Source organism: Lampris incognitus, chromosome 17 (genome assembly GCF_029633865.1).
Source record: "Lampris incognitus isolate fLamInc1 chromosome 17, fLamInc1.hap2, whole genome shotgun sequence".
In the NCBI taxonomy this organism is placed as follows: Eukaryota; Metazoa; Chordata; class Actinopteri; order Lampriformes; family Lampridae; genus Lampris; species Lampris incognitus.
Window position 1 is genome coordinate 11,252,527 of NC_079227.1, and position 72,089 is coordinate 11,324,615.

General features: G+C 46.0%; 2 protein-coding genes and 1 non-coding gene across 4 annotated transcripts in view; 2 read left to right on the plus strand and 1 right to left on the minus strand.

Annotated features, from left to right (window-relative positions):
• stub1 (STIP1 homology and U-Box containing protein 1) overlaps positions 1-5,748 on the minus strand; it is a 16,689-nt gene extending 10,941 nt beyond the window's left edge. The window contains exons 1-4 of one of the 2 annotated variants that reach the window (XM_056296917.1): positions 5,661-5,748; positions 4,331-4,561; positions 3,886-4,084; positions 183-348 (exon numbers count right to left, since the gene is read on the minus strand). In XM_056296917.1, the coding sequence (XP_056152892.1) occupies positions 183-348; positions 3,886-4,084; positions 4,331-4,444 (479 nt within the window). In that variant the 5' untranslated portion in view covers positions 4,445-4,561; positions 5,661-5,748. Of the gene's footprint in view, positions 1-182; positions 349-3,885; positions 4,085-4,330; positions 4,562-5,060; positions 5,189-5,660 lie in introns of those variants that run through there. The other variant, XM_056296918.1, reaches the window with a different exon arrangement.
• Positions 5,749-8,141: 2,393 nt separating this feature from the next.
• Positions 8,142-8,213, plus strand: trnam-cau (transfer RNA methionine (anticodon CAU)). The gene has a single exon. It is a non-coding gene; the product is annotated as a tRNA-Met (tRNA).
• Positions 8,214-39,933: 31,720 nt separating this feature from the next.
• On the plus strand, positions 39,934-47,572 carry metrn (meteorin, glial cell differentiation regulator). The gene is made up of 4 exons (XM_056297483.1): positions 39,934-40,205; positions 41,154-41,590; positions 43,233-43,292; positions 45,414-47,572. The coding sequence occupies exons 1-4, from the start codon at positions 40,108-40,110 to the stop codon at positions 45,725-45,727; spliced, it is 909 nt and encodes a 302-aa protein (XP_056153458.1). The 5' UTR covers positions 39,934-40,107; the 3' UTR covers positions 45,728-47,572.
• The last annotated feature ends 24,517 nt before the right edge of the window (positions 47,573-72,089 follow it).

Below are 72,089 nucleotides of genomic sequence, written 5' to 3' on the forward strand. Positions count from 1 at the left end.
CATAATAATACCACACTATGACGGTCAACGAGACTATCTCCCTCTAAGTTAAGAGATGTTATGTTACCTTAACGGGGTTGAACAACAATTAATTTCCATAATTCCATAGCAAACAACAAAATAATCAAATTCATTATCCAATCTTTTGGGGATCAGAGTTAAGGACGCCGTCCCTGCCTCACCTTTCCTTCTCAGCGAGGATGAGTTTGGTGAGATAGGCGTGCAGCTCGTTCTCCTGGTTGATGCGTTTCTCCTCAATGCTGTTCCAGCGCTTCTTCTTGGCAATACGCAGCGCGCTGGGGATGTCGTCTCCGAAGTTCAGACGCTGCTCTTTAGCCAAATTATAAGCTGCAAAATCAATTAATCAATCAATCAGTGACTTAATCAATAAAAATGAAATCAAGTATAATGGAATCAATTCTTGCAGCTGCACACACTAACGCTACAGAGACCGTAGCTCGCTGTTACATGTCCCTCAGTAGATTAAATGAGTTGTCTGTTGGTTTGCTATGGCCTGTATTGAATGCATGGACATACAGATAGACCAATACATAAAGAGACAATCCACAAACAGTAAGGAGTAAGTAGACAGACAAACTAAAGCTCTTTCTGTCTACTTCTCTGTCTATCTGTCTCCATCCATACATCCATCTAATACAGGACAAATTGATACAGATCTAGACAGAAAGACAGCTATAGATTGATACAGACAGACAGACGTTAAGGACAATTGGGTAGTGAGAAAAACTATAAATAAATAATCAAAGATGGTTGAATCAGTTCATCTGGATACAACGTTTATTGACAGATACGTTTCATCACTCAACCAAGTGTCATCTTCAGTCTTAACTGACTGCAGGTATCCCCACCCTTATAAACAGTAAGGTACAATACAGTAGTTGCATAACAACCAAAATCAGCGACCTGTTTCATATGCAAATATGGGTGTGATCATTAACTAGAGTTTCAATGGCCATGTGTACTATTCACAGAGTATTAGGGAATGTTTCAATCACAGCACTGTAAGATGGTGACAGATGTTTGTCCTGGGTATGACGTTAAACTGCAACCGTCGGGTCGGTGGCAACTAAACCGGCACCCCCGCTTCAACCCTTTGGGTTGTTGTGAGGAGGGTGTGCGGACACCCAGCAGGACTAAAAACAAAACCTGTCAAAGGGCGGATGAGTTCCTCTGTGAACCAACAGCCATTCACACCTGGAGAGGAGATAGGGACCACCAGGTACTCCCCCCGCTGAAACACAATGATGACAAGTCTGAGTACATCAGCTGTGCTCCTACAACCTCCATAGGTTACGGAACTGATGATGATGACAGATGTACTCCTTAGCGCCCCCCCCCCGTCCAGGGATGGTTGTTCCCTCTTCTAATAGATGGCCTCTTTGACTCCCCATTCAAATCAGCATTCCTCCCTATCAAGGATGTGCACATCCTCATCCTTGAAAGAGTGGCCACTGGCCTGTAGATGGGTATAGACTGTGGAGTCCTGGCCTGACGTGTTAGCTCTTCTGTGTTGTGTCATGCTTTCAGCCAGCGTCTGTTTAGTTTCCCCGATGTACAAGTCACGGCAAGCTTCCTGGCACTTAACAGCGTACACTATGTTGCTCTGTTTGTGCCGGGGGACCTGATCCCTGGGGTGGACCAACTTCTGGCGCAGTGTGTTTTGGGGTTGGAAAGCAACTGAGACGCAGTGTTTGGAAAATACGCGTCTCAGCTTTTCCGACACTCCTGCCACATACGGAATCACCACTGGTTTACACTTAGGCAGCTGGTGTCCTTCTCCTCTCTTTGATTGGCTGGTGCACTGTTTGGGCGTCTTCCTGGCTGTCAAAGCCACAGTTAATGTGGGATTTCTCCCCTTCCCTGGCCACTGTGTCGGGGGGGACGCTGTCAGCTCGGTGGTACAGCATCCTGATGACTCCTAGTTTGTGCACCAGTGGATGATGAGAGTCAAACCTTAAGTATTGATCAGTATGTGTTGGTTTACGGTAAACATCAACAATAAAATGTCCCCCATCACCAAAAGCAGTTTCAAAGTCTTAAGAAGGCTAACCGGTCATTTTTCACACCCTCCCTGGTGAACTTGATGTGGTTGTCCACAGAGTTAATGTGGTCGGTGAAATGTGGCACATCCTGAGATTTAATTTGAACCCATGTGTCATCCATAAATCTGAACCAATGGCTAAGTGGTGTTCCTGGATAGGACATCAGCGCCCTCTTTTCCAATTCTTCCATATACAAGTTGGCCACTACAGGTGAGACTGGGGAGCCCATAGCACACCCATGGCTCTGCCTATAGTACTGCCCCCTGTATGTGAAGTACGTGGACTGGAGACACACTTGGTCAGTGTTAAGGGTGGTCCTATTACTAAGGGTGGGGTCGTTTTGTAATTGCATACGGCTTACCTCCACTGCTTTATCAACACAACAGGAATGCACATGAAAAGAGACTTATACGGGACCATTGTTTCATCCCCCTCCATAATGACGTCCCTCAACTTATCCACAAAATCCAGTGTTCTGAATGTGATGTTCATTACTGCCTACCAACAGGTTAAGAATAGATGCAAGAAATTTAGAGATGTTACAGGTCACTGAGCTAATCATACTAACAATAGGCCATAATGGCACATCCTAGTTGTAGCTTCCCCTGGGTATAATCTGGGGTGCAAAATTCGGTCAATAGCATTGTCCTGTTCTAACAGCTACAGACAATCTATGACTTTTTTTCTTGTCACCACTGCCTGGATCTCTTTTCAGGGGCTCATAAGTATTAATAACGTCACAATTTTCTCATGATAGTCTGTCTGGTTTAATACAACAGTGCATCTGCCTTTGTCTGCCGGAAGGATGACGATGTTAAATGTCCTTACTGAGAGTCATGAGAGCACTCCTCTCATCTCTACTGATGTTGGATGATGCCGCCTTCGCATTGCTGAGATAGGCTGAAATTTTCATCTGCAGTTGCTCTGCTTCTGGGTCCGCGATGTTGTTTTTTCGGATCGCTGATTCCGTGGCTGTGATCAGTTCCACTAGCGGGATTTCCCTTGGTGTGACAGCAAAAATCAGCCCCTTAGCAAGGATGTCTTTCTCCGCCTGGGTGAGTTGTGTCAGACAGATTCTTCACCTGATTGTCCAGATCGCCAGCATGTGTCCAGCGTCTTGTCTCGCTGTTTGCCGCCGAGGTCGCCGTCCGTTGTCTGTTGATGTTTCTGGCATGCAGCAAGTAGGTCGAACTTCTTTTGCTGCCTGGTTTTCGACCCGTTGAGCTTGACGAACCTCATCCTCATTGCAAACATTCCCAAACATTCCTCTGTGAATAGTACACATGGCCATCGAAATGCTATTTAATGGTCACACCCATATTTGCACATGAAACTGGTTGTTGGTTTCGGTCATTATGCATCTGTTGCCATCTTACAATGCTGTGATTGCAACAATACCTAATCCTCTGTGAATAGTACACATGGCCATTAAAACTAGTTAATGGTCACACCCATATTTGCATATGAAACTGGTCGTTGATTTCGGTCGTTATGCAACTGTATTGTACTGTATTGTTTATAAGGGGTGGGGATACCTTGAGTCAGTTTAGACTGAAGATATCACTTGGTTGAGTGATGAAACGTATCTGTCAATAAACGTTGTATCCAGATGAACTGACTCAACCTTCTTTGATTTTCTTACCTGGATTATTGAGCATGCATCAAGATATAAATAGATAAATACACAAACTAATACATACCAACACGTGGGCTAAAGTGAATGAATGATCACACTGAATACAACTAGTCTGAATAACTGATCAAATTGCCTCTGCTTCATGAAGTTGTCCAGGTAGGGTGGTCCTTAGGGCTTTGTGCTCACCTCTCTGCAGATTGCCTATGGCTTCATCATAGTTCTCCAACTCCAGGTGACACTGGCCCAAGAAGAAGTGGGCCTTGACTGACTGGCTGTCCAGCTCCAGGGCATGCTTGCAGTCTGCCAGCGCCTTGTCGTGCTGCTGCAGCTTCACATGACAAAGGGCCCGGTTGGTGTAGTACACCGCCACCGACGGGTTACGATTCTGGGAGGCAGACGATGTACATAAACACACATGCATGAAACAACATTATGGTGTTGCCTAGGATGCCTCCATTAAAATAAGCAAACACATATAGGAACATATACAGGTCACCGTGGCCAGGGTGAACTACACCCAATTCTACTCTCTCTACATCACTTTTATTCTGGCTTAATCTACATTACTTGACGCAATGGCAGTGTTCTTGGCTGCAAATCCCTTAAACAACAATAGAAGAAGGGTACTCACGATAGCTTTGCTATAGCAGGTAGCAGCCTCCTGGTACTTGCGGCAGAGGAACAGGCGGTTGCCCTGCTCCTTCAGCTCCTGTGCCGTGGAACTCTTCTCAGGGCTGCCCGCCATCTTCTCCACCGGCTCCGCGGCGCCCGCTCCGCCCTGCTTCCCTATCCTGTTCCCCGTCTCTCCGGCTGGCTAGCTGACAGGCTGAAGAAGGTCCCTGTCACTTCTGCTACTTCTGGACTAGATCAGAGAGAAAGATAAAATAAACAGCATGGGAGCGATGAATTGTCGCGTATTCGCTGCAGTGGAGCTGCAATGCGTGCCCTGGACCAAACGAGTGCGGTCCTCTTGATACAGTTTAAGAGGCGTTCATTTTGCTACGCTGTGCATCACTGCCAGGCTCGCAGAGAGAAGTTGGTGGATGGTGGGCTGATTGATATTACCCCCGCAGAGGAAATCCGTCTACCCCGAGCAAAAATAACATGCGGCTTGGCGGCCAAAGTAAAACACGTTGAATAGACAACAGAGCGGCTGCTATCCTAGCACGCATCCCCCCGCAAAACCTAGCTAGCCCGGCGCGCCTCTGCTGTAAAGTGCTGAATGGGGAGAAACGGTGTGGCCACCCTTTCAGCACACGGCTGCATGCGTCTAGAAGCTCCACCGGAACTGTGTGTGAGCGTTAGACGCCTCGTGAGCGTAACGAGCCCGTCTCCGCTCGTCTACTCCCCCCATCCGGCACCTTTTAACAAGCCCGTCTGTCCTGCGAGAGGAATCTCTCTCCCGAAGCTCTTAAGTTGCCCCCATTCTTTTCTCTGATCAGAGTTTTTATTTGTTGTTGTTGCGGAGTCTTTCCTCGTCCGAATCGGGGGTCACGGTCATGGGATTTGTGACTCGGGGATATAAAAATAAATGTGACGCGACTTTTAACACAAGGGCGTCTGAGAAAATCACAGCGTCGCTGGCTGGGAGCGACACCCGATCGGCGTTCGGGTGGAGCGGTTAGCCGTGTAGCGCAACATACGGGATCCCTCACCCTCACATTGCGGGACTAAAGACCGGCGGCGGGGGGGGCGGGGGGAACCACCACTCCCCCGAAAACACCCCACGTTGCGACAATGGGCCGTTTATCCGCCGGATGACAAAACGTTGGGGAGCAGCTTAATCTGTAACCGGGGCCTTACGGGGCGGGGGGGGGGGGAGCAGGTAGCCGAGCCAGCCGCAGCTCACTACGGTAGCCCGGCTAGCGCTAGCGGGTCGTTCGCCAGGCAGCGTTGCGATTCCCGCCGCGGCCCGACGTGTTTGAGGTGGATCTGACGCACCAACGCCATTACTGCCTCACCTTAGGAGAAGCCGTTCACATGCAGGGGAACAGGGTGCTCGTATAACTCGACTCCGGCTCTCGGTCGATCAGCTCTTCCCATCACGGGCTGTCATGGAGTTTGTTGTTATGCTGACGTCATGCGTCTGCGAGCGGACGGAAGCTCGCGAAGTAAGAATGCAAAACGCGATTTGTTTGAGTGAAAAGCGGATCTCGTAGAGCGACGTCGTGGACGGATGATTACGAACAGCGTAAACATCTAGGGTATCTGAAAGCTTTGTTGAACTCATGTGTGGTTTTGGGATTCATTCATTCATTCATCCGTCCGTTCATTCATTCGTTTTAAGGGTAGGCTACAAAAGACAACCCAAGCCTTAGTCACCGCTCTATCATAACTTACTCGATACAAGCAGTTTACTTGAAATATAAACAAATCGATCATTTATAAAACTTCGGCTGTAGTTTAACAGTATTGATCAGGGTCATTGATACCAGGAGATGACAGTATGAGTTTAACAGTATTCCCGCAACAGAACGATTAGATCACTTTTTCAAAAAGGTTGTAACAAGTCCTTATGGTATTCCATACTGGAATGCATTTGTTACAAGTCCTTATGGTATTCCATACTGGAATGCATTTGTTACAAGTCCTTATGGTATTCCGTACTGGAATGCATTTGTTACAAGTCCTTATGGTATTCCGTACTGGAATGCATTTGTTACAAGTCCTTATGGTATTCCGTACTGGAATGCATTTGTTACAAGTCCTTATGGTATTCCGTACTGGAATGCATTTGTTACAAGTCCTTATGGTATCCCGTACTGGAATGCATTTGTTACAAGTCCTTATGGTATCCCGTATTGGAATGCATTTGTTACAAGTCCTTATGGTATTCCGTACTGGAACGCATTTGTTACAAGTCCTTATGGTATTCCATACTGGAAGGCATTTGTTACAAGTCCTCATGGTATTCCATACTGGAATGCATTTGTTACAAGTCCTTATGGTATTCCGTACTGGAATGCATTTGTTACAAGTCCTCATGGTATTCCGTACTGGAACGCATTTATTACAAGTCCTCATGGTATTCCATACTGGAAGGCATTTGTTACAAGTCCTCATGGTATTCCATACTGGAATGCATTTGTTACAAGTCCTTATGGTATTCCATACTGGAATGCATTTGTTACAAGTCCTCATGGTATTCCATACTGGAATGCATTTGTTACAAGTCCTTATGGTATTCCATACTGGAACGCATTTGTTACAAGTCCTCATGGTATTCCATACTGGAACGCATTTGTTACAAGTCCTCATGGTATTCCATACTGGAATGCATTTGTTACAAGTCCTTATGGTATTCCATACTGGAACGCATTTGTTACAAGTCCTTATGGTATTCCATACTGGAATGCATTTGTTACAAGTCCTCATGGTATTCCATACTGGAATGCATTCGTTCATGATATCAATAGGAAAAAAGTCTGGACCATACCATCAAAATGCCTTATCTTTAATCAAATAAGGGAGGTGACCTACAAACGCATTCATAGATATTACCCAGCTAAAAGTTATCTTAAGAAAATGAAGGATAACATTGAGAAAATCTGCACATTTTGTGATGACGGTAATGAAACTACCTTACATCTATTTTGGACATGCCCATATACTCAGACATTTTGGAAAGATATGTGCAAACTTATCAATAAATATTTAGGTAATGATTTCTTCTTGCTACATAAAGATGTATTACTTGGCTTCTATGATGACCGATCTAAAAGAAATGAGTACTTTCTAATCAACCTCATTCTTTTATTAGGCAAATTTCACATTTGCAAATGTAAATTTAGTATCCAAAAACCCTTTTCATTGTATTTGAACATGAAGTTGGGCAATATGGCAAAACTATTTCAACCTCCAACAACACCAAAGCTGTTAAAACCCTCAACATGTGTGGCCTTTTCAACATCTCTACACCAGAATCAGAATACTTTGTTCTTCCCCAAGGGGAAGTTGGGTCCTATTACAGACACTCACGCACTAGCAAAGAGAAACTAACAAGATACAAGATTACAAGAAAATAGATAAAGAAGATACAATAAGTAATAGAACTAAGAATAAAATATGTAAACATATGTGCACCGTGCTCCACGTGATACCCCTGGCTCCCATTTGCCATGCTGTAGTTTGCTTGTTTTTCTGTTGTACTTGCTGTGTCTGATGTAGAGAATGGAGTGCTGTGTTACAGGCAAACAATTCCGTGTATTGTCAAGTTATGTTAAAATGTAATTTTGCAATTGAATTACTTTAACATTAAAAAAAAAGTGTAACAGTATTGCTCAGTATGATACTTCTGGTATCATTCATACCAGAAGATGGCAGTATGCGTTAACCAGTATTGATCAGTATCATTCATACCAGCAGGTGGCAGTATGCCTTAAGTAGTATTGATCAGGGTGAGCCATAGCTGAAGATGGCAGTATGGCGGTGTAACGACGGGTAGCAGAGTGGCGCAGCGGAAGCGTGCTGGGCCCATAACCCAGAGGTCGATGGATCGAAACCATCCTCTGCTAGCGGGGTTGTATCAGGAGTTCAGCCCTGAAGAACTCATGATCAGCAAAATATTTTCAATTGCTGCAACCGCAGTTATATTTCCGAAGTCCCCCGTCATGCTACCTTAACAACAACCTTTTCTTTTATTATGCATTTTATCAACTACAGCTTCTCCTGTCCGCACTTTATATTTCAATTGAAAATAATGGAAAACCCCAACGGAATCAGGGGCTAACCAGAATAAGAGCTCTGTTTGTCATTACAGCAGAACTCTTTGGTGTGGCTCCAAATATTCGGGTGATTGATGTTCTGGAGGATGCTATGTAAGCCTACATCCTTCCTCACTGTGACAAGTGATGTACACAAAGCTGGCAACGTTCCAGTGTACTGGTTTGTACAATAGCCACATGGAAAAGCAAAGTGAAATTGCAATATAGTGTAAAAATAGCTTTTTCTTCTTTGATCTCTGTTCCTCCTCCCATTCTTAAAATGGGAGGAGGAACACACACACACACACACACACACACACACACACACACACACACACACACACACACACACACACACACACACAACCTTAACACAACTTGATATCTCACAACACCAACCTTCAGCACATTGGTCAAAGGATTTCTTTAATTATCCTGGTTTTATGATAATGATAGTGCTTTTCATTGCCACAGTATTCGTCTAGTGAACATTGTATAGTGTGACAGTCATACAATTGATATAGAAGTCTAGAAACGAGGAGAATAGAGGGAAATACAGGATTAAGCACCACTGCTGTCCCTCACAAATTTAAAGGAATGAGTGTCAAAGTTTAAGGCCGTAAACTCTGATTCGCCACGTCTCCGTGTCTATTGTAATCGAGGTTCCATGTTTTCAAAGGGGTCCCGAAGAAAACGAAGAATCTTTCAAACGGACTGACCCACCCGCCGGGGGATTCACCCGCCGACGCCCCACACATAGATGAATCCATAGATACCACTTCGTCGGGGGCATTTGTCTTATGGAAGAACACCCAAGTTTAGCCACTTGGGGGAATTAGCGAGGCCGTGACTGCCTGCGTAAAAGGTCACTTTCCTGCAGGTCCCGTCGGCCTGGTGTGAAGAGCGTGTTGGATCAGAGCGAGGATTAAGGCGCATCCCTTGAGCAAACACACCGATAAATGTGTAAGTTGGCTGTTGAGCGGCAGACCCACCAAGGACGCTGCCCCAGCTGTGTTTACCAAGTACCCCACCACCAACACCCCCCCCCCTCCCCCAAGTCTGGTCTCCTTATCCTAAACACCCCAGACCACCATACTCAACCTCCACCCCCGGCCCATAAATAAACCCCATCCCCCGGCCTACGACCTGAGCAACAGGATGGAGCTGTGCCTGCACTTTTACCCCTCCTATGTAGCTCCCATGCACAGATAAAGACACATGCATGCAGACATGCTAGGCCGGTGCAATCCCAGCCCTGCAATGCTGTTGAGGCTATCATCACTTACCAACATGAATTCTGCCAAGGACAAATGCCAGACAATGCTGAATATCAGACGTGTGTGTAAACCAATACCACATCTTGATGGTGGCTGGAGGAATTTGAATTCACTGGTTCTCAATCAGGGCGGCACGATGGTGCAGTGGTTAGCGCAGCGCCTCACAGAAAGAAAGTCCTGGGTTCAAGCCGAGGGTAGTCCAACCTCGGGGATTGTCCCTGGTCGTCCTGTGTGTGGTGTTTGTATGTTCTCCCCGTGTCTGCGTGGGTTTCCTCCAGCAGTCCAAAGACATGTAGGTCAGGTGACTCGGCCGTACTAAATTGTCCCTAGGTGTGTGTGGGCCCTGTGATGGCCTAGTGGCCTGTCCAGGATGTCTCCCCGCCTGTCGCCCAATGACTGCTGGGATAGGCTCCAGCATCCCTACGACCCTGAGAGCAGGATAAGCGGTTCGGATAATGGATGGATGGTTCTCAATCAGGTCCTCAGGGAACCACAAGTACTGCTGGTTTTCTATTCTGCCAGGCAGTTGAACACATTCACCCGTTGTTTCAGGTGTAAAACCTGAAAGACCTGATTGGAGGCTGAATAACTGGGACAACAGGTGAATGTAATGACCTATCTGGCTGAACGGAAACACAGCAGTAGGCTACCGATGGTACCTGAGGACCTAATTGAGGACCACTTGATTAGGTAATGGTCTGGAGAGGATTATAAAGAGCACAACCAACTCCCCATTTCGTGCTCGTCCATGGCGGTGATGTTTGAAAAAGCCTATTTAATGGGCATGCTTAAACAGCACCTCTCCCCCCCACTTTACCGGCTTGCTGCCCACTCCTTTCTTTACCACAACGTCCCAACTGACATCCATTCCACCTCTCGTCCAATCCGGCTCTGCCCCCACCCCCTCCCACCAGCTGGCTGAGCTTTAGGGACCAGGATGTTGTCCAGGCTCCGCTGGCACGTCTGAAAAGATGCCCACTTCCTGATTGATTCTGGCCTTTTCTTTCAGCCACTGCGGTCGTTTTCCCTTTTGGCACCGGCACACCTCGTTCAGCGCCAAAGCCTCTGAAAAGGAGCGAGCTGCGTGAGCACGCTCTCCTTATCGGTAAGGGAGACCTCAGGTTCAAATGGTTGAAACAAAAGAGCAATTATTCACAATGGCTCGACCTTGTTTGGTGGGGGGGGGGGTTGCTCATTTTGAGAGGAGGGGGGGGGGCTCATAGACTTAGCAGAGTGTGTTAAAGTAGGCCGCTGAATCAAACAAAATAGGAGACCGGTCCAACTTTCTTAACGGACACACAAAAGAACGGAGAAGTATGAAATCACGCCAACTATTCATCCCTGTTCTTTACCAGCTTACTCCTTCTCACACGTCCAGTCCGTCACCGACAAACAGCCAGACAACGAGTGAGATTCCTCTTCATAGCTGGCTGGATCTTTAGCCTTCGGTACATCTGACAGGCATTCATTCATCTGTCTCCGGGCTGGAGGAGGAAACCCGCCAGTTTGAACCCAACGGTCAGGGCCACGCTCGAACCTGGGATGCTACTGCTGCATCCAGCTACACAACAATCTGAACTGACACAACAACGGGTCACTCACACCGCGCCTATTTCTTTCTTTCTTTTTGGGGGGGGTTTTATTCCCCCCCTTGCTCTCCCCAATCGTACCCGGCCAATTACCCCACTCTTCCGAGCCGTCCCGGTCGCTGCTCCACCCGCTCTCTGCCGATCCAGGGAGCGCCCGACCGGCCAGAGGAGGCGCTAGTGCAGCGAACAGCACAAATCCCCACATCCGAATTCTCACCCGCAGACTCGGCAAATTCTGTCTGCAGGGACGCCCGACCAAGCCGGAGGTAACACGGGGATTCGAACCGGCGATCCCGTTTGGTAGGCAACTGAACAGACCACTACGCTAGCCGGACGCCCCGCTTCTTTTCACCTGACAGTGAGGAGTTTCGCCAGGGGGACGGGGCGCGTGGGAGGATCACGCTATTCCCCCCAGTTCCCCCTCCCCCCCGAACAGGCGCCCCGACCGATCTGAGGAGGCGCTAGTGCAGCACTAGGACACATGCCCACATCCGGCCAGTTGTGTCTGTATAGGGACACCCGACCAAGCCGGAGGCAACACGGGGATTTGAACCAGCGACCCCCATGTTGGTAAGCAACGGAAGAGACCGCTACGCTACCCGGACGCCCAGACCGCGCCTATTTCAACGCTGCAGGACGATTCATAAGAAAAAACTGTGGAGAACAGGACTGTAGTTCTTCAGCCATGTTGTCAGTATGTGTCAAGTCATCTTGACAGTTACACACACACACGCACACACACACACCACCGCCCTCTCTATCTCTGAGTCATCGCCACATGAACATGTACTCTCTGCAACAGCAACAATCACCTACTCCAGGAAAAACCACCTGCTGCAAGTGTCTCGATGCGTGCTCCATCATGCAGGCAGGTACACACAACCTGCTCACACACAACCTGCTCACACACAACCTGCTCACACACAACCTGTCCACACACAACCTATCCACAAACTCTGCGTCCAGATGAACTGGCTCAACTTTCTGGAACCTGCTGAAAAGCCCAGACATGCTTCAGACAACCATGCAAATCTTTAAATTCTCAACAGTGTGTCGACTGTGTCTGCGGGGCCAGAAGACATACCAGCATGCCAGCCGTGATGACTGGTGGGGCAGGGAGGGGTATCTGGTAGCGTGACATCAACATGAAACCAAAACCGTAGCGGGGACAAAGGAGCTGACACAGTATATGCACGCACACGCACACACACGTGCACAGACACACACACACACACAGACTGAATGGCAAAACACAACACAGAAATGCATACAGACCAGTGGGTTTCACACGGTTTGTTGTGTTGTTAATTCGAGCCCCAAGAACACTTGCTGCAAACCTCTTGAATTATAAATCTTCCTCTTCTTCTTCTTCTTCTTCTTCTTCTTCTTCTTCTTCTTCTTCTTCTTCTTCTTCTTCTTCTTCCATAAAAGCCTCGGAACCCCAGAAACCACAAGGGTTACCGCAACCAAAACTTAGCAGATGGGTTCAAAATCTGACCCACTACCGTGGCAACAAAAACTGCATCGATCACCCACATGGCGGCGCTATAATGAGCAATGCAATGTAATGGGCTTCTAAATTCTGAACCGTTTGATGCAGAGAGAACATTCTTGTCTCCGTAGATTGTTTGGAGCGTCCTGAATCTAATCCGCATCACCGCTCTTCCCTCGTCGCTCATCCGGCTCCCACAAGACGGTGTGGGCCATTTTGGGATGGAGAACGGAGGAGACAACCCACTAGCAACATCCCGCCATCAGTCATCTCTTGTCCGGGTGAAGCGTCACAGTTTTCAGATTTTGGACGCCGACATCTCGTGCCCGTGTGAGGCTTTTTGCAGCCAACATGGCGGCTGTGTTGTGTGACTGCACGGGACCTGTCCGGGCCTGGCCTGACCGAGGGCTGCAACACACATCTGCTCCATCTCACACTGCCAATCACAGATAAGGAAAGACACAACACAACACAACACGTCGCCCACATCTCTCCTCACTCATGCCCGCGTTAAAAAGGACCGCAGGACGGTCTCGTCATTTCAGCGACGAGTAAACATAAATAAAAGCGCCTCACAAGCAGAGAACACCAAACCTCTACACCTACTTATCTTATCGTACTCTTACGTTCTGAGAGAGAACGAAGAAATGAAAGAAAGCTGCTTTATTTCATCACTGTACAAATTACAACGAATTCCCCCCCTGCATTTAACCCATCCTATTGTAGAGGAGCAGTGGGCAGCTGCAGCGCCCCGGGGGACCAACTCCAGTTCTTCTTCCCGTGGCCTTGCTCAGGGGCACAGGCAGGAGTATGAACCCTAGCATGCATGTCTTTTTGATGGTGGGAGGAACCGGAGCAAGCGGAGGAAACCCACGCAGACAGGAGGAGAACATGCAAACTCCACACAGAAAGGACCTGGGACGGCTTGGGGTTCGAACCCAGGACCTTCTTGCTGTGAGGCAACAGTGCTAACCACCGGGCCACGGTGCCGCCTTATGATGTCCAAGCAGTGCATCGACTCCGAGTTTGTTGTGGGCATAAAATTTAGTGTCACTTACGTGAACTCTGAATAAACGGTGACGCAAAACCTTCGAAGCCACCGCGACGCCATCTTGGTTTTCCCTGCGCAAGTGTTGCAGTAACGGACACAGATGAGTGGATGGACGTCGCCAGCAACTTGTTTCCTGCTGGGCAAGAATACTGAAAATAACATTACAACCATAAACATATGATAAATTACTATTTCTTCTCCTGTTGCTGTTGGCTGTGTATGGTTTTACCACCGTGTCCTCCCAGATGCAATTAACTTTTTAAGGAACACCAAGATGGCCGCCGAGGAACTTCCGTTGGCTTCCAGCCGTACTGGGCGTTCTATCGTTACATTATCACTCCAGAGTTTATTATAATTAGATCAGTGGTCAGCACATATAAAAGACTCCAATTCTGATACCAATACTGGGAAGCTGATTCACAAAAAGGCCAAGTGTCCCGAAATAAGTGCCCTCCATCAAGACGCTGCTGATGTTTGCCCGAGGAATCGGTGGGCCTTCTTATGGTCGGGCCGTGTTTCAAATGACGCTAGTGACCAGCTGATGTTTGTATGGTAAAAATACAAAACATCACCACCAGTATTAATACAAGAATTCTTCTTCTTCTCTCAGCTTATTCCCTGTTTCTCAGGGGTCGCCACAACGGATTTTATAGTTTCCATTGGTACCCTGTGGGCGGCATGGTGGTGCAGTGGTTAGCGAAGTCGCCTCACAGCAAAAAGGTCCTGGGTTTGAACCCCGGGGTAGTCCAACCTTGGGGGTCGTCCCGGGTCGTCCGCTGTGAGGTTTGTATGTTCTCCCCATGTCTGCGTGGGGTTCCTCCAGGTGCTCCGGTTTCCTCCCACAGTCCAAAGACATGCAGGTCAGGTGTATCGGCTGTACTAATTGTCCCTAGCTGTGTGTGTGATGGACTGGCGGCCTGTCCAGGGTGTCTCCCCGCCTGTCACCCAATGATTGCTGGGATGGGCTCCAGCATCCCGCGACCCCAATTGGGATAAGCGGCTTGGATAATGAATGGATGGATGGTAGCCTGTGAGGGCACAGCACCAACGGCGGTCATTGTTAACCCGGGCCTTGACTGATCCAGTATGGGCTTGTCAATCTGCATAATGATTTGGCTAAATTTTACATGGGATGCCCTTCCTGACACAACCACTAACCCTACGGACGGGGGCACAGGTAAAGCGCTGGATGCCATCCCAGTATTCATGGACTTGCCCCATGCCTGTTGCCTCAGTATTCATACAAGAATCCATTAATGTAATACTCGACGTGAACACGGTCTTTTATAAAATTCCATTGCAAACGGAAAAAAAAACTGAAACATGCCTTGAACTCTCGTTAACGGTATTAGCAAACATGGACAGGTTGTGAGTTAGCCATCTGAGAACCGTCTTACTCCAATCATCCATTCACAATGGAGGATCGTGCTTTTGTCCAAAACTGAGTTGCTAATGACTTTTGATGACTATCGTTCCTGTGTTCACAGGTTTTATTTACAGTAGTGGTCCAAAGTCAGAGTTGTGTTGTTGTTACTTTGCAGCTCCGCTGTTCCCCTTCTTTCGTCCAATTACAAACCGACCTTGAGGCGGTGACGTTGCCCCACGCCCAATGTCACAGGCTGACCGGTCAACAGGGCCGAAACGGAGCCAAGGTTGGCATCCAATAACCTTGTTCTGGCGCGAAAGCTCGGAATGACTGGAGACTAGGTCCAGGAAACGGCTCCAGCAGCAGCCACGTGTCGGTGGGGGAGGGGCATCGTTGTCGTCCTGTACGGGACTGAAACGCTGAGTGCTAGCCATGCGAGAAACTGTGATCAGCAGGCTGTACAAGTGAAACATCCTATCCGGGGTAAAACACGGGGGGTATCCTGACTATAAATCAGCCGTAAGAGGACGTGACAGGTCTCTCAGGGACCAAGAACAGCTCGGGGGTCAGAGGTCAAACACACACCTCCGCAGCTCTGATTAAGCTTCCTGTCAAAGGGCGGGTGTGGAGCACCACCTCCTGCCTCCCAACCCTGAGGGAAGGAAAGATCCATGTCTTTTATTCAGATCACACACACACACACACACACACACACACACACACACACACACACACAGTCAGTCAGTCTTCACTTCAGGACTGAAAGAAAGTGTGAAGTAGCTTAAAATGATAAAAATACCTGTATTTGAAAATAATTAAGATCGCTAGCTAGCTAGCTAGTTAGACAGACAGACAGACAGACAGACAGACAGACAGATAGACAGACAGATAGATCGATCGATCGATAGATAAAATGTCTTATCCATTGCAGAAAAACAGATTATTCCTTTCAGCAGCTTTCATGTTTGACCATGTTGACTAATAATTATATATGCTAGCTCCCTAAAGTGAAACTTTCCCAACTTCATCAAGAAAACTACATTTTCTTCCCCCCAGTTTGAGTCGTCGAATCGTTTTCATTTTCGGCTGTGGCCAGCTGTAAGGTGTTAACCACGTTTCACGTTTCATCATTTGCTTTGTTTTCCGGCGTCGGCGTAAAAGAGCTGCTGTCTCGTCCATCAGCGGCTCTGCATCCACACACAAAACACACACACACACACACACACACACACACACACACACACACACACACACACGCACACTGCCGCTGAAGCCAAGGAGTTTGTTTTTAGGACTGAAGCTGTTAGCCCAAAACTCTTTCACACCCCGGGGGGTTAACACTACTCCACCCGACACCCTGATGGCAACACACCATCCCCCGCCACACGCACGCACGCACACACATGCGCACGCGCGCACGCACACAAACAGTTTTCCGTCTGCTTTGATGGATGTGTGCCGGCTGGGGGTGCAGCGTGCAGAAGACGGGTGGGGGTGTTGCGCTCACAATGGCTCAGCGTTTTGGAGGGAACTCGGGGCTCGCGCGCCAGGGAGCGTTGTCCTGTGATGGGCTGTGATCAAGGCGCTGGGAAGGAAACACGTGTGATGTGAAGCGAGGCGACGCAGCAACTTAGTATCCCTTCACGGACCGGATCCCGCAGACGACGCTCCGCTTCATCTCCGCAGCCACTTCCGCCTTACATATCGCCAGGCTGGACAGTTTCCCTTGAGCAAAAAATGGCGTACTTTAAGTATATTTCTAAGTATAACTTAAGTGTAAAAAGATTAGGAGTTAAATTCCACGTAGTGCAAACCTGCATGGCCAATAAGCTTGATTGTGATTACCATCTCTGAGATGCTAAAAATGGACTTTAACCACATAAAACACAAACATATTCATTAATTTCGTTTAAAGTGGAATTTTAGCCTATATCAGTGTTACCCCCTTTTGCAAAATATTCGACAGGTCTAGAAATACGAGTAAAGTAAAGTTTACTATTTTAAAGTTCACTTTTTGCAAGGACAACCAAAGTCCACGGGCTTTTTGTGGCTCAACAGAGGCATTACTGGGCGTGCTCCGCAGTAAACCACTTTTTTCTAAGGGACAAAAATTAGTCATACACTGCAACTTTTTTTTACATTTTCCAGTAAAGGAGTGAACACGGATTTTACCAGGAACCGAAAAAAACCCCCAAAAAACCGCAGGGGCACTAGCCCCCCCCCCCGGGGTCACGCTCCCTCAGGGTCACAACACCCCACCCCCAACACAATTCAGAGGAGCTAAGCCAGACATAATGAGCAATAGGCTAATTGAGAGTGAGTGTGAGTGTGTGTGTGTGTGTGTGTGTGTGTGCGTCTTGGGGGAATAGGAGAGCCATGAATAGCTTGCTAATGTTGCTGACAAATAAAGAGGCATTCCTGTAGAGGAGATGAAGGAAATTCAAAAGCAACCTGCACACACATGCACGCATGCACAACCATCAACACTATATAAATGTATAGTTTTACAATATTGACATTATAATTTACGCCCTGCAATATCTTTTTTTTGGGCATTATTTTGAATCCTGCAGCACGGTGGCATAGTGGTTAGCAGGGTTGCCTCGCAGCAAGAAGGTCCTGGGTTCGAGCCCCAGAGTAGTCCAACCTTGGGGGTCGTCCTCTGTGTGGAGTTTGCATGTTCTCCCCGTGTCTGTATGGGTTTCCTCCGGGTTCTCCGGTTTCCTCCCACAGTCCAAAGACATGTAGGTCAGGTGAATCGGCCATACTAAATTGTCCCGAGGTGTGAACGAATGTGTGTGTGTGTGTGTGTGTGTGTGTGTGTGTGTGTGTGTGTGTGTGTGTGTGTGTGTGTGAGCCCTGTGATGGTCTGGCGGCCTGTCCAGGGTGTCTCCCTGCCTGCCACCCAATGCCTGCTGGGCTAGCCTCCAGCATCCTGCGACCCTGAGAGCAGGACAAGCAGTTTGGATCATGGTGGATGGATTATGCTGAATCCATCTCATTATGATCCTCTGCAAAAGACACGGGAAAAGTTCCGGTGTGTCCTCAGGAGTGAGTCCGACATGACTGTGTTTTTAGAGATATTAACTGGCTGGACGCTGCTCATCAACAGGGAATTTGAAATCTTGGCCGTGATGGAGTCTAATGATCTGAGAGTAGTTTAGTTTGGATGATTCAGTTCATCTGGATTCAATCATTTGTTCTTGTTCAGTGAATCAGTGTGGCTCCCATGTGACTCTCAAGTTCTGTTCGGATTCTTCCAGAGTTTGACTCTGACTCGGTGTTGGCTGGTTTTCTATACTGTAGAGCTGGAAGACTTGCATCCTCTGAGGGGGGATAGACACACTGGGTCCAGCACTCCAACTTTTGCAGGTTTTATCAGTAAAGGACTATTTAAGAAGCGTTGCATTTAATCAAACCAAATCCCTTTTACAAACAGCAGCCCAGGCTTTAAAACCCCATCACCAGGGCTGGAAGCAAAAGTTTATAAAATCGTGGCGGTCTATTCCATTGCCTACCAACACGGGGATCGCCGGTTCGAATCCTTGTGTTACCTACGGCTTGGTCGGGCGTCCCTACAGATACAATTGGTCATGTCTGCGGGTGGGAAGCAGGATGTGGGTATGTGTCCTAGTTGCTGCACTAGCGCCTCCTCTGGTCAGTCGGGGCGCCTGTTCAGGGGAGAGGGGGAACTGGGGGGTATAGCATGATCCTCCCATGCGCTAAGTCCCCCTGGCGAAACTCCTGTCAGGTGAAAAGAAGCGGCTGGCGATTCCACATGTATCGGAGGAGGCATGTGGTAGTCTGCAGCCCTCCCCGGATCTGAAGCAGCAACCGGGACCACTCGGAAGAGTGGGGTAAGTGACTGGATACAATTGGGGAGAAAAAGGGAGAACCCCCCCCCCCCAAAGAAAGTTCATAAAAGCAATGGTAAATAATAATAATAATAAAAAATTAATAATAGTAATAACAACTGTGACCATCACCCTGCCAGTCTCATATACAGACCTTGAAATCGAGATTGAACGAATGTGGGGAATGAAAACCACAACAACACTAGAAATAAGAGCCCTCGGACTTATAAAAAAAGGGATGGAGAAATACATCCAACGGATCCCAGGTAACATCAGAATACAAGAAGTACAGAAGATCGCACTACAAGTTGGAGCATCTCATATCCTAAGAAAGGCACTATCCATCACATAGACTTCTACCTCGTTCTAACCCTAGGCCCAAGGAATGGGCCTGCCCGGTTATTATGTTACATCACGGCATGAAGTTAAAGGAAATCTGTATAATAATAATAATCGTGCAAACAGGGGGTGCCAGCACCATCACAACCAACAGCGGCCAGGGAACTGTGACTGCCACCCTGCCAGTCTCAGGCAACATGGGTCAATGCAGGTTGAATGGTCATGGTAAGACCCTCCGCAGAGGTTCTTACCCCTGCATCTTATTACCTTTACTTATTAAAAGCATCTAATTTCCTTTTTCTAGCCTCAACACGGGGTTTCAGCTGTGTGGTGAAGGAAAACAATCTAATCTGGGGCACTCTTTATTTTTCTTTCTTACTATGAACATCAGCCAAAAATGGTCACTGAAAACAATGACATCACCATCCTCTGGGACATGCCAATCCACGCTGACAGAGAGGTAAAAGCCAACAAGCCCAACATCGTTATCAAGGACAGGAAGGAAAAGAGGTGCATGCTCATCGACATGGCAACACCATCCGAAAAAACCACCTCAGTGAAAGTCACAGAGAAGCTGACCAAGTACAAAGACCTGGAGATTGAAGTCAACAGGATGTGGGGAATGAAGACTGAAACAACACCAGCGGTCATCGGAGCTCTAGGACCCATGAAGAGGGGAATGGAAAAGTTCACCAGCTGTATCCCAGGCAACATCAACATCTGTGCAGTCCAGAAGATTGCCCTACATGGAACAGCCCACATATTACGACGAGTACTGTCAATCAAGTGACATCTGCCCTATAGTGCCTCAGGTCCAGTTTGTAACCGGCTATACAGGATGTAAAACAGGAAACATGAAAGAAATTGTAACATAATAATAATAATAATAATGATACATTTTATTTGTGAGTGATGCGGGACGTCACATAGACTCAGTGCTGAGAATCTCCACCGGTGTCACTCTTCAATACAGAAAAGACAAAACGCGTAAAGCCCAAATCAACTTCCACAGACAAGATGGTGGAAAGTGACTGGGAAGGCAGCCAATATGAATCAGACTCAAAGTGTGCTTTAAAACCCAGGTTTTCAAAGTGGGGGCCGCCAGGAGTTGCTAGGGGGTCCGGGAGAGGAAAATGAAAAATGCAGTTAAAAAAAACATAATAAAAATAAAATTAAATATATCAAAAAATAATAATAATAAAAAATACTAAAAGAAAGAACTGTTGATGAATATTGTAAAGCACAAATGACAATGAGTGTTTGGTTAATGAAGAAAGAATATTGAATATAATACAACTGAGAAATTATTTGAAATGTGAATTAAATTAATATTGCATTCATAAAAATAGGGAAATATTAAGAAGCTGTATGTTTGATTTTTTTATATTTGCCAGTGTAATTTAATTTTTTTAAGCCATGTCACAATAGGGGGGCCCCAGCCAGAGGCTACGGCTATTAAGGGGTCCTTGGCACGGAAAAGTTTGGGAACCCCCCTGCTTTAAAAAACACTTGATATAATGAGCTGCGATCCCAGTGCTCCCAGTCTTACTGGTGATGAGCCGACGTGATGTCAGAACATTTACACGAGACATCCGGGGATTTCTCCGACACCTTCACATAGTTTGCATGGACATTCTGATTAAAACTGACTTTCAGAGACACAGATCTGAGTTTTATAAGCTCTTTATTTTCAATCATTCACGTGAATCACTAGTTTATATCAAAATCTATTCTCCTGAATAAATCTTTCTGATGTGATTATTTTTCTTTTAAACACTTTGTAAAGTTTATTTATTAACCCCGTCTTCCCTCCCTTCCTATTCAAACACATAAGATAGGCCGCGGAGTTCATTCACCATTTGCAAGATTTCTGCAAGTCCCGCCTTCCTTAGTTACCATTGCTATGCCCCACAAACATCCAAGTCCAGCTCTGTTAGTATCCGCCTCTGTAAAATACAAAACGAGTAACTAACCGATTGCTCGGTGTAGCATTAATCTGCATTACAGGTTCCCAAACGACGCCTCTTTTTAACATTTCCCTTGGCCTTAGCGAAGTCTAGCGATATAGCTAGCAATATCGTACTGCAGCTACAAATAAGTAGCGCTCTGACGCTCTCGCCGGCGCCGTGGGCGGGAAACAGTGCAGTTGCTAAACACAGATTGGTGGATCGCCGTGTCAGTATGGATTTTGCGAATGGTTGAATGACACACAGGTGTGTCCCACATGAACCGTTCACGAGTCTCTCTGCGTCCCGGCCAGTGCCAGAAATCTGATGGCTGAAATCACCACTTCCTGTGAATTATATTCCAGATTGAAAAATTGCCGAGCTACTTCAACCCCGGGCTTTCTACAATACCGCTCTTTCGGAAAAGGACAAAACAGCTCGGAGGTCTTTTCTACCCCCAACCATCCAGACATTTGTTGTCATGTAAAGCTGCTGAAAAGCAGCTCATCCTGATCCCTGAAGTGTAGTCAGCAGATCCCAAAATTGGCTGGTAATCAGATCAGGGCCGGCAATTTAACAAATGACCAATGACAGGCACTGGACTGCGAGGGTGGGAGGGGCTGCTGGCAAGGGGCGGGGGAGATGTTTGGGGGTTGGGGGGGGGTCAACACTGGGGTCAAAGTTCGGCCCTTTCAGAGGCGCTCAATCCAAGGGCCATTAAATCTCATCTTTGTGTGATTTCTTGGTAAAGCGCGGTTCTACTGGATGCTCCCATCCCTGCGGTTTTTCCGGGTCCGCGGGCCAAGGGCTCCAGAGGTGGAGGGATGACCTGCAGTGGGGGGGGGGGGGTCGTGCATGCTATTCAGATAAACCATGTCCGAAACCGAATTGAAAAGAGGGCGAGATGATTCATATGAGGAGAATATACCACAGACCACATTTTCAGAGAACACATTTATGGAAAAAACAATGGATTTTTTTTCTGGAGTTTTGAGTCAGTGGGTTCATAAATAGAGCAGCGCTTTGTGTCTAAACAGATACACCACAGCAATGACAGGGCCGGGTTGAGGGTTTTGAATCCCACACAGACCATCCATTAAGAAAATGTACATGTCCACAATGGTATATGGTACAACATGTGTATTGCAGTTTGGGTAAACATGTCAGCCAAATAGCATGAAATTATAGTTAGACAACTCTTATTTTGGATTTCATGTGGGCAATTCATCAACTCAAACTTCTTGTATGTGAAAACTTGGTTGGCGAATAAGACTGGCTCTGGCTGTGATTGGGATATAATGGTGAAGGGATCTCAGCTGCAAATGGGCCTCAAACTTCATTCTTGGCTGTGTTTGTGTGTCTGTGCTGATTCCACTTCAGGCGATTTGTAAAGTGGTAAAGTGATATAAAGTATTTCTTTTTACCAAAACCCACAAAACAAAACCTGCTGTGGAATCCGACTGCCTCCTTACAATGCCGTGAAAACGGCTGGATTGAACTCCAGCCATTTTTTCCCCCCCCAGTTGAATGAGGAAGGCTTGGTGATCCTATTTTCAGACGGCCGTCCGCTTTTTTTTTCTTCACAGTGCGTGTTATCTCATGTGTAAAGTATGTCATCTCAGGGACGTCTTGTCTCTATCTTTGTTTTCCTACGCCTGCCGTCCAAATTTCCATCACAAATATCTCACCCCGACTGACCCGTTGTTTTCTCTCCATGAAGAGCCTGATTAGGCTGCATAGATGTGCAGATAGGCCCGAAAGCCTTAAGTCAGGGATGTGTGTGTGTGTGTGTGTGTATGTGTGTGTGTGTGTGTGTGCGCGCGTGTGTGTCTGAGTGAGTCCGGAATGTGCATGGAATTCAAGACTGAGCTCTTCCATTCTCTTATTATTCAGCAAGCGGCCTCTCTTCTCCTCTTCCTCTCTCTCTTCTCCACTCCTCTACAGAGAGACGTCGTTCACAGACAAGAGACAAGTCATTCAGTCTGAGGACAAGTCACCAGTTTAGTCTCTCTCTCTCTCTCTCTCTCTCGCTCCTCTTCCTCCTGTCCTCCTCCTCCTCTCTTTCATTCCTGCTGTCGGCCTCCTCTGTAAAAGGCAACCTCGGGGTCAGAGAGAGAGAAAAGCCAAATAAGCCTGTGGAGCTGTGAGATAAATATTTATGGATCCTGGTATGCTCTTATGAATCCCTCACTTCCTCAAAATGGGAAAACAGAAGCTGTCCAACGCTCGGGGTGCTAACAAAGACACCGCCAGCTCTCCCACAACATTTCCCTCATGTTCTCTCTCTTCGGTCACCGCTTCCTGTCCACACATTCAGCCAGGCCTTGACGGTTTTACAAAATATTCACTTCTGTTATTTCAATTTCCATCTTACTCTCTTCCTCATACCTTTCTATACATTTAGTTTAGTTGCGCAATTAAAAGAAACACATCAGTTCATTTACAGTAATGGAGAATAAGTCCAGGAAGAAGGAAGTCTCAAGGACTTATTTGAAGTTTTCCCCAAGGGGTGACAAAATTACAATCAATCAATCTATCTATCTATCTATCTATCTATCTAGCTATCTATCGATCTAATTGCTAATTGCTTAAGGCCAGGCCAAATGTCCAAGATGCACCATGCAAGTAACTTTGGGTGGTAGTCCAACATCCAATATGCCCTCTACGGTGGCATGACCATCAATGTAAAACTCATGTCATAAGTATGGTTTACATTAGGGGAACACAGTAGTGCTAATAATGTCAGACTAGTAATGCCTTATTTAACATAACAAGTACAAAGTTGCTATTGTGCCCCCCTTAATGAATTATATAGCCTGCATTGAAACCCACTCCAGAGCCACTTCCATCTTGCAGCAGTCGTAGGTGACTTTCCACCACTCTGAAGACTATGAATAGTCTCTTTGAGAGAAGGTTTGAAACAGCCTGTGCCTGTGAAATGTAGGCCTACTCAGTGATGCATAGGCCTACATGTGTGAAATGCAGTATGCCGACACATAGCTAAGGCACAGGCAGATATAATAAAAAACATAGTAGTGGAAATATCTGACAGTACTGAGGGTGATGTGTGCTTTGAAACTGCTCTTGAACTGCTCTTGACTTTTGCAGCTTTAAACTGAATCAAACATCTCACTTAAAACATAGGGTTTGTTTTTGTCATCAATTTCAATGTTTCTTTCACCAGATGTCAATCATTGTATGCAATCATCACAACTACAGCTGCACATCCACTTGAAAACCAAAGATTAGTGGCAATAAACCCATTTACTAGGACAATTTACCCACCACTGTGTGTGTATGTGTTACCCTAGCTATTCCCAGCCAAAGCTAGTCTCTTCTTGCTAAACATACACCACATCCCACAATCCATTCCACACAGCTTGTCATCATGACTCATATAATCATCACAGAAAGAAAGCCACTTTATTTTGTCATGGTACAGATTATTATGAAATGTGTTCTCTGCATTGGGCAGCTGCAGCACCCGGGGACCAACTCCAGTTCTTCTTTCCACTGCCTTGCTCAGGGGCACAGGCAGGAGTATTAACCCTAACATGCGTGTCTTTTTGATGGTGGGAGGAAACTGAAGCACCTGGAGGAAACCCACACAGACACGGGAGTACATGCAAACTCCACACAGAAAGGACCTGGGAGGGCCTTAGGTTCGAACCCAGGACCTTCTTGCTGTGAGGCAGCAGTGCTAACCACTGGGCCAGCATGCCGGTCATTGACTTGAAGCATCTCACTGTCAGAAAAGAGCTGAATAAATCCTTCCCGTTTTTGGTGTGTGGCAAGGTATTGGGCATACGAGTTGGTGTGCCAAACGGTTTGAAAATCGGTGCTAAATTGAGAGAGAAGGAGGTGTATCCAGTGAAAATGGGCTTTTAACACGGAAGGGCTGACCAAAACAAACACACGGACTAAATCCTCGTCTCATAATTACAATTTCGTGTTTGCGATGAAACTTAACTTTACATTCAGTTTGTTCTGAAGCCATGAGAAGCCAAAGAAAAAGTTTTTTCTTTATTGTTTTGTCCTGTCTTCATCCCACCTGCGGCGTTACATTCAAATACACCTGCCGACATCTGCGCATCCAGCCTTACACCATCAACGAACCCTGAGGGATCGGTGATATGATACCCCTGTAGAGAGAGGTGTAGGGGGTGGATAGGTTTGTGGGGCAACTAGTGAGATAAAAAGAGAGAGAAGATGGGCGAGCGGGGGAGACAACTAATTTTGGCGGTCCCCTCAAGGGCTTCCCCCGACAAAGGCGCCTCATTTACAGCAGACATATACGAATTTAAAAGGCAGGTTCAACTGATGAGTGGAGGGGGGGACACTGAAATGCAGGTGCTGAGAGACCAAAGAGAAGGAGACTATCAGGACACCGCTCTCTCTCTCTGTTTCTCTCTCTGTCCGTCTGTCTCTGTTTCTCTCTCTGTCTGTCTGTCTCGCTCGCTCTCTCTTTCTCTCCATCTCTCGCTCGCTCTCTCTTCAAATGAACTGGTTCAAAAGGGGCCGGAGACTTAAGGTCAGGTCACCGAGGAGTCTGAATGGGCCCGCTGAAAGACCGAGTGGGATAAAGAACTCTCCAGATTTGGATTCGGTGTGTAATTATGGACACACCAGGTCCCCATTCAGAGCCCCAATTACTGTCATTGTGGGACTGAAATATGAAGACTCGGCTGGTTTGTTTGGCAAATATGCACCCAGGTACCCAGAAAAAATGAAAAAGCCCCAGACAACGACGACTACCCAGCAGATTATCTTCTCCAGTAGAAACGCCAATTTACCAAAGTCACAGCGGTGACAACTCAAACCCTAACCGCATCCTTTTCATTACCAGAACCAGAACCTGTTTCATCCGTACCAGGACATGACGTATTGTTTACCATGACACTCGGCTATAATGTGGTTTTTAAAAACTATGTAAATACATGAATATCTACATGAGCGCGTAAAAAAAGCACATGTTAATTGAAACACAGAAGTCACATCCAGAGTGCAAATCGAATCTTTTCACGTAGTATCCGCTTCCGGTGTGGGAAGATGGCGGCGCGAACTCGTATTTGCGGCGGGCTCACCCAGTGCCGACTACGCAGTGTCTTTGTCCACGTCTAAGTTTGTGTTTTTGTGTGCAGTTTTATTTTTGTTTGCCGATTTTTTTGTTTGTTTTTTGTTTAATGGCTGGGAGAGCTGGCGTTGGATCGGCTGAGAGAACTTACAGCCCTTTCTGGAGCTGTACGGCCCTGCCCGGAGCTGTACGGCCCTGCCCGGCTGGAGCTTTGCCTGCGGAGGAAACACCGAGGCGGTCTGGTGGCGGCCTCGCTTAGCGTCGACTGTGCAGTGTTCTTGTCTTGGATCGGCTGAGGGAGCCTGGTCTGCTGCGTCTGGTGGGCCCGGGAACCACGGCCCTTGCCCGGAGCTGCGCCCGAGGAGGAAACACCGAGGGCGGTCTAGCAGGACGCGGAAGTGGGGCAGGCTAAGCTAACTGTTAGCCCATGCAGACCGACAGGTCCGACAGTCATCCTGGCTGGCGTTCGTTCTCTGGACTGGACCTTTTTGGACTGTGTTGTCAACTGTTTCTGTTTTTTTGCTTTGTCCTCTCTGTTTTTTGCATGCTTTTGGTGTTATTGTTTTTGGGAAATTTTGGTTGTCTGTTTTCGTCTTTTGTGTCGCACTGCTGTGGGCTGGGAGAAACGAAATTTCATTTCGTTGTGTGCGCAAGTACATGTAAGAAATGACAGTAGATTGTTCCTGATTTCAAATTGTCCTTCTAAGAAAGGAGGTCTTAGCGAGAGACACCAAATGTATCGTCTATCTATGTGATCATGTGATCACCCTCACAGGGTTAAACACAATCTCATCAGCCCCACTGGAGTGCTGTGATAGTTTGAGTGGGGGTGGGTAGGGGGGCAGAGGGGTGGGGTGTGTGGGGGGGTAACACTTGAATAATCATGCTCCTCCGTCTTGGGGAGAACAGGGAGGGTTTTGTGTGTGTGTGTGTGTGTGTGTGTGTGTGTGTGTGTGTAGGAGGGGGTCGTTACACTGGCATGTGTCTATTGTTTGAGCAGACAATGGTGTGTGTGGGGGGGTTTAAAGTTTAAAGTCTCCCCGTGAGTGTGTGTGTGTGTGGGTGTGTATGTATATGTGTGTGTGCGCGGACGGGCTAATTATGCTCAGTGAATCTGAGGATGACCTCTGTGAAAGGCAGTTTCTCTTGAAACAGAAAAAAAAGAGGAGTCAACATTGCAGCACTCTGCTTGGGAGGTGGGGTGTGTGTGTGTGTGTATGTGTGTGTGTGTGTGTGTGTGTGTGTGTGTGTGTAGGGGGGGTGTTTGGTTAGAAGAACATGACTGACCATGCTTGCAGTTTTCATTGGGGTGCATTTAAATGACAGAGTTGGCCAAGTGTGTGCGTTGTTACCAGAGTTTATAAGTGAAATTCAGATTCACTTGTGTGACATCTGCAACAGTAGAATTAACATCAGATCATTTCCCGCCAAAATTACACGTGACCTGTAGGAAGGGGAAGCAATGGCCTGATAATGTTACCTGGGTTATATAGAGCATTCTGAGAAATAACACTTGGAAAAGTGTGACAAAAGTAACAACTAGAAATCATAATTTCCCTATCAAGGCCTTTTTAACAATGCCAGGATGAATCCAGAGAAATGTGACATTGCTGTTTCCATGGCAAAAGCTGGTAGAACGTTTTCCCATCAGTCTGAAAAGTTTGCCATCTACATTGAAACACAGGAAGAATGGAAAACACAGTGAAGTCCCTTCTACTGGGCATGTGCAGGCCACGCTGAGTATGCGACAATCAAACATCTGTGTTTTTGAACGGCTCCGTTTTCCGAGGTCAAAAACATCGGAGAAAAATAGATTCACTTTCAAACTCAACCACTGTTACTGTGGATGTACTCTTGGAAGACATTTTTTCTGTTTCACACAATTTTGCGATGGGTTCTCAGTCAAACAAGTTAGACAGAATAAGTGTGTGTGAGTGTGTGTGTTTGTGTGTGGTTTTTGTCCTGTCGTCTAACTGCACAACTTTGCAATGGCGAGGCAAGAATTTACTAGAAAACCGGCCTTCAGAAACGATATTAAATGTCTTGTTGTCTGTCTCTGGCTGACCAGGATGACCGGGGTTTTACCACCAGGACCCCCAGACTCAACGCAGACTGAGTGAAGATGAGTAGAGTCAATATTACATACTAAAGTCAAATCTACTCTATACTAAAATCACCTCTGAAGTGCTGGATCAACCACAACGCACGCCATGGTCACTTACCCAAGAACTGAAATAAACACATTTGCTTCTTTTTGTTGAATGTTTTGGACTCAGAATTAAAAGGTAGTGATGCAAAAGTTAGTCACTAAGATAAAGCTTTGAATGTTTACTGGGCTAGCAGCTAGCCTAGCTGCTAATTCAGCATGTTGCTATGGTTACACAGCATAGCATGTTGCTATGGTTATGTAGCAATTTCATGATCAGCATATGGCTTTGGAACAGTGATTAAACCTTAGCTGAACTACGTGTGTGTTATAGGGTGTTAACGCACACCGTCCAGCCAATCAGAGACCAGTATTCTCAGTGACTATGGAATAAGTGGGATAATCCAATCCAAGGTGTGTTTAAGGATTGTAATACATGATGCAGAGGCAAAAAACTGCCCAACTGCCACCTTGGAGTGGATTACCCGTTTATACCATGGTCACTTACCAAAGAATTAAAATAAAGACGTTCCCTCATTTTTTTTGTTGAAATTTTTTTGGAATTAAAAGGTTATGAAGCGAAAGTTAGCTGCTAAGCTAAAGCTTTGAATGTTTACTGGGCTAGCCACTGACTCAACGTGTGGCTATGGTTACATACCAATTTTGTGGCCAGTGAATGAATTTATAACAGTGATTAAACTTTAGCGGAACTACGTGTGAATTATACAGTTTTAACGTTGATTGGCTGATCTGATTGGCTGGAAGGTGTGCTTCCAGCCAATCAGAGACCAGTATTCTCTGTGACCATGGTATAAAACTTCTGAAATTGATTTTTGTTCATTTAATATTTTGTTCTGTACTGTTATTCTCTTTTAGCTGTCTTTGATTTAATTCACTTTTGCAAATGTGTTACGTTACTAGATTGTTATGGCACTTGTGAAAACTTTGCCTTTAAAACGTGCTTGACAAGAAGTTTATTTTAATCGTTACTGCTTTTCTCGCATGTTGCGGCTGCATTCTGATCCAGATTTTGTAGAATTTTGGACCACTTGTATCTGGTTTGACGATCCAGTGTGATGTGAACCACATCTGAAGGGGTTAGTGCGTCTGGGTCTGTCACTAGATGTGTCCTAGCATGATAAGATGATTAAGGTGTAATTCTCATCACCACTGGGCATTGAAAACTGAGTATTTTGTTGAAATTGCATCGACGTGTTATAACTTGAAACCGAAATTCGCCAGTCAGTTGCAAGTTTTTCAGCAGCTAATGTGTTTTGGGTGTCTGACACATCCACCAAAATGGCAAGTGCCTATATTGAGCGCCAACATTATACATGTGCCTTGACCGTCCAACGCAAAGCAACCCTTTTGTATTCACGTCCATTGTATCTCAACAAGGGCATTCAGATGTGGGCTCGGGGGAGGATAACATCTGTCTTTTCTATGGACATATGTAAAACACTACACCTATTGTCAGTTTTGGAGGGACCATGCTTCTTGTTACGTTTTCCCTCCAAATTGACTGAGCCAATTAGAGGCAGGACGGGGGGAAGGGAGCCAGCGGAGAGACAGACAGGGGATCACCTCTGTCTGACCCAGGCCGGGCCCCGCCAACACAGGGCTATCAATCCCCTGCAGGACCACAGCCTTGCAGGGAGACCGCTGCACCAGCAATGACAATATGCTCAACCGGGCTTAATGATGGCTGGGTCGGGGAGATGTGGTCGATTCAGCTAATTAGACCCATGATCATGCAGTGGAAAAAGTGTGTGTTTGTGTCTGTGTGTGTGTGTGGGTGGGTGGGTGTGTGGGTGGGTGGAGGGGCTGTATTATAGATTGTAAAAGACCAAAGTGTTTTTCCCTCCAAAAACACACAAGAAACAACCCCCCCGCCACACACACACACACACACACACACACACACACACATGCACACACAGAACCCACACATAACACAGACAACAGACACACAAACACATATATAACACAACACCAACACACATGTGAAAATACACACATGGATCGTACATCATGCACACACACACACACACACACACACACACACATACAAACATGTCATCACATACCAAACACATACATGGCACAGACATATTGCACAATACAAACACACATACATACACAAATACCACACACTGAACACACATATAACACACACTCAACAAATACACACAGACACATACACACAAACATTCATCTCATATTAAAGAAACACATACAGGTACATCGCACAACAGAAACACACATACAACAAATACACACACATAGACACACAAACACACACACTCACATCGATCTTACATCTCACACACACACACACACACACACACACACACACACACACACACACACACACACACACACTCTGTGTGCAGGTCTGTAGGACTGTGAGTATCCACCAATGTTCCCGTCACCCGTCAGAGTCCAAGAGGAGAATTGCGTAAACTGGAAACTTCCAGTTCCTGTGTTCCTTGTGTAAACCGGCCAATAAAAGCGGAACCCATCTATTTCTTCTTCTCTAATTTCCCTTTTCACTCCTCTACTGTCTCCATCTCACAAACAAGCTCAATCCTCAAACGTCAACAGAGCCCATTGAAAATCCTCCACAGTGACGCCTCGATGCGAGCAACCACTTACAAAGCACCTGTTGTGTGTGTGTGTGTGTGTGTGTGTGTGTGTGTGTGTGTGTGTACCTTGGGTGCCTTTGAACAAGAGGAATGCCAGTATCAACACAGAGCCTGCTGGGGTCTGGATCCACCTGTTGACGCAGTGTTTTTAAAGTCCATTTCTCCTCAATGATCCCCTCATCATCTCCTCACCCTGAGATAAGGCGCAGAGCAGCGGGGTGTCTGCAGAACCTGTAAGGGGCAAAAGACAGGGTTTTTTATAACGGTCCAGATTTCCGCAAATAACTTGACAACTAAAGTTAAAATAAGCATTTCTGGTCTCTAAGTCAGCTGTCGACGTGTTAGAAGTGTTGTTTCTTGGTGAGGTTTTCTCTACTCATGCACTTTATATTCTCCTTAAAGAGTTCCTCATTTGTTTTATTCATCTATTTATGGTCATCGCGATTCACTAATTTATTCTATTTAGATATTTTATTCATTATGTTTATCATTACTTTATCTATTTAATTTTATTTATTATTATTTTTGTTTAATTAATTCATTTTATTTAATCTATTTTATTTTATTTCTATTTCTCTTTTATTGGTATCAAAAGGCTCTAGAGATAATTTGCAGCTTAACCCAATCCAACTGCACACGCTATCGGTATCCATGTTATCCGGTCAAATTTATCACCCCTGGATTTCAGCAGAAAATTCTGAAAGCAAAAGTGATGCTCAGATATCGACCCGGAGGTTCAGAGGTTTTTCATCTGTCTTTTAAAAACTGCAAAAAAGGCGGACGTCTCCTTGGGACGCCCGCAGCCACTTCCCACCATTCCTCCCATTAGAGCGCCCAGCTGTGACCTCTGACCTTTCAGACAGTAATTAAATTGAATTATATTTGAAGCTGTTGAATGCTAGCGAAGAGGGTTATCCTTGTGTACAGCTGTGGGTTGAGAGAGAGAGAGAGGGAGGGAGAGAGGGTCTACTTCAGACTGTTTAAGGAGGTCTAAGAAGTAACAGGATGTGAGATAAACCTACATGGTGAAGACACAAAAAACAACTTGTATTAGAAATAGAAGAAAGACAGACAGACAGATAGACAAAGAGAAAAAGAAAGGTTATCTCAAAACACACACACACACACACTGCCCAAACTACTACAGATCAGTCATGTGCAGCTTGGATGAGGGGGGCCGTCCAGTTTGTCCGTTGGGACCGTAGCAGTGCATGCTGGGAGCGTGTTGAATGTATCGTTTCATGAGAGAGATGGTCGAGATTTCAGCAGATGGGGACCGATGGAAGCATGCGGGCGAGAGGAGACTGTTGTGACAGAAGAGCTAAGTGATCCATTACATGTTTATGAGGCATTACAGGGCGTTCTCAGGGAAGCTCTGCGGCTCTCCAGCTGCGTTTGCTATCAGGCTTCTCCCACTCTGTTTATCTGGTTTAGGACCCACTTCAACTCTGTGGACTCCCACCGGGCTGTGGGCTGTAGACTAACACACACACACACACACACACACACACACACAGAGAAATATATAGAAATGTACATCAACACATGCTGAAACAGAAACACACGCATACACACATACACAACCACGCACACACACAAACAGACACTTGCAGAAATACACACGAACATATGCAGACCAAAATACACTCATTGAGATGATAAATGAAGAAATTTACTCCAACACCCACACCCCCACACAGAAGACGTGGTCCTGAGAAAGTGCAGTGACAGAGGGGGTGTCAGTTTTCGCATAAGGGTCCTACAAGGTAAACATCAGTACCGGTTTCTCCGGGCTCCTGAAATTGGCTCTTCCCACAGTCTGCAGCCTGTCCATGGCCGCCTCCCGGCTGGGAGAGCAACCCCGGAGAACCCTCCCCCGGACAGATCAGGTGGGAACGCCACAGCTTGTCTGATCACACTGACTCATCACAACACGGGCGCAGCGGTGCATCATGGGAAATCAGGAGGTTTCGGCAACCGGCTGTAGATCCGGTCATAGATCTGTGCAGACGATGTGTGGTTAACACACACAGATCACAATCTCTGAGCTGTCCCTTTTCAGTAAAGGAGCGTTTATTCATTCGTATATAAGTCTTGCTTTTCGCCTGTTTACATCAAACATTTCAGTATGTCTAGTTTTATGATATCTTCCGTTAGCCATTTCGGCTACTGAAATAATTCAGTTTCCCCGAAAAAAGGTCAGTTAGTAGGTTTACATAAACCCCGACACCCTAGCAGCAACAACTTAGTGGTAGTGTTTGTAATGCTCAGGTATGTATGTATATGGATCATTTACATAACTGCTATTAGCCATTATAGCAGCTATCAGCAATGGTACAATGGTTATGACGGACATAATAACCTGCTCTTCTGAAATGTCCTGCTCTTTGTGGCCTCAACATTTCTTTGCCCAATTTTTACACGACACGGAAGAGAATTCCGTGGATGTTGCCGCTGTTGCACAACAATCGACCCTCTGGGCACAAATAAAAACCTACTTGACTTACCTGATTTTAACGTTACCCTAATATTGATAAACAGATGGACGCGTTTATATGACCATTTTTAAAGTCGCAATTAGCATCTGGCTGACTCCATAACCGACCACCGGAAGGAACAGGCGACCAATCGCTGTTCGGGTGGGCGGGACTCCGTGACTGACTCCAAAATGGAGTCGAGCGGCAAATTCGTTTTAAGTAACCAAAACTCAGGAGTGGCCAACATGTCGGTTGGGGACGTGAGCAATGGAAAAGTCTCCCGGCAAAAACCCCCCCAAAAATCAAATAAGACTGGGTTAAACCCCAGTATTTGGCTGGATCGCAACTAAATTTATCAAACGGCTGTTTTTGCGTGACTACGTTTAAAAAGCGACTGTTTTGACATCGGTTCCGTGAACGGCTGATGACGTAATAGAAAACTTCGCGCGGATTCATTTTTGAAAGAGCAACGGCCAATGGGGAAACTCCGACTTGGCCGTCCGACCAATGGGGAAACTCCGACTTGGCCGTCCGACCAATGGGGAAACTCCATCGCTCAGTCACGGCCTGGCTTCGCTGTTGCAGTCCAGCCAACAAAATGGATGTTTGTCGGCTTTGAGATTGTCATCATGACGACAAGAAGAGGAAGTATAATTCACTCAATCATCCATCCATGCATCCATCCATTATCTTAACCGCTTATCCTGCTCTCAGGGTCATGGGGAAGCTGGAGCCTATTCCACCAGTCATTGGGCGGCAGGCGGGGAGACACCCTGGACAGGCCGCCAGGTCATCACAGGGCCCACACACATACACACCCATTCATTCATAGGGACAATTTGGCAGAGGTGGAAAAACCCGGTCCAGAAAGTAAAAACCCTAACCATCCATGTATTAAACCAGCTAATTTGGGAAACTAGTCAGTGCAATCTGATGGTTTAGTACATGGGTGGAGTTAAGACACAGTTAGGGTTTTTACTTTCTGGACCAGGTTTTTCCACTTCTGCAATTTGGTATGGCCAATTCACCTGACCTACATGTCTTTGGACTGTGGGAGGAAACCGGAGCCCCTGGGGGAAACCCACACAGACACAGGGAGAACATGCAAACTCCACACAGAGGACGACCCAGGATGACCCACCAAGGTTGGACTACCTCGGGGCTCAAACCCAGGACCTTCTTGCTGTGAGGCGACCGCGAATTCATTTAATCATAAACCAGCAATATGCTTTACATTTGGAAGAACTGGGCCCATCAGAGCTAGTGAGGCGCTACCCCTTTGCTGACTCCCTACAGACAAAGGTCCATAGTTAAAAATCAAGGCTTTCACTGTAGGTAGTTGGCAGACAGGAAGGGGTATCGTGATATGAAACTGTTTAAGACATATTCTTTTCACATCTTTGACATCGCTGATAGCATGAGTCAAACGTGCCTTGAGGAGAGTGCGATCAAATCCGTAGATATCAATTAGTTATTAGCTATCATAGTTATGAATGTTGGAGTGTTGCTAGGGGGACGTTGAAATCTGTAACACAAGGAGTTTGGAGGTGAAAGGGCCGATATGTCCAAACAGATTTGGTCAGCACCAGTCAGACAGAGCACTGTAGGAGTTTCTCGCATTTGTTAGGCTAGAACGATGATCTTATTGTTCGTCTGCGTGCAAATTTAATTAAAAATGTCAATCTAGTTTAATTTGATCTAATCTAATCTAATCCACAGATTATGGGGTTTCAGTTTCAAGGCCGCTGGGAGAGACGTGGTGGGCAGAAGCCTCAGATCTCATTACGGCGAGGATTGATGTTGCTGAGCTGCGGGACAAACACAGCAACGTCAGATCAGCGGGATTAGCACCGAGGCGCCATGGGAAGCCAGCGAGAAGGCCGGGGAGCCAGTTTCCCGCTCATCTCTGTCCATCGAAAGGCCTCTTCTCAGCTGGAAAGCACAGAGGGGTAAAAATTAATCTCTGTGTTCGTTCGCCCTGTTTTACTTCTCTCTGTATTATTTTCTTCAGAATGACAGAGAGGACAGGTACATCACAAACCCTGGGGAAAAAGTTCTCAAACTGCATGTTGGTCTAGTCTGTTAAGGTTGTGGTTTGTGTGTGTGTGTGTGTGTGTGTGTGTGTGTGTGTGTGTGTGTGTGTGTGTGTGTGTGTGTGTGTGTGTGTGTGTGTGTGTGTGGTGGGATGGACAGAGAGAGAGAAAAGTGAGAGAGAATGTCAGAGAGCTAGAGAGCCCGAGAGCTTCAACACTTGCTAGTTTCTGTAAATAAGCAACCCTACACTATCAATACCGCCTCACTGCATCTGTAAAACACACACACACAGAAACAAACACAGGACAGCGATACTGTATACCAAACAAACACCCCGTTCTAACACAACCGTGTAAACTCTGATAGACAGCAGCGGTGTTTGAGGACAGTGCATCGGCGGGCCTGTGAGAACGCCGGAGGAACGGCGGGAAATCTGGTTCACCGGTCAGGCGATGAGGACAGGCAAGCAGCCGCTCATTACAATCAATGACAGCATTGTTCTGAGTCCAGAACCCGGCGGACCTGCTCTGACGGTTCACACACTCGGGTGGACCTTGAACAGGAAAGATCACGTGACCACCTGAGCACTCTCGGTCCAGTTATTGATTAGTAGCACAATACAAAATGTTCCCCGTGCAATGTTCTCAAGGATAAATTCTTCACACTGTGAACACTGTATAAGAAAGAGCCACTATTTCACATTTCCGTGCTAGAGTGAACTGGGCTTAATGCAAAGAGTATAGTGTAAGTGTATAAGGAGTAGTGTAGTGTCACCTGTCTATGGATGATGCCTTGTGGCAGCATTCTTTAACTTTGAGGGGCCATGCTAATATTTTCAAAGAAACTATACAGATTTAATGATGAATCACAGGAGTTGTGTCAATTTTGTGTATTATTTTCTAAATTTGTCTGGATGAACAGGAGGACAGTGCAGCGTTTGGCTTCAGTGCTGCGTCCTCTCATGTGGAGTTATTGGTGCTTTCACTCAAATCCTAAAAGGAGTATGGCGGGGGGGGGGGGACAACCGTTGCAAATTTTTCTTTTTGTCCTCCGATACCAATCCTGTGGCACGTTCTTCAGCTCTGTTTTTAATCCCTAACTTGCTTTTATAAAGTCAGCCGCATAACACTTCTTACTTTATTTTTCCATGCATGGGTATAACTCATTTAGAAATGTCTATCTTATCTCCTTATTATCTTCTTATTTCATATTATCTTATTTCATATATGACCTCTGTGTTGCAGCACTTTGCTGCAATCTGGCTTTGTGTTTGAAGAGTTTGCTTGATTTGACCTGATAGATCACCAAATACTGTGAACCTAAGAGATGCAGCACCTGCATTTCCACTAAAATGTCCCAGCATTAGTAACTGGTTGGCTCATTTGAAATAAACAAACTGGCTCAATTGAGTTCCAGACGGCCTGATTTGAAGGTCAGACTATATATATATACATATATACATATACACACACACACACATATATATATATGAGCCTGGTGGTGTGCATGTGAGAACATGAATCCAGTCTTCTCTGGTAGGATCTATTGTCTGCAAGAGTGGCAAGCTGCAGGTTCAGACTTTTTTTTCGCCTGACCCCAAAATGGAGGAACAAATTCCTGGCCTCCATCAGAGCGAATGACTAATTTACTTCTTTCCAGAAAAGTCTACAAATGTTCCTCTTCCAGGTCTACCGTCATCCTTAAATGGGCTCTAGTGACTCTTCATAGCTAAACTGAATCATCTACTCTTGATGTCGGCTATTGCAACTGTGCCATGACTTACTTAAAAACCATTCTTATAGTATCTACTGTGTCCTTCTTCTACTTGCACTGGACATGTTATGCTGTAATGATAATGATATATCTGTGCTACAAGTCCAGTAGTATTAATACTACTACTTCATATAGCACTACTTCTTCTAGATAATTACTATGTTACAAATGTACTAATGCTACTGCTACTTCATAGAGGGCTACTTGCAACAGTCTCCAGAAAACACAACCTGTTGAGCCGGCAAAACATGGTCACACTTCCAGATCTTTGTCTCGTTTATGAAATACTGCATCACTTGCCCCCAACCCCCACCGCCTGGCATCTTCATCACGCAGCTTTCACATTTGACTCGATACAGCGGAGCCACAGTACGAAGGGGCTGTCAGACACCATTTACACATTCAGCAAATCCACATTCTCAGTTAGAGCACCCCAGGAGTGGAACAGTTCACTGGGCGCCATCAGAAACTTCAACACATAAACACGTAGCACCGCTTCTTCACTGCACAGTTAAAATCATGACTCATCAGCAATCAACAACGCTTTCAGTAAATCACCCACAGCCCCCGTCCTGGTTTACTGTTGCTTGTTTGTTTGTTGTATACAGTTAGCACATGTCGTCTCTACATCTTTGTTATCCATTGTTTCTTCTCTTTTAGTACCGTTTGTCCATAAATGTCTTATCTGTGATGTTTTGTTTTGGGGTTGTTTTTCTTTTTTTATTGAAAGTGATTTATCTTATCTATACTCAAAAAAAATATTCAACCCATAAGTTAAAGCTTATGTATTTCAGTTACATGTCAATTTTCCATCCCATTTGATCACATAGCTCCAATGTACAATATGACAAGTCATATTGTACATTGGAGCTATGTGATCAAATGGGATGGAAAATTGACATGTAACTGAAATACGAGGGCTTTAATTTATGGGCTTAAATATTTTTTTGAGTGTCCCTACCCAGGGACTGCGGATGAAACTTGCCTTCCTGGCTAATTCTGGCACATTCACAGCAGCGTTTTTAATGTGTGTCGTCCCTGCCAAATAAACTAAGAGAGGAAAGGATGAAACTATTGTGACGTGGGTCAAATAATGGACTTCTCAGCAAACCTTTCAGAGTTAACAAGCAAGCTTTTAATGACCGTAAGCCAAGCTAGTCATAACAGACACGGGCGAATTCGCTACACTATGATAGGACCGCTACTTCGCAGCTGGACTGCTGCTACCACGTCATGCAGTTCTGTGACGGGATGACGAGTGTGAGGCGCTCGACACGATGCCCGCCGGTATCGCTCCTAAAGCCATCCGCCAAGTGAACGAATCAGTATCGGCGCACACCGACGCGCGCGCGCGCGCCTTAGGTAAACGCGGGTCGTGTTCGCGTTGCCCACAGAAAGCTTGGTCTCTTAATGTATGCATTTATGTTGGACACGGTGGCCCTCCTGCCTGGCTCCCTCCTCCGAAGGCGTCTCTTTGAAACGCCCTGCGGAGAACAATGAAGCAGCTGGATTTCTGCACATGTGCCTTTGAGCGGCCCTGAAGCCCTGTCATAACTCGATCTGCCTCCATCGCGCGCGCGCGCACACGCACCACGCATACCTCTGCTGGAAGAGGTTAGGTGTGTGTGTGTGTGTGTGTGTGTGTGTGCGTGTGTGTGTGTGGGAGGGGGTCAGTGTATAGGGGAGATGGATGGTGGTGCCCACACAAAAGAATATTTGATTTGCTTCTAAAAACCGCCACATGAAAGAGAAGCCCAGCAGGGGAAAAGAGCAGAGGGCAAAAAAAAAAAAAAGAAAAAAGGAGGGGGCGACTCTTCATCACCAACGCCATTACCGCCACCACCACCATCGTCATCATATATTTTTGCGTGGCTGTGAATGTTGAAGCGTGTTAATGTAATTGGGGTATGTATATATGAGGCTCAGGAGAAGGTAATTCATATTCCATGTCTTTTGGGGGGTCAGTTGGAGGTGTCCTTATTTGTCTCGCCTGTTCCTCCGAACGGCACCCCCCCCACGCACACACACACACACACACAGATTTTAGCAAACTGATGAACTGTCGTCTGCATTCTACAAAAGAATGTGTTTTGATCTCAGAAAGCAAATGTGAAATAGTACCCACACAAGCCATGAAAACCTATTCAAATTCAGCCCCGAGTTCAGTAAATATATCTTATCTTGTTGGGGCAGAAACGGTCCGTCAACGCACCCATTGGCTGACTAATTGTCATTAACAATGCAGGCATTTCTGACACAATGGTAAGTTGCCCTATCTCCACCATCTCTTTATCTCTGCATACTGATGGACTATTCTTCTTGCCACGGGCAATGGGACACAGACCCCTCCCTCTCTGTCGTGTGATTGGTCCAAAGTTTCGCCTCCCGGGCTCTGATTGGTCCATTAAAGTTTTGATGCGAGCGAATAAGTTGAGAAGCCTCGGTTCGTTTTCCCCACTACAGACTCGAGTCTGCAGTTCGGAGGGGAGTCGGTAGAATAGGGGAGCTAAACTATGGAGATTATCGAGAAAAGCTTAGTACTCGTTTTATAAAAGACTTTAGTTTGCAAAGAGTTAGGATAACACGCATCTGGAATAAAATTTCGCTCCCGTTTTTTCCCCCCCTTTCGTCTACTGTCGAAAATGGAATTTTGGATTTACAAGTTGGGAATCTTCTTCCTTGCCATTTTTGACGTCGTTTTCTCAAACTATTCGGAGGACCAGTGCAGCTGGCGAGGCAGGCAAGTACTTTGTGTATGCATATAACGAGGCAATGAGCCTTATAAGATGCATGCATTTCAGGATTTATTCCATGCATTTTATCAAGAGGTGGAGAAATTGTCTGTCTGTTAGTGAGTTGGGGACTTTTCCCTCTGTGCAACTCTTTAATTGTATTTTGGTGGCAGTCAAAAGGACAACGCACATTTGAATGAAACAAGTTCGGACACGTTGTTAGGATGTAGTTAAAACATGTCATGTTCCCTGCTGCTAACTCGCTTTGGGGCTGGCTGCAGGAGAAAGCATGGGCAAGTCGAGGGAGACATAAGGTGTAAGGATTAAAATATGTTATTTAAACAAAGAGAAAAGACATAATTTAGATGTTTTAGACTGTTGTTGTATTGAATTCATCTCGATGTTGGTGATCTTCAACTAAAGTTTTAACTATAGTAGACTTATATTCTTCGTGACATTGGCTCTAGTGATGCTGTGCAGTTCTCCTGTCTGCCGCTAGGCGGCGCTTCTTTCTGAGCACGTCTGACTTCTCTTCATCATGAATGTCCTTTTAATCCTTTTGCGTCTTCTTAAGAGTCGTTTCTGGTTCCTTATACGTTGATCCAGGAATCTTTTTGATGGTGTTAAGTGTCACTTCTTAGAATCCCACATCTAAAACCAACCCAAAGAACCAGACATCCTGTCATGGCCGCTTCAATCCCCCCCCAAATTTTTGAGTTTCCCACTTGGTGGTTTGTGGGTGGCTCCGATTTCCAAGCCAGACTGGGATGAGAACAGTTTCAGGGTTTGAAGTTCAAAGTTTTGAAAACAAGACTTTACTTAACCTTGACCCCTTCTCTTCTCTTACTCCCCCTCTCTCATTCATCTCTCTCTCTCTCTCTCTCTCTGTCTCTCTCTCTCTCTCTCCCTGTCTCTCTCTCTATGTGTCTCTGTCTCTCTCTCTCACCCTCCTACAGTGGGTTGTCCCAGCAGCAGGGCAGTGTGGAACAGATTTCCCTCCACTGTTCAGAGGGGACCCTGGACTGGTTGTATCCCAAAGGGGCCCTGCGTCTCACCCTGTCCCCCCGCCTACCCTCTGCCGCTGTGGGGCCGGCGGGCGGCAGCAGCTCAGGCCTCATCACCGCCTGCGTCAAGCCCGCAGAGGAGTTCCACGGAGCCCAGCTGTACCTGGAGAGAGATGGGGTCCTGGAGCTCTTGGTAGGAGACCGCCTGGCATCCTCCCCGCCGCCGAGAGTCCGCTGCTTCAGCCGCCTTCCCGGGGAGAGGGTGGCCCTCTTCCTCCAGGCTACGCCCCACCAGGACATCAGCCGGCGCATCGCTTCCTTCCGCTATGAGCTGAGAGGTGATTGGACGGCACGGCTGTCACTCGACTCTAACCCAATCAGCAGTGAGGGTGAGTTTACGGAGGCGGGCAGAGGCTATAGGGGGTTGATGTGGGGTCATATTTTGACAATCGTAAATTTCTCCATCCTCTTTTCTTTCCATTCTATTCAAATGGTTGCATGGAAAAACAGACGTTTTTGCTAAATTATCACCACAACAATGACTCCGTTGATTCAGTTTCCTTGCAAGGAACATTGAGTCATATTGTATTGTATTCCAGAAAATCCCCCTCTCAAAGTGACTCATAACTCCTAACAGGCCTCTTCTGTGGTTTTGGACCACTGGTGCTGTGCAGGGTCCAGTGGGGGAAGGCTGCCACAGAGACTGAGAGAGAGAGAGAGAGAGGGAGGGAGAGAGAGAGGGAGAGGGTCCACTGGTTTAGATGTGGGTCCACTGGTTTAGATGTGTAGGAAGCTGGACTGAAGGGCATTGGAGGGTTGGAGGGGGTTACAAAAGGCTGGTATGGGGGGGGGGGTTCTCCAGAGTTCAGAGCCCTTTTCATTGGGGGCCGCATGAGCATTCTGGGATTACTGTGGTCGCCTAGACGACACAGAGGCCTCTTCCCAGCTGAGATGCTCTCCTTCTTTGTTGAACTGCCGCTCTGTGGGAGTACAACCCCACCACCACCACCACCACCACCACCTCTCTCTCTCTCCCTCACACACACACACACAGACACACACACACACACACACGGAAAAGCACACACTTGCAAACTGATTAGACGTGGATTGGTGGGAGGTGTGTGTGTGTGTGGGGGGGGGGGGGTAGAGAGGAAAGAATCCCATTAATCAAGAAAGTTTTCTTTTCTCCTCGGGGAGAGAGTGGAGCTGGAGGGGGGGGGTTTCCAAGGAGAGCAGAACTTTAAAAGATGCCAGGAAGTTTTTTTTTTTCCTCTCCTGTTCTCCAAGATTCAGTCAATTCACTCAACGGTGTTGGTTTCTTTCTTCTCTCGTCGCCATCTGTGGATTCCCTTTCAGGAATCTCAGGAAGGGCACTCTGTTTTTTTTTTTAATTTTTGTCCTCCCTCTCTCCCTTCTCCTCAGATTCTTTAGTTTTCTTTATTTATTTTTTTCCTCCTGCGAGGGGTCCGAGCTCTAAACAGCTGCGGGCGAGGTTGCTGGGCCGCGGTGGGGAAGGAAGTACCTTCTGAAAAGTCTAAGAAGAATTTAGGCCCCTTGTAACTTTGAAGTCCCCCTCCCCCTCTGCCGCGGCCCCCGTCCAGCGGGCTTTGATGAGGTGTGACTGCGGACGCCCTCGTGGCGGTTTAGCTAGCTGAGGGGAAGTTTCAGTATGCCCTTAAACCGTCTGGGCTTGGCAGAGCCTCGCACCTTCAACCCCCCTCCCCCCCTCCCCTATACATAAAAGTAACAGCTGGCTGTAAGAGCGTGGCGGTCGTTCTCCCCCGTGCGTCTTTACACGCCGTTTTTAGCCCCGACCATTCACGTCTCACGACTCCTTCACATTTGATCCCAGGCCGGTACTCCTGAGGTTTTATCTGGAAGTGAGGTCCCTCGTGTCTAAGGGTTTATTTAGTGTGATGGGATACAGGCATCTTATTGCAAAGGTTGTGGTGTTGTGTGGCTCATCAACTGACTCTGCCCTCCCTCTCTCTCTCTCTCTCTCTCTCTCTCCCCCCCCCCCCCATCCAGATGCCTGCAGACCCTGCAATAACACGGAGATCCTGATGGCAGTTTGTACCAGTGACTTTGGTGGGTTCATGTTTCACAGCCCCTCTGAAATCACAGACAGACAGACAGACAGACAGACAGACAGTCAGACAGGTTGATTAATTGCCCTCGGGGGAGATATTTTTTCTCTCTCCGGTGTTTGTTACGCAGACCGCAGCAGATATAGGAAAACTGAAATGCAGGGTTTGACGTAGATACACCCGCCTGGTTGTCCCCAATAACTTTCACAAAGAAACAGCACAGAATTGTACAGCCATACAAAACTAACAAGCACACAATCCCACAATCCCACCAACCAACCCCGTCTCATCATTTGTGTCCAATCGGCTTGAAGTCAGAGAGCTCCGGGTCTAAGATTTAAGATTCTCCCTCCAAAAACCTATTAATATATGCCAAGGTCAGAGGTTAAAGAGCATTTCTTTTGTCACCTGTTCTCTCACTACTCCCCCCCCCTTCCAGAAGGCCCTGTAGTGGACTAATCCCACCCCCCCACCCGCCCGACAGAAAAGAGCAGTGGTTTAATCCTTAAGAGTCTGATTGAGCTGTAAGAGGAATGACTGGCAGCCCAAAGGACAACTTAAGTCAGAGGCCTTTTGAACCTCCTCAGCTCCTGTTTTTGCTTTCACCATAAACTGATGACTAGGGCTGCCAATCAGCAGGAACCTACCAATGTGATATTACAACATTTTAGTGCTGGTAGGCTATGTATTGCAATTTTTCTAATATCGTGATATTAAAGATACCGCAATTCAATATTTCGGTTTCCCAAGACTCATTCCCCTCTTACCCATCAGGGCCCCAGACTAACTTTTTCATGTAGCTGCACCATCACATAATTTAGGTGCACCCACAATTTTTCCCTGTGCAGCAATACTATATTTAAGCGTTACCTTTTTTGTCAGTTCCCGTACATATTGGTAATTTCTTAACACAGTACCGGGGACAGGGGAGACAGGTGGAACGGTTTTCCTCCGCCGATGTCGGGTCTGGGCTGGGTCTTTCAGGGCCAGGGACTGGTGTAATGAGCACTGCAGCATAATCAATAGTTCTCTTCATGTTAAATTACCGGTATGTTTTAAGGTTGTGATGTCATTTGAGGAGGCGCACAGGGTGCGATCTCACACATACACGTATGCTTTATTTCCCACCCGCATTCAGCGAAGACCCACCCTACTCTGCCTCTGATTGGCTAGTATTCGTTGCCTTCGTTATTTAGATTGGTTAGGTTTAGGCATTAGGGGGGAGACGGTTAGGGTAAGACTATCAAGGTCAGAGCCAATCGGAGGCAGAGCAGGATGCAGTAGGATTTCTTCGCATAATGCGGGTGGGGGGTTGGCTTTCACCTGCTGGCGAGCACTGAAGGAGAGGATGGAGATGATTCAGATTCAGACAACTTTATTTATCCCAGAAGGGCAATTCAGATGAAGAGCGATGCGGAGTTGGCCTGTACACTGGGATGTGTTCTGGCAACTGTGGTCAGGGGGCGTGTCCTTCTGGTGACGTTGAGCCAGGGGGAGGGGCCAACTTTGAACGTCGTGTTCCCAAACTGACAATTCCTACTCATTCTACCTTTAAAAAAACCTTTCAAGAACAACAAAAATACATCTTGATAAATATCAATATTAGTCTCACTGCTCATTCTTAGAGGCAAAACAAGACTAGGTGAACAAATAAACAGTTTGATTCCGAAAAAAATTGTAAACTCTTGCTAAAAGTAGAACTGCTGAGCAGTCTTCTGTGTGTCTCTGAAATGGCACTGAAACTGTAAAGAAAAATGTGAATCGCCATCATTATACAGCATTCAGTGGTACCCACTCTATGTATGTGCTGTTGTTATTCACATTTTCCTATATCTGTTTTTATGTAGCCCACTGAAGGTAGTGGCAAACCAGAAAGTAAGGGTTGTAGTTTTCAAATTCAGATCGTCTGCCAGTGATGTCACTCTTCCGCACAATTTCAGCAGCATTTCAGAGACACATGGAGGACTGCTCAGTGTTATGGCTGCTTATGGAGTGATATTACAACATGTGTATATAGAGAGATAATGTTGGAAATCATGACTACTTCCCTCTAAGACCAAACACAACCATTTGAGTAAACAGAAACCACTTACTAACCATCATGTCCTCTTCTTCCCTCCAGTGGTCCGCGGCAACATCCGCTCAGTGGAGGAAGACGAGAACTTGCGCGCGGCGGTGATAAAGGTCAGCGCCACGCGGGTCTTCAGGCAGAAGTATGCCTTGTTCACCGGCACCAGCCGCCTGACCAGCCAGGGCGAGATCCGGACTCTGCTGCAGTGTGGCGTGAAGCCCGGGCCCGGGAGCTTCCTGTTCACCGGCCGGGTACACTTCGGCGAGGCCTGGCTGGGCTGCGCCCCCCGCTACAAGGACTTCCAGTGGGCCTACACCATGGCCAAGGAGGCCCAGCAGATCCCCTGTGAGCTGGCCGTGGACTGAACCGAGAAAACAACCCCAGTAGGTTTGCTGAACACCGCGCCCGAACCCACTCTCTGGACTTCCTCCATTTCCTGGAGAGGCAGTTCAGGAAGAACATATGTGGGACGTCTATGTGCGGTTCTGTCACAGCAGGTCCGTTGGAAGCGGTCTTCCCAAAGGAACCAAAAGAGAGAACTTGGATTTCCTGTGATGCTGTTCGCAGTGCAATATGCAGTCATCTGGTCCCTGAAGATGGACAGAGTTGGGACACGGTCAAAGTGAAGACTTCAAGCGTTTGACTTATTTTTCGTAAAGATGCCGTTTTGCTGATTCAGAACGTGTTTTTGAAAAAGCTTTCCACTCAAGGCGAATTCGTTAAAGCTGTTAATTCAGGACTGCTGGATGTCTGTCGCGTTGTTCAAACTCAGGAAAAACAAGAAAATGTTCTGTTCTGAAACTGTTGTCACTTAGCTGATATTTGAGTGTTCAGTCTCAAGGCCGGTGTCATTACCATCCAAGGCTTCAAAACGCCTGCCCACGTTTTCGTTCCACAGTGTTCTTGTTTAAAAGACTGTTTGACTTCCTATTCTTGGCAGTCGAGCTGATGTTTTCGGTAGCTAATTTTACTTACAGGAGCCATTCTCAGTGTTGCTATTCTTTTGGGAAATTGCAAAAAGGTCCCTATTGAAAGAATCTTTTTTTTAAAAAACAAAAATATTTGCACTGAAAAGGTAAAGGGAATGATTTGGAAAGTGTAATGCTGCAAGCACTGAAAGCCAAATAAAAAAAAAGCAACTATATGTAGCATAGAGGAGCAATTGGGAAGCTAATATATGCACAGATCGTACGAGAAGGAGGAGTGACGCTGGGCTAACTGAGCACGACCACACACTCACAGCTTAGCAGGCCAGTGCTGAAAGCACTTTGATAATAAAGCCGACTCTGAGATTCAGTTTCTACATATAGACACAGGGTAAGAGTGCTTCGGGGAAAACCCTGTATAAATATCACAGCAGGCCACAGTTCATGTAAAGTACATTGCCATCTTATGTGAAATCACTCGTTTCCTGTGTTTCATTTCTGTGGCTGTCACGTTACACAAGTTTTTTATATTTTGAGTGGTCTGAAGTTGGCGGCTCTGCTGCAGCAGTTTGGCCAAAGCAGTTTGACGTTTCTGTTGGTGGAGTTTTTCTTTCCGCTGATGTTGCCACAACTTAAGTCCTGTTGTTTCTTGTTTCCTTTTCTAAGATGATGACAAAAATGAATTTACAAAATTGACAAAGCTTTTTTTTTTTCTTTTGCGCTATGATTTTAAGCGAGACCCGTTCGTTGAATGTCTCCTTGTACAATAACCACTGCTGACAACAGCCCTTTTCCTTCACGTCCAGGGATATCACACCAAGCGCCCCAAAACTGGGACGGAGATGCAGGAAATTCAGAACCTCGTCTATACGTAAACGGGGCCAATGAAGAGGGCCCTCAGTGTTAACTGAAGCCAGCTTGTTAAGAGGAGGTGATAATACTGGACAGGGCTAGCTTGACAGAAGTCTACACACCTTTAAAACTGGTGCGTTAAACGATTTTTTGATATCTGATGTGCACTATCTCAACAAGGGGAGGAATTCAAACCAAATCACCACCACGATGTGCTGGAGAGGTGTGTTTTATATGCTGTGTACTGCCATTTCACTGTTTGTTTGTTGATGTGTTTTTTTTTGTGTGTTTGTGGTAACACCAATGTGAATGTAAATATGTAAATAAGAAATTTTAGCAACAACGACATAAAGTAAAACCTTATGAAGTGATTACACACTGTCTCAGTATTGTGGAATGTTTGTACTTTTATTAAAACTTGGAAGGATTTCATACGTCTACCCACTTTGTTTTCTTTCCTCTGAAAGACTTTCTCAAAATATCTCAAGCGATCAATCGAAGGCCTCGACACGTACGGTCTAGCCATGAATGACACATTTCATCACGATACCGTGCACCTTACAAATAAACTACTGGTCTAATGGCCGGGTTATAAACGGCCCCGGCATCTCACGTGTCCGAGCGGTTTAATCCACGCCGGGGTCGGCGGGTCCTCAGGTTTCCAACTATTCTGGACTTTCTTCTCAGACATAAGTCACATCAAGTACCCATGAGGCAGATCCCTGAGGGGAGGGGAGGGGGGGGGGCTCCAAACAAATGGCTGGCCTAAAAGGGCGCGAGGCCTTTGGGGAGGAGAGATTTAAGGAGAGCCCGGCACCCCCGAGGGCCAATGCAGAGAAAAGGGTGAGCGGAAAACAAAACGAGAGGAATGCCGTTGTCCTCTGCCTCCCGTTTCAGGACACAGGAAGCAATAAATTGTCATTAAGGCGAGCGGAGCGCCGGACTCGGCTGAGCGGAGACGTGCCTTTAGTTCGTGCATTCAGGACGTTTAGTTCAGTTAAGCTCAGTTTAGTTAAATTTCAGTAAAGTCTGTGCATTAAAATTTTGGTAAAATTTTGGTTTAGCTGGATTTTACATGGGTGAGCAAACGCCATTCAAGACCAGAATTCGGACGGAACGGAGGGGAAGTACAACAAAAGTTAATTTCAAAGTGAAAATCATCACAAAAAGATCTGATAAAACTACTAATTTGTGAAATTGAGGGTAAAAAACAAGACAAAGGGCTAAACTAATCTAACCTCATAGGGAACAAGCCACCAAGAAAAACAAAACATGAATCGAGTGGATCACAGAGTCTAAAAAGAACGAATCAAAATAAACATCATGCAGGAAGTGACGTCATGGAGGAAGTAAGTATGATAATGGGGGGGGGTATACATATGTGTGTTTGGATGTGAGTGAAGGTGAAGGGGGAGGGTAGGGGTAGCTCGTATCTGTGCGTTGATTTTTTGGGAGGAAACTTTTGGTCCATCATCCAGAACCTTTGCTAGGTATGGGTGAAAATGTGCTCGGCGAGGCCACAACCTAAACCAACGCCTTGCTCAACGGCTCTCTGCCCTGTCTTATCCTCACCGGGTCTCATTTCTCACAGACCCGGGCCGCCGATACGTCCAAGCCTGGTTCTGACTTGAATGCATGAAAAACACATATTTCTGAGCTTCCAGCGGACAATACGGGGACACACACACACACACACATCACTCGAACCACCGCGTTCAACTCACCCCCTGTTTCTGCCGACCCAACGACACCGGCAAGAACCCCAGAGTACCCTCCAACCAAAATGTGCGGTACACGTCCGGCCGTGAACCAGATGTCGGCTGGGCATGTGTGTGTGTGTGTGTGTGCAACCGTGTTGTGCACGCTGGACTACGGCACATCTCGATTTGAAATCTCTGATTTACGGCGTCTGCAAACCGGCTCGGAAAAATTGCAGCTGGGGATTTAACACAGTGTTGAATTTATAGGGGAGAAGAACAACAAAAGGGTCCAACATGCTTCCCATGTCTGGCATGCTATCACCCGTGGAAACGCCAACACACCAGCGCTCCATGGGAGTGAACCTCCAACCCTCCCAAATATTTACTGCCTCGATGCCCATGGAGGGGGGGAGGAAAAAAAAACCTTGGCTGGGGGCCCTGAGCTGAGTGACTCTGATCCCCCACCCCCATCCCACCCCCCCCCTCTCCCTCTCTCCTTCCTTCTCTCATCCTCCCAGTGGGTCTGGAGTTACTGCTGCAGGGCTGATAAGCTGAAACAAAGAGCACCGGCGTTATGGACCGGCCGCTGCTGCCAGTGCCGCCGCCGCCGCCGCCACCATACATCATGCTCCGTTTTGACACCGCTCGGCACCACGCGCTATTGTTGCCTCTGTGTTGGTGACCCAAGCCTGAACCTCTTCAGCGGCGACATTATCAACACAACCGGCGGTACACCCCTGTGACGCCTCGCTGTGGCCTGTCTTCTTATGGGGTATTATTAGAACCACAGCCCACTTCATTTGCCCGGGCGGTTCCTCCACATCAGCGCCACTCTGACTTGGTGCTGCGGCACCGACACACAACACAGGGTTTGACAAAACGCAACGCACAAAGTACAAAGTAATGTAAGTGGAAACAGTCAAAAGTGATACAAACATGTATACAAGGTCGGTATGCTGTGGTAAGCACAACACAACTCTGCTCCCTGTGTTGTGTGTTTACTGGTGTGTGTAAATAATATGCTACGCAGAGGATCAACGTGTAACCACGACTACACCACCTAACTGCTGATGTCTGAAAACACATGTCAACGTTTATTTACACAGCTTAATGCCCACTGGCAGCACTCTCACACACTCACACACACAGACACACACACACACTCAATCACTCACTCACAGACACACACACAGACACACACACACACAAGCACACTCACTCACACACACAAACACTCACACATACACTCACTCACTCACTCACTCACTCACACACACACACACACACACACACACACACACACACACAGACACACACACACACACACACACTCAAATGCACACCCAGACACAAACACATACTCATACACAGGAAAAAACACTCAAAACACTCACACACACACAAACACACACTGACACAAACACACACACTCACTCACACCACTCACAAACACACACACATAACACATGCAGACACACACACACACACAAACAAACCCACTCACTCACACATACACACACTCACTCACACACACTCACTCAAGCACACACACACACACACTCACTCACACACACACTCACTCACACATACACACTCACTCACACATACAATCACTCAAGCACACAAACACACTCACTCACTCTCTCACACACACACACTCAAGCACACACATATACACACACACACTCAAGCACACACATATACACACACACATATACACACACACATATACACACACACACACACTCTCCCTGAACCAGCCTCTTTCTAGTGTTACATCCATTAAAAAGCGCGCGTGTGACATCTCCATTTCACAATAGATCAGAACCTTCTCTCTCTTTCCTTTCATACCTCATCTGTACTCATGATGATTAAGTATCGTGTCCACCTAGTCACTGCTTTCATACCTCATCTGTACTCATGATTAAGTATCGTGTCCACCTAGTCACTGCTTTCATACCTCATCTGTACTCATGATTAAGTATCGTGTCCACCTAGTCACTGCTTTCATACCTCATCTGTACTCATGATGATTAAGTATCGTGTCCACCTAGTCACTGCTTTCATACCTCATCTGTACTCATGATGATTAACTATCGTGTCCATCTAGTCACTGCTTTCATACCTCATCTGTACTCATGATGATTAAGTATCGTGTCCACCTAGTCACTGCTTTCATACCTCATCTGTACTCATGATGATTAACTATCGTGTCCATCTAGTCACTGCTTTCATACCTCATCTGTACTCATGATGATTAACTATCGTGTCCACCTAGTCACTGCTTTCATACCTCATCTGTACTCATGATTAACTATCGTGTCCACCTAGTCACTGCTTTCATACCTCATCTGTACTCATGATGATTAACTATCGTGTCCATCTAGTCACTGCTTTCATACCTCATCTGTACTCATGATGATTAACTATCGTGTCCATCTAGTCACTGCTTTCATACCTCATCTGTACTCATGATGATTAACTATCGTGTCCATCTAGTCACTGCTTTCATACCTCATCTGTACTCATGATGGTTAAGTATCGTGTCCATCTAGTCACTGCTTTCATACCTCATCTGTACTCATGACGATTAAGTATCGTGTCCACCTAGTCACTGCTTTCATACCTCATCTATACTCATGACGATTAAGTATCGTGTCCATCTAGTCACTGCTTTCATACCTCATCTGTACTCATGACGATTAACAATCGTGTCCATCTAGTCACTGCTTTCATACCTCATCTGTACTCATGACGATTAAGTATCGTGTCCATCTAGTCACTGCTTTCATACCCTTCTGTACTCATGACGATTAAGTATCGTGTCCATCTAGTCACTGCTTTTATACCTCATCTGTACTCATGACGATTAAGTATCGTGTCCATCTAGTCCCTGCTTTCATACCTGATCTGTACTCATGATGATTAAGTATCGTGTCCATCTAGTCACTGCTTTCATACCTCATCTGTACTCATGATGATTAAGTATCGTGTCCATCTATTCACTGCGTCCACATCTCTCTCTTCATCACCTCCTTCCAGTACAATCATAGACGGTGTGAATACTGACGTGTTGATCATGTATAACAGATCTGTGCTATTGTGAACTCAACATATCGACTCACATAAACGCACATTATTGACATAATCTCTTGAGCATAACGTCTCACACATTATGTCTAATATGTAATTGATTTATGACACCGTCCAATTCCTGCCGTGTGTACTCGGCCAGAGTAAACAGATTTTGATCCTGAATGTGATTCTGACTCTGATAAGTTGGCACCACTACAGACATTTGAGCAGCTACAGTTCAGCTAGCAAAAACCTTGCTTTGTTAATGTTAATGTCATTGTCCCCTTGTTTTTATTGTGTCCACAATAATAATCCCCCCACTCCCCAACCCCACCCGGGCGCCTCCCCTCCCCTCCTCCTCCCATTCTGCTCTATTGTACAGCTGAATTATGTAGAGAGTCTGCAAAACAGGAAGACACTCAGGAAAGGAGAATCCGAAGTGATGGGAGAAAGTAGCCGGGGTGTGGACTTCCGCTGGACCCTGAGGGAGTCGCAGTGTGTGTGTGTGTGTGTGTGTGTGTGTGTGTGTGTCAGCTGGGGCCCAAACCCACAGTGAGGAGACAGGGAGGTCTGGCACATCGACAACTCCACCCGGCACATATGACCCTGTGGTCCCAACTGCAGGGCTCATCCGTTATCCACCTCAAACTGACTGCTCGCACACATCCAACAAACATGGCCACGTGCCGGGCAGGCAGCTATACAGACGGGTGGCAAACTAAAGGAAAACCCAACATAAAGTGTGTTAGTAAGTTGTTGGGCCTCCACGAGCCTCCAGAACATTTTCAGTGCTCCTTGTCTTAGATTCTACGAGTCTCAGAACTCTACTGGAGGGATGGACACAATTTTTCCAAAAGATGTTCCTTCATTTGGTGTTTTGATGATGGTGGTGGAGAGTACTGCCCAACACGTCGGTCCAAAATCTCCCATAGGTGGTCAACTGGGTTGATATCTGGTGACTGTGAAGGCCATAGCATATGATTTACATCATTTTCCTCCTCATCAAACCATCCAGTGACCCCTTGCGCCCTGTGGATGGGGGCATTGTCATCCTGGAAGAGACCACTCCCATCAGGGTAGAAATGTTTCATCATAGGATAAAGGTGATCACTCAGAATAACTTTGTGTAGGGCATCCGAGTAGCATAGCAGTCTATTCCGTTGCCTACCAACACGGGGATCACCGGTTCGAATCCCCGTGTTACCTCCGGCTTGGTCGGGTGTCCCTACAGACACAATTGGCCGCGTCTGCGGATGGGAAGCCGGATGTAGGTATTGCCCTGGTTGCTGCACTAGCACCTCCTCTGGTCGATCTGGGCACCTGTTCGGGGGGGGGGGTAGCATGATCCTCCCATGCACTATGTCCCCCTGGCGAAATGCCTCACTCTACTACTACTACTACTACTACTACTACTATTTCGGCTGCTCCCGTTAGGGGTCGCCACAGCAGATCATCTGTTTCCATCTCTTCCTGTCCTCTGCATCTTCCTCTGTCACACCAGCCACCTGCATGTCCTCACGGCGAAACTCCTCCCTGTCAGGTGAAAAGAAGCACCTGGCAATGCCACACGTATCTGAAGAGACATGTGGTAGTCTGCAGCCTTCCCCGGATCAACAGAGGGGGTGGAGCAGTGACCAGGAAGGCTAATATGTTCTAGATGGAACTTTGTCTGTTATCCAGTTCAAAAGGATGCATTTTCTTGCAAAGAATGTTAGCATTTTGTAGAGTTTCTCTTAAGCTTTATAAATAATAAAGTATAGTGGATCACACACTATAGTAACTATAAGAGCGTGTAAATCTCCCGCCCTATAATCTGCCAGAATTGCTGTATTTTCCTGCCAAGACCACAAGAAATGGGTGAGACTACCTGTCTCTATTTTGCACTTGGGACATTGGGGGGGGGGGGGGTCAATGTTAAATTTATGGTGTTGGAAGGGGGATATGTGGGCTCTGGAGTTGAATTGCTTTTACTCTTTTACAGACACTCAAGGTTTTTTGCACTCTCCAAAGTATCATTCTATCCATCAGCTGTAATCTCTACATTGAGTTCCCTTTCCCATGTTTCCTTTAGGTGAAAAGTGTTTGTAGTATCATACCCTTTGAGCACGCTGTAGACAGAGTTTATGGGATTTGTCCAGCAGTAATAAGAAAAGCTGCATCTCAGAGTAAGAGAAAGCTTGGTTGGCAAGGACTGCAGTGTCCCTCTTAACAAAATCCCTTATATGCAAGTAACGGGAAATGTCCTGTTTTTGAATACTGTATTTTTCGGTTAATTAACTAAAAGACATTAAAGTGCATACAGATTAGAAAGCCCTTTAGTTGCCCAAACCCAGAAGCCATTGTCTATTATTCCTGGTAAGAAATCAGGGTTACCATATATTGGAGTGAGGACAGAGGTGATTCGAGCTCTGCCCTCTAATCCTCTAATAATACGCCATGCTTTAACAGTGCCGACTGTAATTGGGTTATTACGGGCAGGCTTCAAAGATTTAAGGTTTTTAATAGATAATAAATTTGCTAAGGGAAATTTGGACATGGAGCTTTCTATATCAAACCAAAGAGATGTCGACTTATTATGCACCCAGTCAGTCAGCTGTAATGCGTAGGTGAGCAGTAAGTTGTTATTTTCAAATGTCAGGGTGGTCAAGACCGAACTCTGAGGATAAGACATAACGTAGCTATTTTGAGGTGTGACTTCTTCTTACCCCAAGTGAAAGAACTAATACAGCTAATCAGGTTTTTGATAGTTTCATGTGGGAAGACAACTGGAATCATCTGAATTGTATATAATATTCTACGGAGAATTTTCATTTATGCCAGAGAGAGCTTTTCTAGATCCACTCTTTAGGAACACTGCAACCACTGGGTCTGAATGAGGATTTTCATATAAGTGTTCTGCCATGAGTAACTAAAACAGATTCTATATGTTCTACGTTATATGATGGCTATAGTCTGATGTTTACAGAGAATTTCTCTCTATTGTTTCCTCCCACCGTCCAAAGACATGTAGGTCAGGTGAATCGGCCGTATGAAATTGTCCCTAGGTGTGAATGTGTGTGTGAGAGTGTATGTTGGCTCTGTGATGGCCTGGCGGTCTGTCCAGGGTGTCTCCCCGCCTGACGCCAAATGACTGCTGGGATAGGCTCCAGCATCCCCGCCACCCTGAGAGCAGGATAAGCAGTTTGGATAATTGATGGATGGTGTAAATTCGATGTGTTTAGTGCTTCTTCACTGTCTCGATAGACACCGTGTCTTTAACTTGTAGTCCATTATATCTAGGACTACAATTCCCTTGGTGTTTGTCAAAAGTCCAACTGACTGACACAAGTGTTCTGCATTAAAGCTAATCAAGTGATGTTCTCTTAGCCCTTTATATTTCTGCATTCACTTGCTATCTGCTCATGCATTGAAGGTCTTTGACCAAAAGCTTGCCAATATTCTTGTACAGATTTCAGTGTGTGGATGTTCGTTTCTTTTCATTAAGAATGGTCATTTTTAAATGAGCAACATGACCCAACCAAGAAAAAGGGAGGGCATCCCATGTCTCTAAATCAAGTCTAATGCATTCAAATAGGGAAGCAAAATTTGTTTTGTACATTTGGTAAAAAATGGGTGTTATATATATATATTCCTAAATATACAAAGCCCGCTGGGAACAATCTAAAGGGAAAGGGAGATGAAGCTTGAGGTTTTTGTTTTAAACTACCCAACGGCATTGCTTCTGACTTGTTGAAATTTATTCTGTAACCTGAAAAAAGCTCCAAACTTATTGATGATCTCCATAAGAGTAGAAATGGATGCACCAGGCTTAGACACAATGATCAGGACGTCATCACCATAAAGAGTAATCTTATGCTGTCTATCTGCAATGGTTAGGCCATGTATATCAGGGTTTGTCCCAACTGCCTCAGCAAGCGGCTCTACGGATAGGGTGAAAAGTAGAGGCAAGAGCGGACAGCCATGCCTGGTACCTCTCCAGATGTGAAAATTGGGAGATCGCCAACCATTGATAAGTACTGCAGAAAGATGATTATTATAGAGTAGCTTGATCCAGCTAATAAACTTTTCACCTAGACCAAATGTATGTAACGTATGAGACAGGTGAGTCCATTCAACACAGTCAAATGCCTCTCAGCAGCCAGTGAAACAGCCAGACCATCTATTAAATGCTGATGAAAAAACTGGATGTGTTTAGTAACGTGCGCATGTTGTCGCATAAATTACGACCTTTCATAAAACCAACTTGGTCCTCATTAACAACCACAGGGAGTAAGCCTTCCAATCATGTATTTTTGAGAGGAGTTTCAGATCCACGACTAGTAAAGAGATGGGCCTGTAGGAGGTGCAGTCTTCAGGCTGTTTACCCTTTTTCAATATTAAGGAGATATTTTCCTCCCTCAAAGACAAAGGAAGGACGCCCTTTTCAAATGAATCATTTAACATATCCGGCAGAGGGTCAAAACCAATACATTCTGGAACTCTTTATAAAACTCACTACTGAACCCATCTGGTTCTGGCATTTTCTCAGACAAGTAGCCCCTAATAGCATCAAACACCTCCTTCTCAGATATAGGGGCATCAAGAGTAGATTTCTCAACATCTGACAAGTTGGGGAGATTAAAAGAGAAGAAAAACTTGTCCATTAACTAAGGGGCATTGGCATGTAGCTCTAATTTATATAAATTTTCATAGAGGCTCTTTAAATGTGTCATTAATGGTTGAAGTGTCAAAAGACTGCTTACCATAGCTATCCATAATTGAGGGGATAGTTTGGGAGTCTGCCTTTATCTTAATTAGATATGCTAAGTATTTCTCTACTTTATCACCATGTTCATATAGTTTTTGTTTAGCAAATCTAATTTTCCCCTCTGCATGTTTTGTTAAGAGAGAGTCTAAAGCAGAGCAGTGTTCAGAAATGTCTTTTAAGCTTCCATTAAGATGGATTTTTAACAGTCTTTTTCAGCCTGTCAAGTTTGGATTCCAAGATCTCCCTTTGTTCAGCTTGCCTGCCTTATTGGACATATAAGGTATAATAAGACCTCTTGAAAATGCTTTGGTGTTTCCCATAGCAGTGATGGATCTTCTGTAGAGGCTGTCCCTCCAGGATTTCGCGGGCTTTTTTTGGGATTGTTGCGGCCTAAAATGCCTGATTTTGCACCAGCTCTTCTAAAAAAATCGCAATGCATGCTTTTAGCCAGGTTTTTTTGGCAATGATATTGCGGGGGCAAGTGAAAATTGCAAAAATAGTTGCGATTTTTGTATTGTTTTGTAAAACTCATTAAAAATTGAAGGCAACTAGTTCCAGTGAGAATAAAACCGCACTGTTCTGACTGTTATGAGCAACCTTACCAAAAAAGGCTCAGGGTTACAAAAATTCTGACAACATGGAAGTGAGTTTGGTGACGTATGGCTCAATGGTTTGCGCGGGGGGTTGCTATGATTGGTGAAACTCGCGGGAAGCTACGATGATTGGTCCAATTTGCGGAAACGTGGCGGTGACTGGCCAACATTGCAGGGTCGCGCAGAATTCACGGGGATTTATTGAATTTGTGCGACATTGCGAAATCATGGGGGCACCGATTTATAGAAATGATATAAATTCATCTGTGATAGAAGATATGAACTTTTGAACCATCAGAATAAAAGGGTTAAACCTCCAGTGTCTAGTCTGAGTAACCGGGTTTTTTAGGTTATATTGAATGAAGAAAGTAGCATAATCGGACAAAACTATATTCCCTATAGAGTTAGAAGGAAGTGATTGCAGTAATACTTTTGGAGTAAAGAAATAATCTATTCTTGTATAGCATTTACGGACTTCTGAAAATAAGGTATACTTTTATTTACCGGATGTGAAGCCTTCCATACATCTAATTCAAGTCCTCACAAAAGGCAGTAAGACTGTTAGTTTGGGGTGAAAGAGACGGTTTACTCAGAGGAGATTTGACCATAATTGGGCTTAAATTGTAATTAAAATATCCTCCAATCAACGAATTCCTGACGTTGAGATTTAGAGAATGCAGTAGTTAGAAAATCACCTGGATGACCAGGGGGGCAGTAGACATTCATAATAGCAATTTCTTCCCCATAAAATACACCTCTCACAATTAAGTAACGTCCTCCCGTATCCCTTATACAGTTTAGAAGTTTAAATTGTAATTTATTTTCGAAATAAAATAGCTACAGTTCTACTCCTTGACGTAAACGAAGAGAAAAAGATTTGCCCAAATCCCCCTCGTTGCAGTTTTAAGTATTTCTTATCATTTAGGTGGATCTCCTGCAGTAATGCTATATGTACCCCTTCCCTTTTAAGAAAAGTAAAAATCTGTCTCCGTTTAACAGGTGTGTGGACACCATTAACATTCCAGGTGCATCAATTCAACGTTGACATAGTCATGAGCGACAAAATATTTCTTGAGCACATTTTTCACCTACAAGTTGACATGTAATTGAAGTGAAAGCGGAGCGGCATAACAACCAACACACAAATATCATACATATAACGAAACATCATACATTTAAAGTATAACTTGCCTAACATTGGCATCAAAGTTAAAGCATTGTCCACTTAACCCGAAGAGAACTCGAGTGAAAGGGGTGTCTGACAGCAAAAAACCAAAAACCAAAACCTATCTGCTCAGAACGCCGAGAGGCATCGCCCCTATTCTAAGCTACATACATTTATTATGAAGAAAGCTCAATTTTAGTAGTATATACTCACAACCTGATGAACATCCCAACTAGTCAACACCTACTACTACTACTTTCGGCTGCTCCTGTTAGGGGTCGCCACAGCGGATCATCCGTTTCCATTTCTTCCTGTCTTCTGCGTCTTCCTCTGTCACACCAGCCCCACCTGCATGTCCTCCCTCACCACATCCATAAACCTCCTCTTTGGCCTTCCTCTTCTCCTCTTCCCTGGCAGCTCCATATTCAGCATCCTTCTCCCAATATATCCAGCATCTCTCCTCCACACATGTCCAAGCCATCTCAACACCACAATACAAAAACTTGAGTCAGTCTGACATTCACACGTTATCAGCAGGGGTCACATCCAACGACTGACAGTGCTCCACCTCAGCTGGGTTATCGCACATCTTGGTGGAGCTGCGGTAGTGACTTTTAGCGAGGCAGCGTAGACTTCAGGCGTTTCTTCACCCCATCAGATTGTTTGGGTTTGCGGAGAACAACAGTTGAGAAATCTTGAAGATCGTCACTGTGGCGTTCCCACATTTCAATGCTTGATTCTTTCTCCCTGTAGTGATATAACGCCATGTATATCCACTGGAACTACACTAGGTGTTATGTACTACCCGGACTGTTATTATGGTTACACCACTACCATGTATGGTTATTACGTCTGCCTACTGAGCCACGATTAAACCTGAGTTCTATAACCCGGTGTGGTCATTGATCCTCGACCCATACTACCCCAAGTATTACTTCACTCTCCCACTTCCCACAACGCATTCTTCACACGCCGTTTATCCTAACAGTTGTGAAATCTCACCAGTACAGATCGTGGTCTCTGGGTAGGGCTAGGCTCGGTGGCCAAAGAGCAGTGCGCTCTTTTTAGATTTATTCGGCCCGACATTGTTTCAATGTTCAGTTTTAGGGAGCCATGTCTCAAAAAACTGTGTTGGATCATCGCCCTCAGCACCTTCCGGAAATCCGACGATGCGTATGTTTTGTTCTTCTTTCTCTTTTCTCCAAGTCATCTGTGCGCGCACACGCTCATTTTTCCAATGCTTTCAGTTTGCCCTCGGCAGGATCCATGACAACTTCTAACGCCGAAATTCTAGTCTGCTTCTGTGATCCAATTTTCGGTACTGCTATGTATTGGCCATCTACGTTTGTCCCTTCTTTACTTCTTGTTCTTCCAGTCTCCTTTCCACCGCCGAGATTCCTCCTCCTCACACATTAGCGCTGTCCTCTGTTCGAGTGCCGTCTTCTCTACAATATGGTAGCTAGCTTGCTAGCTTTAGCTAAGTTAGCCGCAACCTTGCGCTGTACATCCGTGAGAAAATCTTATTTAAATCGGACTTTCTACCGACAATAATAAACACAACGTGGGAACGTATTACCTCATCGCCGGTTTTGTTGTATACTCCTACTTTTACTAGAGTATAACCATTTCATGTGGGCAGATGTATTCCTGTCAGCACCCCGGAGCCAACGTAACCATAACACACAAGGTATTGTAGCGAATTCGGGGGACAACGCAACCACAGGAAGTGCCGCGGCCGGGAAGCGAACCCGTATCGCCCGCACCGCAGGAGGCATCGCTAACCGCTCAACTAAAGGTTCAGACCCGCCAACCAGCGGCCAGCGTGTCTTCTTATCCATGCACGTTACAGTATACAAAGGAAGCATGACCGTATCTTAGAAGGGACAAACTTAAGATGGCCAATACATAACAGGTCCTGTCCAGTTCTTCACGCTGAACTTGTAGGACTTGTGATAGTGGCCCTAGCTTTTCATCAATAACTTTAGAGATGTTAGCCGTAATCTCACCAATTGCCTCACGAAGAGCTGGTGCAAGTGAGCTAGCTCTGGCGTTAGCTTCGCTGGTTTGTTCGACGAGCTCGTCTGAGTTGTCGGGGACTTGGATTTTCCTGCGCGGCATGTTGTCAGACTGCCTCAGAAAGTAGTTAAGACTCATTACGGAATATGAAGTTATGAAAGAATTTGTAGAATATTATGTATTGTAGGGTAAAATGTAGAAATCAGTGAATTGGCATACCAGCTCAACTAAGCGCAGCCTCCATTCAAGCCGCCATCTTGGAAATCGAAAAACGACAGGTTAAAGAGCAATGCTGTTATTTATTTGTGTCACCGGAGGTTTAAAGGGATGTCTGACCCAGAGAGTGTTTGACCTTCAACTTAAGCTGTCTTGTCTATCAATTGTATGTATGTATGTATGTATGTATGTATGTATTACATTACAGTCATTTAGCCGACGCTTTTATCCAAAGCGACTTACATTAAGTGCATTTAACGTAGGAAATCAGGAGAACTACTAGTCATCAGAGGTCATAAGTGCATCTAAACAAGCATCTAAGAGCAAAACCAGTGCTAAAGTAAAAGCGCAAGGAAGATATTTTTTGTTTTTTAAATGAGTGAATACAATAAGTGTATGTATGTATGCATGTATGTATGTATGTATCTCTTTATCTATATACAGTGCATCCGGAAAGTATTCACACCCCTTCACTTTCCCCACATTTTGTTATGTTACAGTCTTATTCCAAAATGGATTAAATTCCTTTTTTTTCTCCTCATCAATCTACACACAATACCCCATAATGACAAAGTGAAAAAGCTTTTATAGAAATTTTTGCAAATTTATTAAAAATAAAAAACGAAATATTGCATGTATATAAGTATTCACACCCTTTGCTATGACACTCAAAATTGAGCTAAGTTTCATCCTGTTTCCACTGATCATCCTTGAGATGTTTCTACATCTTGATTGGAGTCCACCTGTAGTAAATTCAATTGATCGGACATGATTTGGAAAGGCACACACCTGTCTATATAAGTTCCCACTGTTGACAGTGCATGTCAGAGCAGAAACCAAGCCATGAAGTCAAAGGAATTGTCTGTGGACCTCGGAGACAGGATTGTATCGAGTCACAGATCCGGGGAAGGGTACAAAAAAAATTCTACAGCTTCGAAGGTCCCGAAGAGCACAGTGGTCTCCATCATTTGTAAATGGAAGAAGTTTGGATCCACCAGCACTCTTCCTAGAGCTGGCTGCCCAGCCAAACTGAGCAATCGGGGGAGAAGGGCCTTGGTCAGGGAGGTGACCGAGAACCCGATGGTCACTCTGACAGAGCTCCAGCGTTCCTCTGCCGAGATGGGAGAACCTTCCAGAAGGACAACCATCTCTGCAGCACTCCGCCAATCAGGCCTTTATGGTAGAGTGGCCAGACGAAAGCCTCTGCTCAGTAAAAGGCAAATGACAGCCTGCTTGGAGTTTGCCAGACAGCACCTAAAGGACTCTCAGACCATGAGAAACAAGATTCTCTGGTCTGATGAAACCAAGATTGAACTCTTTGGCCTGAATGCCAAACGTCACGTCTGGAGGAAACCAGGCACTTCTCATCACCTTGCTAATACCATCCCTACAGTGAAGCATGGTGGTGGCAGCATCATGCTGTGGGGATGTTTTTCAGTGGCTGGAACTGTGAGACTAGTCAGCATCGAGGGAAAGATGAATGGAGCAAAGTACATAGAGATCCTTGATGAAAACCTGCTCCAGAGCGCTAAGGACCTCAGACTGGGGTGAAGGTTTACCTTTCAACACGACAACGACCCTAAGCACACAGCCAAGACAACGAAGGAGTGGCTTTGGGACAAGTCTGTGAATGTCCTTGACTGGCCCAGCCAGAGCCCAGACTTGAACCCCATTGAACAGCTCTGGAAAGACCTGAAAATAGCTGTGCAGCGACGCTCCCCATCTAACCTTACAGAGCTCGAGAGGATCTGCAGAGAAGAATGGGAGAAATACCCCAAATATAGGTGTGCCAAGCTTGTAGCTTCATACCCAAGAAGACTTAAGGTTGTAATCGCTGCCAAGGGTGCCTCAACCAAGTACTGAGTAAAGGGTGGGAATACTTATGTACATGCAATATTTCAGTTTTTTATTTTTAATAAATTTGCAAAAATTTCTACAAAACCTTTTTCTCTTTGTCATTATGGGTTATTGTGTGTAGATTGATGAGAAAAAAAAGGAATTTAATCCATTTTGGAATAAGGCTGTAAGATAGCAAAATGTGGGGAAAGTGAAGGGGTGTGAATACTTTCCGGATGCACTGTATCTATCTCATGAAGTTGATCTTGTACACCTCATTTCCCTTTACATCTTTCCATATTCAGTATTTTTAATATTGTCAATTCTCATAAAACCCCAAGTTTATTCAGATTTTTCTTTTTTCCCTCAGAAGTAAGAGCCAATCACCTGGACTAAATCCGGTGAAATGTAAACTGTACAAGTAAACATCATGACACCAAAGTTTTTCTTCAGCTTTTTACATAATCAAAGTTTCCAGTCTATTGTGTTATTAAACATGCCAAAAAAGAAACTTGTAGAGACAACAATGACGAAAGAAGCTGTTGTTCTTTTATACTTCTGCCTGCCACATACAACACAAATGGAGCCTGAGAACTAAAACGACACAAACAACTGACTGTGGGTTTCCAGTATCATACTTTTCACATGCACAGTACAGTGCACATCTATGTCTACAACCACATTTCAGTTATTTTCCACCTCTCTCGCCCTGCTGGACCAGCTGAGAGAGGCTCTGAACACCGGCTCATATCCACGCTCAGGCATCCCAGATTCCCAGCTGACAATCTGTGGTTCCCATAACGCCCTCGCACAGCTGGGAATAATTATTACCCAATGGAAATTCTGTAAATGTGCCAGTCTGCCACTGATGGTAACTGGCTGACCGCTGATTCTCACACTCCGGCTATGACGACGTCATCAGCCATCATTTAAAGGGACACAATTATGATTTTCAATATCATTTCTATATATATGTTGTAGGGATGACACTCCATTAACAGCCATAATAATGAGCAGTATTGTGTGCATCTCTGAAAGGTCAATGAAATTGTATCCGCCGGTATGTGACATGAATGTGAAAACTCACTTCCTGGCTTGCATTGTGTAAGAAAATGCGAACATCAACACTTCATACAGCCTGTATACAAAAATGTGCAAAACAATGCTACACTATACAGCTTTATGCAGCGTCATTATTTGCATTTTCTAATATAATACAGCTTATCAGCAAACCAGGAAATAGGTTTCCACACTCACAGCTGGCAGACACACAATTTCGGTGGCATTTCAAAGACACACAGAAGACTGCTCAATATTATGGCCGTTAATGGAATGTTACAACATAAGATTACATAAGCTTAGTTACAAAATCATTACAACATAAGATAATGATAATCCCTTTTGAACAAAAAACCCTCACATCATGCGTCAGGTTTAATGGCGGCATGATCCAACGACTAACATTATTATCATTATTATCATTATTACAACTACCATTTGCATTTCTGCATCTGGTGTTTCTAGTGAATCTTAAATTACTTCTACTCAACAGAGGGGAGGTGAATGGTGAAGGTGAGGCAGTGGTGGTCAGTCTGGGTGGGGTGAAAGGTCTCCGCAGAACAGAGAGCAAGGGGGTCGAGTGTGTTTATGAGCATGTTATCCCTCTGAAGGATCGCGGGCAGGAGAGTGAGGAGCCCCCCTCCTTTGTTCCTCGAGAGCCTGCAGATGGCTGTAATCCCTTCCAAAATGCCCACTGAAATCAATCAAGACGGGGTGGACATGGTGCCTGGGAGTGTGGAGGCGGGAGGGACATTTCATGGGGAGAAGTGGGGGGGTCCTGTAAAGAAACATGGATCGGGGCAAGTGAGCGGATTTAGCAGTTTCCCGCCAAAAAAAAACCCAAAACAATTCTGTGAGGAAAGATAGACCCCCAGTGAAAATACCTCCATCACCTCAAATGAAGGAAGGCCCACAGTTACCCAGCTGCTTGTTCCTCACAGTATCTGTGGACTGAAATTGACCCGGAAGGGATAAAACCACCGGTACCACCAGTAACACCATTTAAGATCTTACAGACAGAATCATTTTATGGGATTACAAACTAACTCAGATATTTATGGTGTTTATGATCCCAGTGTTTTAGAATTTTGGAGACTTGACAGACAGACAGACATATAGAGATAGATTTGTCAGTTTTATCATGGTTTGGGGTGGGGGCCTTTGCCATTCCTTATAGTCTAAATAAATTTGATTCCTACTCCCCTGGGCTTCTTTTAGCCCAAATTCTTCTCTTTGAGACCACAACCAGGTCTCACATACGACATTTCCAATCTCTCTCTCTCTTTCTCAGTTTCTAGTCCCGTTGGTTGTCTTTTTAAACCCGTAGAGAAGCACACCTGTCTCTTACGGAGGCCGAAAACTCGGCAATTAACAGCCGGGGTTGCGGTTTTCACACAAAACCCCTCCAAGTGTCTGAACAATGAGGAGAAACTTCCCCGGCGGGCCAGCGCAATCTCCTCAAAGCCCTCTCTCTCTCTCTCCCTGCCACCCGCTCAAATGTTTCTCTGGCCTAATCCCCTAATACTGAAGCAATGCCTGGCCTCCCTTTGCGCCTCTCTCTCTCACTCTCGCTCTCTCCCTCTCTCTGAGAGGTCTTCTTGGGTTTCCTCCTTGGAGACATATCGTGCTGTGTCTGTTGTGTACCAATTGTTGGTGAGGTAAGGAGGGAGGCAGGAACGAAACTGCCAGTCACAGCTGTTTTGTTTTGTTTTTTGTTATGTTACTCGACCTGCTGATGTCTCTGCTTTCCCATTCTTTTCTCCTTTGCGCCTCCAGGGCTTCAAGACCAGATCTGCCAGGAAACACGTAGGCTGCATTGGACCCCCAAATGTGTTTTATGCCTCACGATGTTTAGTAAACTTTTCTTACCCCACTGGCAGATATTTTTGCTGGTTTCAGGAAAGTGTACTTGTTTCATGATGAAGGGACTTGTTTCAAGATATTTGTTTTAAAGAAGAATGATTCAAATGAAGTTTCTTGTTGAGTGATTTCTTAGACATTCCTTAGGACAAGTCTTCTGATCATGAAACAAGTACAGTTTCTTGAAACAAGCACAGTTTCTTGAAACAAGCGATAATATTAATATTTGTCATTGGGGTAAGAAAGCTTCACTAAAAACACCGTGAAATAAGCATTATGACTTAAAACAAGAAAAAGAAAAATACCCTGGTAAGCTTGTCTTTTTTGCAGTTTAAGATTGGCCTCTCATTGTGACCACCTCATTAAAGGGATAGAAAATAGTCAAGTTTATTTGTACACCCCAAAATCACAACTTGGTCCCAAGGCCTTGGCAATCAATCCAATATACGACACCCCCCATCCTAGACCCTTGACTCTGACAAGAAAAAAACTTGTTAAAAAAAAACTTAAAATGTAATGTAAATGTAGCCCCTTTTACCTCATGACTATAGAGGGCAGGGCCCTAGGTTCTCTCACTATAATCCAATTTACATTAATCTTAGTTTGGGTTCCCTAATTATACCAATTCCCATGAAATGAATAACCTTTAGATGAATAATCAAAAAAGACAAAGTTGCAACTCGAAATATTTAGTTATTGTAAAAAAACACCGAAGAAAACAAAATAAATAGTGCACTTTCACTATATAAGGCTCAGTACAGTTCAAATACAACATTAAAGTAGGTACCTTTTCCAATATTCCAAATCAAACACATTAAACATGAACTAAACCAAAGCCGACATCTATCAAACTAATACAGAGGTCCTCAAAAACCCACCCTCGTTGCAGGCCTGATTTCACGTGTCCAGCCGATGTTAACTTCACTCTTACGAGCTAAACGGCCAAACGTACTCACTCGGTTCAGGAGAATGGCGGTTCCAGATGTTCCTACAGTGACAGGAAATGGCGGTGCGCGCGAATGGCCCAGGTGCGGGGGAAAACGAGACGAAAGGCTTGCTTCCGGTGACTTGTTCCCGCGTGAGAATCCCACGTAGCCAGAGGAAGTGTGAGCAAACCCTGGTGGCTCAACCCGCTATCTGGTCAGTCTGGTCCCGTACGAGTCTTCTCTGAATAGCTGCGCATGATCACTGAACTAGCAACCAAGGCTACTACATCAGCTAGCTTAGCTGGCTAACGACAGTCACGGTGAACTGGAGAATGACGCAGTAACATCTAACCGATGTTCACTTTACATCCACCAGTATCACATTTATAGCTTACTTTAGTAGCTGTGTATGTTCACTGAACTAGCCCACAAGGCTACTACATCAGCTAGCTTAGCTAGCTAGCTGGCTAACGACAGTCACGGTGAACTGGAGAATGACGCAGTAACATCTTACCGACGTTCACTTTACATCCACCAGTATCACACTTATCGCTTACATCTTCGGATAATGTGCGATTAAACTTGTAAACCATAAGACTGACGTTTGCTACGTTTTCCAACTATCTCCTCTTCACAAGCCCTGAATCTTCCGTCTCCCCCCTTCTCTCCCTCACGCCCTTCTTTACTCCTCTCTCCAACCGCTTGCCCCTCCCTTCACCGCGACCCTTCCCCCTTACTCCTGATTGGCCTTATGTACAACAGGTAAGTAAAATAAAACATATATAATCATATATACATATTTGAAACAACATTGAACATTTCAACATATTTTAATCATATTTCAATATAGTACCAGTGCCATCCCAGTGCTCCCAGTCTTACTGGTCGTGTGCTGAGCGGGCGCGACGTCAGAGCATCTACACAAGACATCCGGGGATTTCTCTGATACCTTCACATAGTTTACATGGAATCCTCCATAATGAGGACATTCTGATTAAAACTGACGTTCAAAAACACAGATATGATTGTATGAACTCTATATTTTCGGTCATTCACACGAATCGTTGGTTTATAACGTAGTTATTTTACTAAGTATTCTTACCATGAGTGTACTTTTCCTTTACTGTAGCACGAGCCGTGTATTTATATTAACAACACGAGATGAAACATTTTAAGCATCCATACTCAATGCAACTGAGATATTTCAGGTCGGCACTTGTTAGGACGTTTTGTGAGGAAATGGGACGAACAGAAACTGCCGGTGCCGTTTGAGCCATGCTGACAGTATTGTAGCGAATTCGGGGGACAACGCAACCACAGGAAGTGCCGCGGCCGGGAAGCGAACCCGTATCGCCCGCACCGCAGGGGGCATCGTTAACCGCTCGACTAAAGGGTCAGACCCGCCGACGTAACCTAAAAACCTAAAGCAATATGCTGATGCTTTCTGGTTATGGGTCCACATTCACGGCCCATAGTTTGTCTTGTTTTATGTTTGATTGTTGTGTGTCTGCGAATTCAGACTGGCCCTATAGTCAAACTCATGGATTTTGCACGTATTCCTATGCTTACCGCCTTCTTCTACATGGAGATGGCGTCATACACAAACGTGGATCTTTCTGGGCTCTTAAGGAAGTATGCGAATAGTCGGCCTTCGTGGTTTGAAAATTCATAATTCATAAAGTGTTTTTGTTTTGTTTTTGTTTTTATACTTTATGAGCGGTTAAAGGTGTCCGCTACACAGTTTGAGAGATCGTCCTTTCTCTGAGTCGTCTATGGAGAATATGATTTTGTGGGGGGAGGGGTTTGGGGGGGTAGCCCTTTTTTCTCCCCAATTGTACTTGGCCAATTACCCCACTCTCCCGAGCCGTCCCGGTCGCAGCTCCACCCCCTCTGCCGATCCGGGGAGGGCTGCAGACTACCACATGTCTCCTCCGATACATGTGGAGTCGCTTCTTTTCACCTGACAGTGAGGAGTTTCACCAGGGGGACGTAGCGCGTGGCAGAATCACGCTATTCTCCCCAGTTCCCCCTCCCTTCCGAACAGGCGTCCCGACCAACCAGAGGAGGCGCTGCTAGTGCAGTGACTAGGACACTTACTCCATCCAGCTTCTCACCCGCGTCTGTAGGGATACCCGACCAAGCCGGAGGCAACACGGGGAGTCGAACCGGGATCCCCGTGTTGGTAGGCAACGGAATAGACCGCTACGCTACCCGGACGCCCCGGAGAAGATGGTTTTTTAATGGTGCATTACCGCAGGTGGCCACCAGGTTAAATTGGCAGCAAGGCTGACTACAGCTCCTGGGGGCCTGGAATCGGTGTTATACCAAAACCTGCAACTGATGAAACTCGTGACCATATGGTTGTCCTAAACACACAGGAAGGGAGGGCTACATCACAGTTGTTGGCATTCGTAAAGGATGGCCACCCTCTCAGATTGTTACCTGGACCTCAGCCACACCTGACCCATACCTAAACTTAACCACACTTATCCCCTGGCTAAACTTAACCACACTTAACCTGTAGCTTAACTGCAGCCAACCTAACCCTTAACCAATCCACGGCTAACTCATACTAAACTCAACCAGGAGGTGGCAGGATTTGGAGGTGTCTGTGGGTCTGCTGCTAAAATCTCCGTTCCCCAGATTTTGCATAAAAATGACGGTAACAGTTTTCGATGATTGCAAGATTTTTTTGTGTAACACCGGTCCGGTCTGTCTGTCTCACCCCCTCTCGGCGTGTCAAAGCCTCCCGTTACGCCCGGTCACCGCCTGCCTTTCCCTTTCCCACTCTGCCACACTCATTCGGCTGGAATTCTCTCCCAATTAAGACAGGGATTAACGGGGTCCACTGTGGGAACAAGCCCGAGTGTGGGAAAGCGGAGGGGCTGTCCCCCTCTCTCTCTCTCTCCTCTCTCTCTCCTCTCTCTCGGTGGCCCCCTCAGCCTCATTCTCACTCGCTCTTGTTCATCCAGTTCCCACCTTCCCACCTCCCAAGCCTTGCTCACCCTTTCATTATTATCATTCTCTTCTTCCCTTCTTTTCTTCTTGGTGTCTCTCCTTCATATATTTAGATATGGTAGTTTCATTTGCATATGGCCAACTGATTATCACACTTCTCAGTAAAATCTATCCGAAGACAAGATTCTTTCATTTCTCCCCCTAATATGGTGGTCTCCTTGCTGTCTTTCGCCTCTCACCTTCACCCCTCCCTCTCTCTGGTCCTCTCACTTTAACTCGGGTCCCATTTTCTCAAATATATGTTTCAGGAGTTTTTGCTGTTCAAACCTCCCCTCACGTCTCTCTCTCTTTCTTTACTGTACATCTCCCTTCTTTCCAATTTCTTTCTTATTTCTCGGTCTGACTGTTTCTCTCCTCCTTTCTCACGTCCCTTTCTGTCTATTCCTCCATGTCCCCCCCCTCTCTCTTACTATTTCATCTCTCTTTTCAGTCTGTTTCCAACTTTTTTGTCTCTCTCTCTCTTTCTAGTGTCTGATGTTCTCTCTCATTCCTTTCTCTCTTAGTTCTCAGTCTGACTAGCTTTCTCTTCCTTTCGCACATCTTTCTTTACCACCTCTCTCCCCCTCACTTTCCCCCCACCTCCTTTTCTCTCATATCTCTTTTTCGGCCCTTTTCACCTCTTTTTCCACCCCTCCCTCCACAGCCCTCAGCCTTATTTCTCCAAGGCCGGCTGAAGAGCTGGCTTCTCCTCCTCCTCCTTTAACACCTCTCCAGCCTTCCTCCTGAGAGCTCGTCTGGAGGCGAGCTGCAGACACTTGGATGAATAGGCTGAGGCTGGATGGCCGGGAGAGGGGGCCCAGCCCGGCCCGGCCCGGCCCGGCAGAAAAGAAAAGACAGGTGTCTCCGGAGAACACACAGTGATCCCACTTTGGCAGCCGAACGGAATTTTAAAAAGTTCACATCGGCATTCCCCAAAGTAGGTCCACTATGGCCGACTTATAACACAATGATGTAATTTCCTCCGGTGACGGGTCATCGTCACTGCACGGTGCGTGGGTAAAACCATGCCGCAAAGCAAAACAGCCCCCTGTTATATGGAGGGGCAGCGCCACAGACGGCCTGCGACGCTTTAGTGAATGGGCATTTAGTGAATGGGCGCTGGCATCCATGGGAATGCCCTCCCTGAATTTCACGCTCACTTTGACCTAGCTAAAGTATTTTCTCATCACCTTGCCATATTTCCACTATCGGACCAAATTCCTGTCACACTGTTTTGTTTCTCTCTCTCACACACATACACACACACACACACACACACACACAGATGTAAACACTCAGACAAACACACACTGTTACAGACACTATCTCTCTCTTACACACGCGCATGCGCACACACATACAGTTTTGCACACATGCACACACACATGCACACACATGCACACACACACACACATGCACACATGCACACACACTCCCTTCTGGCGTTCCCACACATCTTTCCTCCGCAGTCCTTCACACAAGGCTTGTCCGTTCCAATTACGCCCGGGCTGTACAGACCCTCCACCCCCCCCCCCCCTTCAGCCCCCCCCCTCCTCCCTCATCATCCCAAAAAGCTCACACACACTCCGCGCGTACACGGCTCGCTCTCATTAAGCCCGTATCAATTAGGCGCGAGCCCACTAAAACAATGGGCCCCTGTACGGGCGGCCCACGGCGGGCCGTGTGAGGTACTTCCTCTCAATCGCCCCACCCTGCTTCCCATCAATTCAAACCCACACATCCATCCCCACCTCTCTCCCCCCCCTCCCCCCTCCACAATGCATGTTCCCCACAACAAAACTGGCACCGTAACACAGCGAGCGTATCAAGAGGAGGCCAATAACCACCCACGGGACAGTTTGGTCTTTAGTGCGATGACAGCAGGGGTGGCATGGGGGCCGTGTACGAGGCGACGGGGTTGTGTTGTGGGAACAATTTCAGGTGATTCCCACGTCATGTCTGTTCTGTGTCTCTCTGGAAAAACACCAGAGACATCCTCTGCCGGGCATGGCCTGCTTTCGCCTCCACCACGTGTCAGCAAGGACGTCGTGTTGCGTCCTTCTGCACATCAGGTGCAGTGACAGAGGTTCTCCTCTGTTGGAGAATTCTGCTACCTTTAATTAAGCAACAACTTCATTAAAAACTAAGGGCTGACTTAGAAATAGAAAGAGTGGCGTTGCAGTCTATTCTGTTGCCTACCAACAAGGGGATCGCCAGTTTGAATCCCCGTGTTGCCTCCGGCTTGGTCGGGCGTCCCTGCAGACACAATTGGCCATGTCTGCGGATGGGAAGCCGGATGTGGGTATGTGTCCTGGTCGCTGCACTAGCGCCTCCTCTGGTCGGTGGGGCGCCTGTTTGGGGGGGAGGGGGAACTGGGGGTAACAGCGTGATCCTCCCACGCGCTACGTCCCCTTGGCGAAACTCCTCACTGTCAGGTGAAAAGAAGCGGCTGGCGACTCGTATCGGAGGAGGCATGTGGTAGTCTGCAGCCCTCCCTGGCTCGGCCGAAGGGGTGCAACATCTACCGGGACGGCTCGGAAGAGTGGGGTAATAAATGGACCAGATGCAATTGGGAGGGGGGAAAATTAAAAAAACAAAACAATAATAATTTCAACGATCTGGACGATGGAGTCATGTCCCATAATCCTTCCATGGGTGGAGACACCCTGCGGTCTCCGTGTACCGCCGTTGGAGTTTTTGACCGGGTAGGACGGAAACTGGTGTAGCGGCAAACACTTCCTACTGAAACAGGAAACTCA

Bases quoted from the DNA above. Each gene is read 5' to 3' on its own strand.
- metrn (XM_056297483.1), top strand. From the start codon at position 40,108: ATGGAATTTTGGATTTACAAGTTGGGAATCTTCTTCCTTGCCATTTTT. The intron at 40,206-41,153 runs GCAAGTACTTTG...ACCCTCCTACAG, and splicing joins CAGTGCAGCTGGCGAGGCAG to TGGGTTGTCCCAGCAGCAGG. The intron at 41,591-43,232 runs GTGAGTTTACGG...CCCCCCATCCAG, and splicing joins TAACCCAATCAGCAGTGAGG to ATGCCTGCAGACCCTGCAAT.